The sequence below is a fragment of the Crocodylus siamensis genome, chromosome 6, assembly GCF_052110815.1.
Source record: "Crocodylus siamensis isolate JL-2025a chromosome 6, ASM5211081v1, whole genome shotgun sequence".
NCBI lineage: Eukaryota > Metazoa > Chordata > Crocodylia > Crocodylidae > Crocodylus > Crocodylus siamensis.
Genome location: NC_143400.1, coordinates 71,759,535 through 71,831,623, shown reverse-complemented (window position 1 = coordinate 71,831,623; position 72,089 = coordinate 71,759,535). Strand labels below are relative to the sequence as shown.

At 45.2% G+C, this 72,089-nt stretch overlaps 1 pseudogene; it reads left to right on the top strand.

The window, feature by feature from the left end:
- Positions 1-38,961: 38,961 nt before the first annotated feature.
- On the top strand, positions 38,962-65,157 carry LOC149862993 (uncharacterized; annotated as a pseudogene).
- The last annotated feature ends 6,932 nt before the right edge of the window (positions 65,158-72,089 follow it).

Here is a 72,089-nt window from a genome sequence, read left to right as displayed (position 1 = left end):
AAATTTCTGTCCTAGCAAACAGTTCTGGGCAGGCAAATTAGAACTGCTTTGAGGTCAGTATATATGGAGTATTTTTCTTTTTGGATAGGTAATCTGTAGGGCACCTGGCTGAGGAATGAACATTTTTCATACCTAGATTTCTTCTCTCATAGAACAGTTGGCGGAACCCTGCCAAAACTGTCATTTATAAACAAGGAAGGAAGTTTTACAGATACTTTTCTGGGCCATAGCAGAGGAATGTTTTTATAAACAAAACTAATACAGGCAGTACTTTCTCTTCTCCATATTCCCCGCTTGTAGGCACCTGAAAGATGAATTATAAATCAATTAGAATTGGGTGGGGGAAGGAAAGGAGTGAAAAAGACAACAAAAATCCTGGGTTAGTTACTGCTGCAATTACAGCCAGTGGGCATGTCTAAATGTGCCTCTTTTAAAGGCACATTTTAGGCTTAGCCTAAAATCACCATTTTTAAGGCACATTAAGGGTATGTGTCTAAATGTGCATGCACTTAATGTGCCTTAAAAATGGCAATTTAAGGCCATGTGGCTACATCCAGAGAAGCTAGCCTGTGCCTGTCTTGAAGCTATTGGAGACACTGTAGACAGCACACTAGGAATGAAAATATGTTCCTTGCACTGAATATGTGCAGCGCAGACTTTAAGTTTGCTACTCAGAAATCCCAGCATTAAAAAAAAAAAAAAGGTTGGAAAAATGCAGAGCAGGGTGTAGTCCTGAAGCATGCCCTGAAGCAACTGGGGGCTGGGTCCTCCAAAAAGACACTCTAGCACCCAGATAAAGTGTCTCTATGCCTGCTACATGCTGCTCCAACAGGCTGCCTCAGTGTGCTGGAGGAAGTATAAGTGGGGCAAGGCTGGCAGCAGTGGCGCAGACACAGGCTCAGGGCACAGTAATCAGAGACATGGGAGGTGGGGACTGTGGGTAGATGGGGGGACTGTGTAGAAGGGGTGGGTCCCCTACCTGTCCCCACGGCACACAGCTTCCACTGCCTGCAGTGGCAGTATCCAGCAGCACAACCTTGAGGTGCTTGTGGCCTACTGCTGGCACAGCCCTGCAGTGGCACACCACACCACACCACCTGAGACCCAGGGGCTACACATGGTGCATGGAGCTGGCCCAGTCTGCTAGCATGCACCTTCAGCCACAACTGGGCTGGCTCCTGCTGCCACCCAGGGCTCCCAGCACTGCCCACAGGAGCCATGCACCATCAGACTGGACCAGTTCCTGCCTCCATGGAGCTGGCCTGGTCCAATGGCAGGTGGGGCACAGGGAGGCAGGAGCCGGCTCTGCCCAATGGCATGCAGCTCTTGCATGCAGTGTCAGAAGCCCTGGGTTGCAGCAAGAGCTGGCCTGGTCCTGCTTGAAGGCATGCACTAATGGGCTGGGCCAGCACCATGTGTAGTCCCCGGATGTCAGGCAGCATGGTGCACTGCCACAGGGCTCTGCCTACAACAGGCCATGAGAGCTCCAAGAGCCCTACTGTTGGCTGCTTCTGCACATCATGGAGGAGCAGACACATGGCCAGCACCCCCACAAACTGTCCTACACCCACCTTCAAAAACCCCCACACCTCCCACATACCTGCTTATAAGCTCCACACCCATGAACACCCCCACAATCCACCCACAAGCCCCACACCCTCACAAACTCCACCCCATGAACCCCGCCATCCCATCCACATACCCATACACAAACTCCACACCCATGAACTCCCCCGCAATCTACTCACAAACACCACCCACCCCCACAAGCCCTACCTCCACACCTCCCACAAACCCTATGTCAACAAACCCCACTCCCACTCCTACACCTATCCACAAACCCCCTCAAACCACCCCACACCACCACAAATCCAACACCCACTCCCACACTGCTCCCCACCCCCCAAACACCACATCCTCCCCATAAATCTCACACCCTGCATGCCCAGCCACCAGATGGGACAAGACCTCATGATGGGAGCCACAGCTGCAGGTGCAACTGCTGCACTGTAGCCCTGTCCCATGCCTACACAGGTGCTAGGACATGCAGCCCTGGCTTGGAGAGTGCTCCTGGTCTCAGGAACCACTTGGAGGGTGTCATGGTCTGTGGGGAGGGGTTGAGGTAGCAGCAGGGGAGAGAGACAGAGATAGAGATTGGTCAGGGATGGGGGAGCACTTCAAGTAGGAGAGGCTGCCACAGCTGGGCTTTGAGCCCCTCTGTTCCCCTACAGCAGCCTGTGCAGAAGGAAGCTGACCTGCAAGGGAAAGGGCTTGCTCAGCCCAGTCCCTAAGCCCCAGTTGAGGACTTCCTGGGAATGACATTGAGAATCCCTGGGGCTTAGGCACAGGTACAGGGAGTAGAATAGTAAGGGCTGGCACTATGCAGAGTCACAGCCACAGAGAAGCAGGTGTAAAAGCTACAGCTAGACTCATGTTCTGGTGCTGGAATGGAGCTGCTGCCAGAAGGGAGCTAGTGGGGAGAAGCAGGGGCATTGGCAAGGCACTGGCATATCAGTGCTAGTCAGTGTCACAAAACAGCTGATCCCCCACATCCTGATTTTTCTATGATAAAAAGACAAAAGCAAATGCCAAAGTGTATAGATATTTGGAATTCATTTTATTACGATGATAGAGGCACTGGTAGGCTTCTATATTGCTTTAAAATTGTAAATATATCAGTAAAACATTGCCCAATTGATCTCTTTATATATAGTAGGGTTTCATTTTAATCAAAGAAGAACTTGGGGTTGAGGTATTTTAATGAGAGAGTTTGCTTTTCTATTTTAAAAAATGCAAATTTTTAAACAGGAAACACCAGGATCCCTACTGGTGAGGCAAGGGACGGGACCTCATTTATAAACAAGGAAGGAAGTTTTACAGATACTTTTCTGGGCCATAGCAGAGGAATGTTTTTATAAACAAAACTAATACAGGCAGTACTTTCTCTTCTCCACGGGACCTGGAAAGTGACAGGACCCAGGGCCAACACCAGGGATCCAGCTGGAGGGCAGACAAGGTGCCTGACATGGTCATTTGAGACTAGGAGGACATGTTTCAACAGTTCAAAGTGGGCCATTGAAATAAGCACATCTTCCAGACAATATCTGCCCAGATGGCAGAGCAGGGGCACCAGAAGACATGACAGCAGTGCTGTGCAAATGTCAGCGATGCAGCCATGGCTCCCTGGCAGCTGGCTCAGAGAAGCAGGCAGAGGTGCAGGAGGCTCTGGTGCAGTGCTCATACCACAGCCCAGGGAGCCTTGTGGTTCCCATCTGAGCCTGTCAGGCATGCAGCCATGAGGTTGCAGGTCCAACAGGGCAGATGCTGTCACAGGTGGCAGCAGGTTACACCCAGGCAGAAGCCCTCACTGCCAGACAGCTACAGTAGGTGGAGGGTGCAGGGGCCACTGTAGTTCAGGGCTGCTACAGGGCTGCTACAATGTCTCAGATACCTACTACCTCAGAAGCTCCTGTCTATTGTAACACTCATACTGGAGGAGACCTGCCCTAAGGCCCACCTGGCTAACCCATAATCCTGTGTGGGGATAATAAGTAAGTGGTACAACTAAATTTTTGGGACAACTAATGAGAAAAAAACAGGATAGGAGTGTTATGTTGGTCAAAGGGTCAAAAAGTGAAAATAAGTTAGCCTGAGGGGGACACTGAGCAGAACCCCCTGGGCCACACCCACCAGTCCTCAAAGGCATTCAAGGAGCTGGTGCACACTGCCCACTGGTGCTCTGCCCGGAAACGTGCATGGACAAGGGAGAAGAAAGTGGCCCCACAGTCTCCGGGCACCTTCCTGGACAGAGCCTCCTTCCTGGTCAGGTACAGGGCCTACTTGGCCGGGGCCAGGAGGAGGTTGACCAGAAAGTCCTGGAACTTGGTAGGGCTGTGGATGGGGTGACCAAAAACAAAAAGATGTGGGGTGAAATTCAACTATAACTTCAAGAGGAGGTTCTGGAGGTGGAGGTGGAGGGGCTGCAGCCTGGTGCACTCAAGGGTCATGTGTGCCAGGGTCTCCCTCTGCCAGCAGAAGGGGGAGGAGACCAGGGTGTCTATGAAGCTTGCCACATACACGCAAGCTTCATGGCAATGGCTCCATGGAGGAGATGCCAGCTGAGGTCCCCAGTGGCTTGTGGGATGAGGGTGGAGTACAGACTCAACCACTAGGGTGCCCCAGCCCTGCCCTTACTGAGCAGGTCCTGACACCTGGTGTCTGGATGGCAGCATGATGGACAGTGCAGTGCATGAGTGTTTAGACATGGTGATGATGGACAGAGGAAAAGTGAACCAGTCTGGTGTTCTCCAGCAGGCTCAGGTGGTGGAGCATGGAGCACTGTGAAGCTGGGTAAGGTGCCAGCCGCATGACAAACTCCAGAAGGCTGGAGGATGTGCGGGTAGGGGGGACTGCCACTGCACGAGACCTGGTTAACAAAGGCACGGGCATTGGGAGGTAGGGCAGATTTTACCTCCTGGACCAGACGGCAGGTTGCATGCATCATGGGTAGACCCATGTGCTGGGCCAGTGCAACAGGGCCCACCCACTCCCACCCATCATATTCCAGGAGGTCTCCAATACGGATGACACCAGCCAGGATCAACCTGTGTCACAACTGGGGTGCCTCTACCATCAGCACCTCCAGCTGGGGGTTCCAGAGGAGGGGCTCGATGAGCAGGTCTGCATTGGGCAACTGTTGCAGGGGATCTGGAGGCAGAGACCAGCCTGGAGAAGCTCCTGGTAGAAATCTGGCAGCCCTTGCAGGTCCTGCAGGGGAAAGCCCCACAGGCTGAGGAGCTGCCTGTCATATCTGGAAGTCCCCTGGAAGTGGCAGAGGAAAGCATGCCCCAGGTGGCCACATGCTGCATGGCTATCAGCACCATATAGCAGTCTCTATAGGGCCTGAAGGTGGAATGCCAGGATCTGGCTCTGCAGGCAAACCAGGCCCTGGCCACCCTCCCACAAGGGGAGGCTCAGGATCTCTGCAGGGACCCACTGTCGTCCCAGCTAAAAAAACTCCAGTGCCTATCTCTGGAGTTCTGCTAGGACCTCAGGGGGCACAGGCAGGGTGTGTAAGCAATGCCAGAGCACAGACAGGACCAGCTGGTTTAGCACCGGCACTCTCCCATGTAGGGAGAGACATCTCACGAGCCCTGCCCATGCCCAGAGCTGCTCCAACACCATTGTTTCCAGCTGGTGCCAGTTCTCCGGTGGGAAGGGGTCTATAGGGGACAGGTAGACCCCCCAAGTAGAGCAGCGAGCCTGCGCTCCAGCAGATCCCACACAGCGCTGGTGGAAGTGAGCCCACCTGCCACCTGTCACCCACACCAGGCCAAAGCTCTTGACTCAGCTGACCTGGGCAGAGAAGGCCGCCGAGTACAATGCCTGGCAGGCCTCCAGCTGTGCCAGGTGACCTGAGTCCTAGATCACAAGGAGTACACCATCAGCATATGCTGAAAGGACCAGCTGCACCGCTGGCTCCCGAAGCATCAACCCTGCCACCCACTTCCACAGCAGAATGAAGAAGGGCTCCAGGGCCAAGGCATACAGCTGGCCTGACAGTGGGAAGCCTTGACACACCCCTCTCCTGAATGGGATGGACTCTGTCAGGTTCCAGTTGAGCTTGACCAAACACTCTGCAGAGGCATACAGCACCTGGAGAGCGCACATGAAGCGGGGCCCAAAGTGAAAGGCCCACAGCGTACCTGTGAGGTACTCACGATCCACTGTGTGAAACACCTTCTCTAGGTCCAGGGATAGGAGGGGGAAAGACAGGCCCTCCCAGTGTGCTAGCTCCAGGAGATCCCATACCAGATAGAGGTTGTCGAAGATGGAACGTCCGGGTACCATGTATGTCTGGTCAGGATGGATCGCGTCCATCAGCACAGACTGCAGTGCAGTCAAATGGTCTTCACTGCCACCTTGTAGTCTGTGCAGAGGAGGGACACAGCACACCAGTTCCTCAGGTCATGGGGATCCCCCTTCTTCTGTAGAAGGGGAAGCATGGCCCTCTGGCATGACAGGGGGAGTTCCCCACTTCCTTTGGATTCAGCTCAGACCGTGGCAAGGTCTGGACCGAGGTTGTCCCAGAAGGCCCGGTAGAACTCTGCAGTCAGCCCATCAATGCCTGGTGCCTTGTTTCCAGGCACCAGGTACAGGGCAGCCAAAAACTCAGCCAGAGTGAGAAGAGCTTCCAGCTGGTCCCAGTCACCCACACTGACCTGTAGGAGCCCCTCCTGCAGAGTCTAACAGGCTTTGGCATTGGTCAAATCCAGGGAGAAGAGCTCTTCATAGAAGACCGGCACGAGCTGGCACATCTCATGTGGACCTGTGAGGGGGGTGACATCACCTGCCAGAGGGCAGGTGATCGACTTCTTCTCTCCCCACCTCCTCTCCAGGGCAAAGAAGAAGCAGGACCCAGGGTCCATCTCCTGAAAGATCTGGACGTGCGAGTGGACAAATGCACCATGGGCCCAGTAGCTGTCCAGAGCACAAAGCTCTTCCCATCTCTCCTAATACTCTCCACAGAGAGATGAGTTGGTTGGGTTGGTGGCCAGGCATCTCTCCAGCTCTAGCACTTCCTGCTTAAGCTGCTCCTGGACTGCCTCCCTCTGCTGGGTGTGCCCCTGAGCGTAGCTGTGGCAAAAAAGCTGGTTCTGCTCCCTGTCTGACCAATCTTGCATGTCTAAGGTGATGCTGAAGTACACATTCAGAAGGTTCAGGACAAGCCCCTGCACCTAGACCTGGAGGTGCAGCAGGTGCTCCAGCACCACCTCAAAGTCCTGGAGGTCTGGGGAGAACAAGGTGGCCACCCCAGAAGAGGTGGCCAAGAGGTGACTAAAAAAGACCTTGCCTCCCCACTCCACCTACCAATTAGGCTCATCGGCTGGAGTTGTCAGGGTCTCCTGCAAGAATACCAAGGGGAACCTCCCCTCCTGAAGGAAGGAGAGTACCTAGAACCTCCGGAGATCCTTCCTGCAGCTGTTTGACATTGAGGGTCGTGATCTTAAATGACTTCATGGCTGGGGGGGTGGAGTATATGGTTCAACAGGGGCCTTGTGCATCTCAATGCCCAGTGTGGGACCCACCAGTTTGCGCAGCACCCTCCCATTTGTATAGAGGGCATCTATGAAACTTCAGGCCCACCTATAGATCTGGGCATTGCAGCTTTTTGGCCCCTTGCCCTTCCCACACCAGTGCCCTTGCAGTGGTGAGCACACTGTCAAAATCTCCCCAGCAGTCCAAGGCAAGCTATATAGCTTGCTGGTGGACAGGCAGGTATAGTCATGGTCAAGAAATGCAAATAGGTCACCCCTGTGGACCACTGGAATCGAGAGGTCTGCAGGCTGCATGGAGCCTGCTGGTTCTTGGGCATTCTCCTTCTGGTCCTGGGGTTCAGTGGTTTCCTTAGGCACCATCTGAACCCTCAGGTCTGCTAAGACCCCAGGTTCTGGTTGGGATTGGGAGAGCTCTGCAGCCCCTTGGGACAGGGGGGTTAAGGGTGGGGGTGGAGCTCCTTGACAGGATGTTGGGGTAAAGCTAGAGCCACAGGGGTTGTTCCTGACAAGATTGGCTTGTTGATAAGGGGACCCAACCCTGACCCCCTCTGGTGAGAGACCATGGGGCAGGCTGGAGGTAAGGTTTTTCTGGGAGGGTGTCTGCCTCAGCATCCTGGGAAAGGGGTCCTCCCACCTCAGGGCTTACTGGGGGGAGCCCCAGGGCCCCCATCTCCCCCAGATCAGAGGAGGAGGGCTGCTGGACCTTCTTCTGGGTCAGCCTCAGCACCCATGGTCCCAGCGGATAGGTCCTGGCCAGTGGAGAGAGAGGCTTCCTGCATGGGCTTCTGTTCAGGAGTGTCCAGCAGCTCCAAAGCCTCCTCTATTGGGATAACCCATTTAATCTTCCTTGGAGGTGGGTCTTCGAGCACAGCTGGGGAGGCCCCCAGAAGGTGAACCGCTCCTTCTCCCCACGTGGTGGTCTTGGGTGGGCGGGAGGTCCTATACATCAGAGGGCTCCAGCTGCACCCAGGCCTTTCTCTTGGCTTTGTGCCTGGAGGAGACCTGCACCCACTCAGCCATGGGGCAGTCCTCAGGTAGACAGACTCCAGTAGAAGGTGAGGGTTGGGGCGGTGGGGCAGTTATGGTGGGCAGGATGGCAGGGGAGCCCTCTGCCTCTCCTCCCCCAGCTGCTGCCCCCCTTCCCTGGGACTCTGCCATACTTGGTTGGTGAGCAGGGTCCCCCAAGCTCATGGGGGGACTGGTGGTTGTAGCTGGGGTGCCGGGGGGCCTCACTGGAGAGGGGTGCTGGTGGTAGGGGCACCCCTTTTTCCAGTGGAGCCTGCAGATGCCCTCCCCACCTGACCCATGGGCACTCATGATGTAAGTGCCTCAGGGCATGGCACTGGAAGCACTGTAGGTCCCCCAGCATATAGAAAATCCTCACTAAGGCCCCCTAAAAAGTAATTATGAGGCTGCCCTCAGCCTCCAGCTGCACTCCCACCACCAGCTGGATCATAACCTGATGACAGAATGAGCGCACATGGCGGAGGCCGGGGTCTTGGCACACCAGCGAGGGGGCCACCACTGGGGGGATAACTCTCCCCAGGTTTTGGAGATGGGGAGCAGGGACCAGTTGGGGATATAAGGTGAAAAAGAGCTGAGGACCACTCTAGTCCTCAGCTCTTCTAGGGGCTGGAGGTGAACATACTCACCCTCCACCACGAACCCCCTCTCCACCACCTTTTGTGTGGCGGTCTCTGAGGCAAGGAAGAAGAGCCTCTTGCCATGAAAGCAGGAGGCTGCCACAATTTTGGGGCCTGCACCCAGGTCTCAAAATGCAGGGTCTCCCACCTGGGCAGTTGGCACTTCACCCCATGCCTACGGATGAGTGCTGGAAAGGGGGACGTGCTGCCTGAGCTGGAAGGGCCAGCAGTGGAGGGTCCAGGCCCCACAGCTGTGGGTTGTTCCACAGCTGCCTGTGCAGAGCTGTGGTTCCCCCACTGGGGACTGCATTTGTGGGGTTGGGACTAAGGTCAGGTACAGGCTGAGTGGGTGTGCCAGCTGGTGTGACACACCTGATCTCTTCAGGTGCTGGTGGTCTAGGTTTGGGGGTGGTGCTCTTGACCTTCCCACTCCCAGCTGTGGGGCCTTTCCCACTGACCTTGCCCCAGGCCCCTGATGATGGGGAAGGGGGCTTGCGAACTCCTCTGGGAGAGGCCTGGCCAGGGAAGACACCCTGGCCCTGCTGACTCCCTGATGGAGTCTCACCTGCCCCCACAGCACAGGTCTGAGGCTTCTTTACCATTGGAGGAGGTTGTTTGGACTCTGCCTCCAGGGTGGGGGCTGCAGGAAGTTCTGTGGAGGAATCTTGCCCCCCGAAGTTTTCTGCCTTGCCATTGTTTCACATCAGGGAAGGGAAACCAAAAAAGAAACCCAAAGAAGTGCAGTGGGGCTGGTGAATCTAGTAGGGGCAGGCTGGGGTTGTGGGGAAAATATGGGGGAAGGGGGATGAAGCTCACTGAGTTACATCCCCGCAGGAAAAAAGCTAGGAGGGCTATGCTTGGGGAATGCGGGGGAGGGGGCACACACACACACACACACACACACACACACACACACACTGGGGAGACTCGAGCTGGCTTACTCAGCCATACAACAAACACCAGCGCAGGGAGAGTGGACCACAGGACTTACCACACAAGGGCAAAACACACAGGGAAGGCAGCTGAGGCAGATGTAAAAGATGTCTGGTGTGGTGGACGTGCTTTGTTTGTTGGAGAACAGTTCAGGAGTCCCTCAGGCCTCCAGCTAGTCACTCAGCAGCAAGGCAGCAGGCAGGGAAACAAATCAGGATCAGATGCAGTGAGGCAGCTGTAAGGGAGGGCAGGAGCCATCAGTCAATTAGGGAGTAGTTCAGTGCAGGTGTGGTGTTAAGTGGTGCAACAGGGAAATCTCCTCTCCTGAGAGGGGGCAACAGTGGAACAGATAGCAGCAACAGCAGCAGTGACGGTAGGAGCCATCTAGTTCAGCCACTCAGGGTGTGCTTCTTTTGAGAGTAGAGGTGAAAGTGGGGGGTTGGCTTATCAAGGCAGCTGGGGCAGGCAAGGCACCTTTAGGCTCTGGCAGTGATGGTGGGGGAGAAGCCCACAGGCAGCGCAAACTCCCTCCCCAGGCTTTCTCCTGACTGCAGCTTGGCAGCATGCTGGGCAGTAGGCCAGAACAGGGGTGCAGAAGCTGGGGTGCAGTGCTGGGGTGAGGTGCAGTGGGCCCCTGCATGGGGAGGGCAGCAGCATGCAGCAGAAGACCCCCTCAGGGGGGGTGAGCAGCAACACCAGCAGCAGCTGAAGGCAGGAAGGGGTGTGGCCAACTTACTCCCAAAAGCTCTGAGACCAAGCTAGCAGTAGCCAGGGGCATGAAAGGGCCTGGCCATCCTCTCCCCAGCAGCAGCAGCAACAGCCTGTGACAGGAAGGGGTGGGGCCAACTCCCTCCCAGATGCTCCTCCCCCAGAAGTTCCTGAGGACAAGTAGCCCTGAGCTGCTCACAAAGGCAGCTTTTCATATTGCTGGGGCTAGGACTGGTGCTGGCCCCAGCCTCTAGCTCACCCTGGCTGAAGTTTCAGGAGGAGCCAGGCAGGGTCAGTTTGCCCCAAGTGGAACAATTTGTCCCACACCAAAGTATATGTTCAGGCACATGTGCTGAGACACAAATCTTTGGAACAAATTTGTGCCACTGCTATTTCAGCTGCTGCAAGTGCTTATGCCTGCATGTATGAAAACACATTGTGGCCACGTCCACATGTGCATGGACACTTGGTTCCCTGGGGACAACTAGCACCAGTGCACCTTGTGTCACTGCTAATTGTTGCCAAGGAATGCATGTGCCATGCATGCTTTGGCATGTGGCAAGTTCTAAGTTACCCCAGATGGGGTAGGGGAAGCTTAGGATAGCACTGGGTTTGCCCCAGCAGCTTTACCTGGAGCCTTGGGGGCCTCCTGGGCCTACAGCCATGGTGATTCTGTTGCATGGAGCCTGTTGGCATCCACAGTGCAACTCTGGTTGCACAGCTCCACTTTTGAGAGGCACACGCTGCCCTTGCATGTGCCACTCCATTTTTTTTCCATGTTTTTTCCCCCTGAGATAGCCAGGGGTCAAAAAAATTCTCAATGCTTCTCCCTTGCAGTATGAGCCTAAATCTGATATCTGCATAAAGCAGGTATCACATTTAAATACGAAAAGCTAAGTCACATAATGCATGTGAAGATGTGCTTATGTGCAGGAAACACACCACACTAATGTGCATTACAGCATTTGCATGTGTGCTAAGGTGACTTACGTATTTGCACCTAAATTTAATGTACCTTAATGCACATTAGCATGTCCAATTGTAGGTGCATGCCTAAATCACCTGAATGAGCCTTCTTAAGCAAAGGTGCATTATGTTTAGGTGCATGTACATACATGTGTGGACATGCCCAGTGTAACAAAAAGGTTACCATATGATATATATTGGAAGGGTTAAATTTGGGTGTGCTATTAGCCTCGATTAAGGCAACTCATGCCAAAGTCCATAAATGTTAAAGATGAACAAATACTTGTGCAATGATATACCTCTCGGCATTTTGTATACATGTTTGCACTGTAGTACTGGGTGTTTTTAGAAGTGCCTAGTTCTGCGGTGGATTCATTTGAATAAATGGCAAAATGTGCATCAGCACTGAGAAAATAGCAGCAGTGTGCTTTTGAACTAAATCACATTGAAGGTCTTTTGGTTCAGAAGTGCACTACTGCCATTTTCTGTGTGGTGACACCATTTTGCCTTTTATACAGATTCATGCAATGCAGTGCCAGGCACATCAGCTCATGTGCAGAGCAGACTCAATTAATCAAGTCTGCTCTGACACACTGGATCTCTGATGCGCTGACGCAGACAAATACATGTGTATAAATGCTGTCTATGTCTAAGAGCAGATATTTTCATTTACTGAAGAATGAGGTGTCTATGCACTTATTTGTTGCAATACAGCTATTAGTCACTTGATTTATCTAGCAGTGTCTGTTGGGAAGCCAGTCAGCACCTCCAATGGACAGCATCATTTTAAAAAGGCACTCAGTGGATAGTTATATGGCTCCTATGTGGGTGATCAGATGGTGAAAAAACTGAAAAGCAGCTCCCCTCATATAGTGCACCTACATAAGATAGATAAATCTGTAGTCCTCTCTCTCTCTCTGCTTACAGTTTACATTTTACAGAAGAAATCAAGTAAAATATTACAAATATGTTAATGTGAGACTGATTACTAAAACTGTATATTAAGCATAAAAATAACATAATGCATCAGACTAGAAAAAGAAAGTGCAATTGGATCTGATGTGTCACTCCAACAATCACATCTCTTGCCATGCCACATGTGCATCAGATCCCATCACATTTTATTTTTGGTACCGGGGGAGCTGGGATCATGGTGACTTTATCTGGATGGTGGTAAATTTTCTGCATGACCTAACTCTAGGAGGGTGATACTGAGATTCTGAGATCGATCCTGTGTGCTCTAGAGCAGCATTTTTTCAACCCATGGATCATGACCCAAAAGTGGGTTGCAAGAATATGTGACAGGGTTTTAAACAAACTTTAAAAATGGATTCTCCTTTAAAGGAGAAACGTGGGAAAACACTGCTTTTCCATTGCAGGCTGGCAAAGCTGCAGCCTGTGAAGGGCTGCTTGGGGCCCCCATGCCCCACACACAGTCCTCTGCCCCACACATTGTGGGCTGGGGGGGGAATGGGTTGGGAGTGTGGAGCACTGGGTTGGGACTGTCCGTCAATGTTTACAAATGGGTCCTTGTACAAAAAATGTTGAGAACCAGTGCTCTAGAAGCTGGGAGCATTGGTCAACTGATTGGAGGTCTCAGCTGGGGAGGAATGTGAGCTGTCCCAGCTGGAAGCACCAGTTAGCTGATGGAGCTGCGGGAGTATAGGGTGCCTTCTTCTCCCACCCCCATCAGGGCTGGGACCCCCAGTCACTGCCAGGGTTCCCATCCATTGGAGCCCATGGTATGCCCCTGAGGCTGGAAGCTCTAAATACTGCCACTGGATCCCAGCACAAGGGCGTTGCTCCAGAGTATGGGAGCACTGGTTACACATTCAACTGAAGTTGTGATAGGAACCAGTGACAAAGTTATTACTTATATTTGGTATAATAACTCTGTTATTTATTCCTGGTTTTATAATTGAATCAACATGTGGCCAGGTAACTGCATAAGACACAAATAATAAGTTATTCACGTCTTAAGTGTAATGTGTCAAGGGCCTGAGAGAGATAGTACTATCAGAATCTCAGTATTACCCTTCTAGTGTTTTGCCATGCAGAGAATTCACCATCATTGAAATATAGCCCCTCATGGATCAATTTCAGTATTTGTAAGTGAAATAATTTTTATTTAATTATATAATGCAACATTTCATAATTAAGTCAAAGTTTCAGCCATTACAGCTATAGTTAAACTGAAACACACACCACTCAAAGCAGATACTAGAGAACTATCCAAGTCACCTCAGTAGGGCAACAGGAAAGAGTTCAAATCTTATGCCTTTGCTAGCTCCGTTTTAATCCTAACTGTAGCTGGCAGAGTTTAAAGCTGTACATGGTAGTACTACTAAATGATTATTTTAGTGCAGGAGGAATCAGATACAGTATATTATAGTTTACAGTTCTCATCTGAAAATAGGATATTGTGGCTTAAACCAAATATTTAGACATTACTTAAGCTTACTATTATGGTTCTGAAGTAGAGTCAGAGTCATGTAATGTTATGACTGGAACTACACTCATAGTTCTAGAGTTTTTTTGTTGCAGTCATGCCTTATAGCTCACTGACGGATGGTCTAACCTCTTGAACATATACTTGTGCCTTAACTAAGCAGAAACATTAATTCTTTAAATGACACCATTAATCTGCTTGGGCCCAGTTTCTGATATGCTTTGCAATTGATACTATCAGCTAGGAATGCACTCCAAACATGTGGAGTGCATATCATTTTATGTATTAATTTTGCTGTTTCCAAGAATTCAGACAGCCAACATAGATCAAATCCTATATTTTTTCAAAAGTTAAATGGCAGTTTTGCAGGCACAAGAGACCAGCATGACACCCTATTTTGCTTTAACATAATATGTAAGATGATCCTATTGTCCTAACTGTGACTGTTTCTACTGAAGAGGAAGAAGTAAAAGAAAAAGAATAAGTTTGCCTCTTTCTGAACCAAAATAGTAAAATTAAATCCATGTAGAGTTGAGGAGACAGTTCATTGGGGAAAAAATATTCTATTTTCTACCTCTCAGAAAGACATTACAGATAATAGAGATAATTAATCTAGTTACTGAAATTTCATCTTAAAATTCCTGTCAGGAATAGAGGAACAAAAAACTTTGATTTAATCTATTTCAAAACATGTTTCCCATTTGTGTGAGGCATATTCAGATGACATTAATCTATTTAAAATTACTCCATATCTAATGAGGTAGATAGGGAAGAAGGGAGGAGGTGTAGCTGTCTATGTAAAGGAGTGGTATGCCTCCTCGGAAACCCAAATTGGTTTGAGAGAAGGGCATCTTGAGGCCCTGTGGGTCAATACAGGGGGGGATAAGAAGAAGGGGACCTAATGGTAGACATCTACTATAGACCACCACACCAGGAGCAGTAGCTGGATCTGGAATTTTCCAGAGAACTGATGGAGGCTGCATGTTCAAGGGGCATAGTTGTCATGGGTAACCTCAATTACCCTGACATCTTCTAGGAGGAGCTCAGCCAGATCTGACCAGTCATGAAAGTTTTGACCTATGTGGAAGAACTTTATTTAGTACAGGAGGTGAACAGGCTGACAGGGGGAAGGCTTTGCTGGATTTGGTTCTAGCCAAAGGGGATGACCAGGTGGGAGATCTGAGGATTGAAGGCAATCTGGGAGAAAGTAATCATGAGATGATAGAATTCACTATCTGTGACAAGGCAGAGAAGTCAGCCAGTAGGGCAGAGGTGCTTGACTTCAGGAAGGCTGACTTCAATGAGCTTAGGAAAATAGTGGGAGAGATCCAATGGCAAGAGGGACTGGAGAGGAAGGGATTTCAGGAAAGGTTGTTGCTCCTTAAAGGAGTGATACTCAGAGTGGTAAAGGGGCTGGGAAGCCCAGAGGAGTGAGGGAGAGCTTAAAAAAGAAAAAGGAGGCTTCTGGACAGTGGAAACAAGGGGTAGTCACCAAGGAGGAATACACAAGTAAAGCACATATTTGTAGAGAGAGGACAAGGAAGGCAATGGCAGTAACCAAGATCAGGTTGGTAACCAAAATCAAGGACAATAAGAAGTCCTTCTTTAGGTATATAGGGAGTAGGAGGAAGACCAAGGGAAATGTGGGGCCTTTGCAGAATGAGATGGGACAGCTGATAACAGCCAGTCAGGAGAAATCTGAACTCTTTAATGAATACTTTGAATTCCTGTTCCGGTATATAAGTGGTGGTCACCCACCTAGTCAAATACTGGACAGATGTGGGGGGAGTGCCAACCAATTGTCAAAATGGTGAGAGAGCACATGGAGCAGCTGAATGTCTTCAAGTTGGCAGGACCAGATGGACTACACCTGAGAGTGCTGAGGGAATTGGCTGGAGTCATTGCAGGACCATTGATGAAGGCATTTGAAGACTTATGGTGCTTGAGAGAGGTCCCAGAAGACTGGAAAAGGGCCAGTGTGGTGCCAATCTTTAAGAAGGGGAGGAGGGAGGATCCAGGAAACTATAGGCCTGTCAGTTTGACCTTGATACTGGGTAAAATTTTGGAAAAAATTATCAAGAAGTCCATTTGTGAGAGACTGGCAGAAGGCATGATTCTGAAGGAAAGCCCTTTCAGAGGGGTAATAACTTACACAGCTTGTTGTGGGAAAGTTGTATCTGGCCAACCTTGTCTCCTATGATCAAATAACGAACCACTTAGATGTGGGAAACATGGTTGATGTCATATACTTGGGTTTTAAAAAGGCCTTTGATATGGTCTCCCATGATGCTCCTATAAAAAACTGGGGGATTGTGGGATGGCAGAGTCTGTGGTCAGGTGGGTTGGGAACTGGATAAGAGGTTGAACCCAGAGAATGTCAGTGGACAGGCCTGTATCATCTTGGTGAGAGATGCCCAGTGGTGTCCCACAGGGTTTGGTTCTTGGTGCTGTGCTGTTCAACATCTTTATCAATGATTTAGATGAGGATGTGGAAAGCATGCTGGCCAAGTCTGTGGCTGATAATAAGTTATGGGGAAAAGCAATCATGCTAGGGAATAGGATGCAGATCCAAGAGAACCTGGCATGGGTGACCAGTGCTGCCTTAGTCAGGGGGAGCACATGCCCCCCCCTGTGACCAGTCTCACTGCCTGAGGGCAGGGTCCCCAGCTGATTTTGATGCCCATGGGGGGAGATCCCTCTGTGGCAGATCTCACCTGGACAGAGTTCCCCCATGGCCAATTGCTGCAGTCACATCCAGGAGTGGCTGTGGCTGCTTCTGGGAGTGGCTGTAGCTAGTGGCTGGCGGTTGCAGGGGGGGCACCGGTGCTCCTGCCTGCCCCCCTTACCTATCACCTAAACAGTGAGTGCAGCCAATCGGGGGGTGCACCAGCACCCTCATGGGGTACACGTGCACCCCCATACACCCCCTACGCATCGCCACTGGGAACTGGAAGAGCTGGAAAGGTGGGCAGAATGGAACTGGATGCAATTCAATAAGGATAAATACAATCCCTTATCTAGCGAGATGTAACCAGTGATATGAATACAGGTTAGGAGGAATTGTCCTGACCAGCATGATGGCTGAAAGGGACCTTGGGGTTATGGTTGATCGCAGAATGAACATGAGCTGCCAGTGCGATGCTGTAGTCAACAGAGCTAATAGCATACTGGGATGCATTAACCTATGCATCATGAGCAGGGCTAAGGAAATGATACTTCCTCTCTATTTGGTGCTAGTAAGACCCCAGCTGGAGTACTGTGTCCAGCGCTTGGTACCGCACTTCAAAAAAGATGTGGAGAATCTTGAATGGGTCCAGAGAAGAGCCACAAGACCGATTAAGGGCCTGGAGGACAAATCTCATGAGGAAAGACTAAGGGATCTGGGACTGTTCAGCCTGGGGAAGAGAAGACTGAGTGGGGACTTGGTGACTATAAGTATGTAAGGGGTGAATATTGGGAGCTAGATGAAAAACTTTCTCTAGGGAGCTGCAGGGGAGGACAAGGAGTAATGGCTATAAACTGTTAGAAGATGGTTTTAGGTTGGATGTAAGGAAGAACTTCTTTATGATACAGGTGACCAGAATCTGAAACAGACTTTCCAAGGAGGTGGTGCAGTCCCCAGCCTTGGAAGAGAAGAGTGGACAAACACCTTCCTGGGATCATTTGATCTCAACAGTATTCCTGCCCATAAACTATAACTCAATGATCTTTTGAGCTCCCTTCCAGCCCTTAATTTTTATGATTCTAATAACTTACATTAAAACTGGGTGGATATACTGTATCAGAATTGATCATAACTATAATTTCCAATATGGTACTTTTTAGTCATCCTGAACTTTAAAGTGTCTCAGTAAGTTCTTTAAAAAATATGAAACTTTATTACTATTTTCTACCACGCAAGTTTGGCACGGCTGTATTTCTTGGCTTCTTTATCCACTTATTTTATTTGATGACAAATCTGAGATTATTTATTTGAGCAAAGAGAGTGGGGTTTTTTTTAAAGGAGAGAAAGAAAGAACATTTTTTGCAAATTTGACGTTACCAACTAACATTAACTACATTCAAGTCTTGGCACCAACCTAATGACCATGTACTTGTATGACAGACGTTTTTTTCTGTACGTATTTTAAGATCCTTTTTGATGCCTATTATATAAGTATATGTCAAGTTATATAATTTCAGTAATTATAGAACTCATTAAAGACAAAAGGTACTTCAGTTACATTTCTGTACCTTGATATATGATTTGTATTCTTACATTAGTAGAATTAATTTTTCTGCTTATATTTCTAGCATATAATTTAAACAGAATTGTGCATGTCTCTCTACTCAAGGAATAACAAATGAGAGGGATTTCAACAATCACATTACCCTACCTGTAATGGTGTAGCAGCAGAACATTTATGGTGTTTCACTATGGATCCAGAGGCATGAATCTGAGTCTTGCTTCAAACTCAGGCAGTGGACCATGTCCAGTCAATCCAGTGAGTTATATAATTTCCTGGTGTTTCACTAACTACAGATGAGTATATCTTAAATATGTTAGGCCAGTAAGCCCCCTGCACTTGGGACAGACCTTAGACTTGGTCTGCTAATCAATTCTAAAAAAATCTCTTCAAATATTACTAAAGATTGATTCTCCAATCCACAGAATTGATAATTAACAGAAATATCATTTTCAGACATGTTAAACATGCACAATTCCTGCTTATGTCAACAGAAACAGTTTTAGCATTTGTGTGGGTGCTCAAACTCATATTATATTCAAGTACAAGACAAGGTTTTTACCTCTGTCAACAGGGTGGGGAAACAGACCTTTTCTTGGATTTAAGTATTAGTACTCCAGCTTTGCCCCAGTCTGATCTCAGCCCAGAGCCAGAGCCAGAGCTGCTGCTGCGACCCCTGCTGCTTGCAGCCAACAGCAATTTTGTAAGTGTGGGGCAGGGGCCACAGCCAGGCTGCTGATTGGGCAACAGCATGTGTGGGTTGAACAGTAGCTCCTGCTGCCTCCCTATTGCCTGATCCATACTGCTGCTGCATCCCTTGATCCTTGCTCCTCCCTTCAGCAGCAGCAAGAGAGGGGGCAACAATGCATCAGGGGAGGCATTAGCAGCATGCACTGCTGCCCTATCTCTTGCACTCACATTGATGCCACTTCCCTTGACCCATGCTAACAGATCCCCTGACCTGCACTGCTGCTGACCAGAAGCACAGCTTAGGGGAAGTGACAGCAGTGCACTGGGGGATGGGGCAGCAGTGTGCACTCCTGATCAGGCAGCAGTTGCCCATGGAGGATCAGACAGAGGATGGGGCAGCAGCATAAATGTGGGGATCAGGCAGCAGACAGGGTTGGGGGGAACAGGTGGTAAGGATGGAGGAATGGTGGGGGCAAGTGGCAGGGGAGCAAGGAAAAGGGTCAAGCTGCCTGCCTCAACCTCTTTCCCCCCATTCCTCCCCCACCACACACACACCACACTAGTCACTAGTGCTGGCCACGGGTGACGATCTGGTGAGGGGGCTGCGAGTGCTCGACCACCTGGGCGACAGCAATCATCGCCTGCTGGAATTCACCATCCAGCGCAAGGTGGCAAAGGCGCACACACACACACACACACACACACACACACAGACACACACACACACACACTTTCCTCTGGGGATTGGGGACACATTTAAAATGATGATCCAATAATTAGATTCTATACATGGAAAACTATAACAAATTTATAATTTTACATTTACAGAATCTAAATATTGGGGAGCTGTCTTAAGTTCAAGGCCATCTTGGATTTGGGTAAATACACTATGTCCCATTTAAAAAGCACCCCATAGGAATAAGAAACATTTACACTGGGCCTTCCCACTAGCAAGCAGTGATGTGGGAAGGGCAAGATATTTCTTGGCAAATACAGCCCCACAGAAGAACATGTAAACACAACGGATTTAACTTAGTTAAAGCACTCTTATTTAACAACAGTGAAGAGTCTCTATTCAACCTTCATTCATACTTTTGCACACTCACATAGATACAAACATATGCAACATGATAATGAAAGTGCATCAAAGCAAAGGAAAACTGGACAAAATAACATTCATGTTCATTCGTCAAGCATACTTGTTCAAATAATAATGATAACAACAAAAACTAGAACAATAATAACAACAAACTCAACCACCCACACCAAATGACATACCGCAAGTATTGCTCTGTAATCAGGAATTCCACATGACTTGCAAATTGGCTCTTATACCCATCAGTTAATCAAAGTGTAATGACACGAACACAAAACAAAACTGCCAGATAATCCATCATTCACTGGGACACAGACTATATAAGAACTTATAGACATGCCATGCTTAACTGGCATAGACTAAGGGCCTTATTTTGAAAACACTTTCTCATAAGCACAGGTTTTCTACAGTCAGTTCATTAATATAAAGAAATCAAAAGGGAGTAGTACTCATTGTATTGCAATTCAGCCAAAACAGTCATGACAAAGACCGAAGTTAACAAAGCATATGAGATACTAAAGCCCCTGGAGGCAGTAGATATTTTATTTGTTAAACACAGAGGCCAGCATTTCTAAATTTGGGTGCTTAAAGCTGCGAACATACTTTTTTATTTAGGTATAACAGTAGCCAGGTTTACAGCAGATTATCCACCCACAGCTCCCCTTGTGGTCAATGGGAGTTCAGAGTGCTCCACTCTAGGAGTAGGTTTTTGATTACCCCAACATTAGCTGGAACCATGGGTGACTGGTAGGGGAGGCATGGGGGCGAGGGGGAACATGTGCCCCACCTGAGACTAGCCCCTGACTAAGCACCACTCAGGAAAGGTGGCAGCGGCGTGTTGGGGTGGGGTGGGGCACTAAGCCACAGCACAGAAGTATAGGAGTGGATATGGGGCTTTTGGCCCACCCCTGGGCCCGCCCACAAACTGTCCCCATACTCAGGAGACACCAGTCACCCCTGGCTGGAACTGCATACATTCAAAACTAAGAATATGAGAATGGATTTCAGCTAATGAGAATATTAGTTTAATGAAACAGTATCCAACAGATAAAGCAAATGAGACAGGAAATCAATAGCAACATAAAGAAAAGTTATAATTGTAGGACAGCAACATTCTTTTTACTACTGCAAAATAAAGGCATCCTCATTTCACTGAAAGCAAAAATGTCTGGCACTTAATTATTTAAGCTTCATCTGGGCAACAGAAATGGAAAGGCTTGGAGCTCCTAACACCACCTGGTCAACTTGGTGGCAGCAGGACTGCAGTAATCCCCTTGTAGTTACTATGCAGTTGGGAACCCACTCATACAGCTCAAGAGGAAGTATGAAGTTTGTGAGGTTTACAATCATAAATGGGTAGCCTTAAGAAATTTCAGAACTGAAACTCGACTGATACTGTTTAAATCATGATGCTCTATGTATTATTCTCTGCTTCCTAGAAATTGAAAATAGGCAAAATAGATGTCCAAATGAATAAAATAACAATAAGTCTATGACAAAAAAAATGACTTGTCGTAACTGTAAAAAAATAGCTTAATTCATGATATGTGGGGGTGGGGTGGATTTCCTTTGGCAGCTCTAAATTATTTCTATCCAATGCCTATGGACAAATTCCCATTAAAGATTTGGATTAGAATGTATTCAGTTTTAGGTACACACAGAGAGCTGTTAGAGTTGTTGTACTGTTTTCTCTAGCTGAATTACAACAGAAAGAGGCCTTCACAAATCAATGCTTGTGAAGATTCTGTGTTTTGTTGAGTAGCGCTTTATTCCCCCTTAATTAACATGAACCTCAGAAATCAACAGATTTTCCTAAATAAGAAGGTTTAATTAGTTAGCACACATAATCTGTAAGTCACAAATAACACCTAGAATGAATACTAGAGTACCTATACAAACCCTACCACATCCAACACCTAACCTTAGTGTGGAGAAGCTTGAAAATCCCAAGCACTAATTCTAGAGTGAGAAGCCCTACCAGCCAAAACTATGAACACAACCCTAAACCTAGCACAAATCCAAAGTCTAACTCTGGGTTCTAAAGCATCGATAAACTTAACTTCAGTCCAGATATCCTTAACAGCCCATTACAAAACCTTGCCTTGAGAGACATCAAATCTCATCCTAAAAGTTAGCTCCAAGATTGCTAGATGATACAACCCTCACTAGAGCAAGAGAGACTATCTCATCCCCAAAACTCAACCTAGTGCGGGGAGTCATAACATCCCCAATTCTTCTGAAGCCCCAGAATCTACATTGTCTACCACTAACTAATAGAGCCCCACAAACCTGTGCCCTACTCCTAACTGAGGGGAGCTCTTCTAGTCCAAACTATAAATCCCTAATGCTAGCAAAATCTCTAATCCTAACCCTGACTCTAGTTTGGGAAACTCAAGGAGACCTAAACCTAGCTTGGAGAGCAATTAAGTCCTACCCCTACTCTAAGACCCTGGCTGCCACACTCCTCACCCAGCAATGGGAACACTGCCAGCCTCCAGGTTAACTCTACCAATAGGAGCCATAAAACTCCCAACCCTAACATTAGCTTGGGAAGCCTCAGATAAAAACCCACATTATAACAGTGAGTCGGCAGTGCTACACTCACTAGCACCACAACTGAAAGGGGCTTAGGGGTCATGATTGACCACAAGATGAACATGAGCCACCAATGTGATGCTGCAGCCAGCAAAGCAAATAAAACTCTGGCTTACATCTACTGATGTAAGACCCAAGAAATCATCCTCCTGCTTTACTTGCCCTTGCTGAGGCTGCAGCTGGAGTACTGCATCCAATTCTGGGCTCCATACTTTAGAAAGGATGTGGAGAAGCTTGAGAGAGTCCAGAGGAGAGCCACACACATGATTAGAGGTCAAAAGAAAAGGCCATATGAGGAGAGGCTGAGAGGCATGGGACTCTTCAGCCTGGAGAAGTGAAAGCTTGGGTGACTTGGTGGCAGCCTATTAGTATATAAAGATGTGCAGCATCAGGAACTGGGAGAACATCTGTTCACCAGCTTACCCCAAGGGAAGACGAGGTCTAATGATCACAAACTGCTGGAAGACCATTTTAGACTCGACATACAGAAAAACTTCTTTACTGTCCAGGTCTGCAGAGTCTGGAATAGACTCCCCCCGGAAATGGTGCAAGCATTTCTGGATACCTTTAAGAAATGCTTGGGTGCTTATCTTGCTGGGTGAACTGACCCCAGCTGACTTCCTGCCCCTTGGGTAAGGGGCTGGAGCTGTTGATCTCACAAAGTCCCTCCCAGCCCTAATGTCTATGAAATCTATTAACTCTATGGATTGTCTACCAGCAGACACTTGTAGAGGCCTCCAAATGTGCACTAATCTGAACTGGGAGGTCCCTATCAGCCTAAACTAGAAGCATACTCCTAAACCTAGCCCAATTTTCAATTCCAGCCCTTTACAAAACTTAGCTTAAATGCCCCATTTGTAAAACTCTGTCCCTAAAACCACCAACCCTTGCAAAGGGAACCCTGCCAGATCCAGGCATTGATCAAACTGCGGGTTAATACTATCTTGATTACCTGAAGCTCAGAAACACTTTAAAATAATCTGCTCCATTTCCCTTTTAAGAGTTAGATTGGTTCAGCAGGAAAAGAAGACATTTAGAGGAATCTTTTTTTTTTTCAGGTTGTGTATTATTTTTGCCAGTTGTGGTCATTTTACCAAATAATGAAAAATTGCCTTGTAAATAACAAAGTCCTAGCAATCAGGTATCAAATACAGAATGATCTTAGTGAGCAGAAGAGATGCAGAAACTTACCACTTTAAAAAGAAAAAATATTCCCATGTATTAAGAAGCCAGCAATATTGTTTTAGGTTTGATTTTTGTGTTCCAATGTGCATTAAAAGTCAATATTTTTCCAGCAACTACTAAGGAAAGGAAATTAAATTTGCAGTTGTTCAGGTGCATGGATTTGTGTCTGAAATTTTCATAGGACAAACAAAAGAAAAGGAACAGGAGGATTAAAATTGACCATATGTTCTGTAGTGCACTTACATGAACCAGATTTACTTAGTGAAGTATTTCTTCTGGACATGAACCCATGAATCCTGGAACAGGATGCTGATGTAGTAGCCGGCTGTAGCACTAGAACTTCAGATTGTCAAAGGCCATTGGAAGCTTATAATTACTGCACTAGTTAACTAGACTGGTCTTGCAAATTCAGTCGTCAGGGCTGCTGTCTTGGAGGACTGTAATGCTGTGAGCAAAGTGCTGCCATTAAAGGCTGCTTTTAAATCCCCTCTCAGCCTTTTCTTCTGTAGACTGAATAAGCCCAGTTACCTCAGCCTCTGCTCATAAGTCATGTCTCCCAGCCCCCGAACTATTTTTGTTACCTTCTGCTGGACGCTCTCCAACTTGTCCACATCCTTTCAGTAGCAGGGAGCCCAAAACTGAACACAGTACTCCAGATGGCTTCACCAGTGTTGAAGAGAGGGGAATAATCACTTCCTTTGACCAGCTGGCAACACACCTTCCAATTTTGCCCAATATGCCATTACCCTTTTGTGCAACAAAGACACACTGCATCTAATAGATATCACACTATTTATTTCAGAGAACGAAGAGTTGAGACCAAAAGAACCCTTTTCTTCTGGTTGTTCAGAGATCTGTGGTGAGTAAACACACTGCAGTTTGAAGGTTTATTTTTCCTTACTGAAGAAGCATGTAATTTAATCGTAACTCAGTTGACAAATTGATGTATAATACCATGTTTTTAAAACACTGGGGAAATGGAAATGTGAGTTTAGTCCTGTTGCCCCTTGGAAAGATTTAAGAAATAATTCTATACTGTTCTACAGCATTAATCATTTCAATATATAGACTCACGGGGGTGGGAAGTGTGGATATTAACATATTTCATATAAAACCTGTCTCATTCGTTCCAGTGTATCACCATTTGGGATCACCATAACACTTTCCACGAATCAATCCTTTTTGAAAAATATGTTATGTTCTAAAAAATTGAGAAACCCTTTAAATGTCTCCATTAGAAGTTGGGCAGACAAGGTGCTGTGGCTATAACCTATACCCCTGTTACATTAGAACTTGGCATGAATTTTCAAAGTCAAAATGAAACTGAAAATCTATATAGATAAATGCAGGCTGGAGGTCTCTGCAAACATACATGAGAATGTTTTGGTAAAGAAACAAGACTAGCTATTGGAAAAGTCCTCTCCTGAGGTCCCAATTACAAGTCACACTGACAGCGTGATTAACCAGTTAATCATGCCTCAGAGTGGTCACCCAGCTGCAGGTTCAATCATTTAATGATGTGATAAAGAAGTGGGTTAAGTTACAAACTTATTCCACAAAATACCTGGAATTGCTTCCTAAAATGCCATTAACTGAATGTGTGGCCAGGGGCCCCTGTGGCTCGGATCCCCATCACTTGATTGCTACTCCCATCTTGGGAAGGAAGGAGGGGAGTGGGGCATGTGAATCCCTGAGCCTGGGAGATCCAAGCTGACAGGGTTGCCAGCCACAGGGACCCTATACACCTCCACAGCTGAGAAGCCACAGCTGCTGTGATCCCCCAGGTGCAGGGGTACACCATACATCTCAGCCACAGGGGTGTACCATTCATCCCTGCAGCTGGGAGGCCACAGCTGGGGCACCCCCACAGCTGGGAGATTGCAGCAGGTATGGTCTCCAAGGTGCATGGGTGTGTGGGTCACCCCCACAACTGGGAGCCCCATTAGTTTAGGGGGTCCCCAGCCATGGGAGCTTGCTTCTTGTTGGTGCACGGGGAGCCCACTATTGTGCTTCTCTTGCACTGGCAACAGGGCATGATAGAATCTGATTTATGATCCCACAATCGCATCTTCTGCCATGTATGTCATTGTATGGATTGCTCATTAGATCTCATCACACCTTTACCTGCACCAGTAGAGGGGCCCTTAGGCACTTAAGACTAAAATAGCATCCTGCACTTAACAAGATAACTTCTTATTGTTAACCACTGCTAGCACTTTGATATAATTTTGAGGCTAAGACAAGAGCCATTTTTGTCAGTTTTGAGAAGCACTGCTTAGTAAACATGTAAAGTGTAATCTGTGCCATCTTGCAAGGTTAAGACTATTCTTTTCCTCTGATAGCTTCATTTTAAGAACCTCTTTAATTAATATTGGATTGTAGATTTTGATGATTTTATATGCCCATTTAAGCCCTCAGTTTGGTTACCGAATTTTTGTACCTCTGACCTTTTTTCATTAAGATGAGGGTAATGATGAAAAACTATCTGGCAGTCCCAAAGCTAGCTTTAAGGCTAAGGTTTCAGCAACCATGTTAAAAATAAAGACCACCTCAAAGAAAGTGTCTCTTGAAGAAAAGCTGATTCTCCAGTGGTACTGAAGTGCACAGATAGTATATTATTATTAGACTTTGGTCCAGAAAACAGAGAAAGCTTCCATGAATATTGATCCCAGATGTGGATATTTGGAAAATTCTCCATGCTGGAGGTTGATAGCTGATATCTGATACACATATTCATCTCAGATGTTTGCAACACAACCTACCAGCTGTCATACTGAGTACATACAGAAGACACAATAATGATGGCTCCCTTCGTAGACTCTCTCCAATAACAATTGGGTTGGTATTACCACCTAAGATGGTTTTTTGTCCCCAGAAGAAACCCTCTATAGCCAGTTAGCCTCACTCACTTTTTCCCCAGATGTGAAGAGAGATCAGATGTAGTTTTCTTTACTGTTTTAAATATACCATCAATGAGTTGTTCTGAAACTTAGCCCACATTTTTCACAGCATCGCAGTAGTAGCTTATTATCACAGTACAAGAATGCAGAGGCATAAAAGTGGCTTCCAGATTATAAATGCTGGCTAATTCTACCTCAGACAGCTATTGCAAGCAAAAAGAGTTATTTCCTCCAGAGCCTGGAAAAAAATGTCTTTCCCACAACCAACAACTCCTATGCACTACTGCTTTTTTCAGTAGTGTTTCAGAGGGCTTTTCAGGATAGGCTTTCTTCTAAAGTTTCAATTACTGTCTTATGTTGGTGAACATAAACAGGACAAGACAGCGCATTATTCTGATCTGGTATGTTATTTATTGCATTCTTAAATCTCTTTTATTTATTAAAGTAGAAAATATACATTCCCAATACATCGATCTCTGCTCTTCCACTGGACACTTTATATGTAATTATTCTGCTGGTTAATGCCAATATGGGGCATACTGGTAAATCTAATTATTCTCTATGAATGATGATTATTGTCCAAAAACTGGTCTCAGTATCTTTATTTGTTAGTCGTGACTATCAGCTAGAAGTATAAATAAACAGTTTGTAAACAATTCATCTCACTTAGATATTGCTCTTATTCATGATTTATTATTGGCCATACAAATCACAGGGTTTCTACTCCCTCATAAGATTTCATAGACATTAGGGCTGGAAGGGACCTCGGAAGATCATCGAGTCCAGCCCGCCACCCAAAAGGCAGGAAGTCAACTGGGGTCATAGGATCCCAGCAAGATAAGCATCCAATTTGCTCTTGAAGGTGTTCAATGTAGGTGCTTGAACCACCTCTGATGGCAGGCTATTCTAGACCTTGGGGGCTTGGACAGTAAAGAAATTCTTCCTTATTGTCACAGGGTCACGCAGGTGCCCTGTTCCTATGAAGGAATAAGGGCTGCTGAAGCTCCCTGAGACAGCACAGGTGGTGGCTGCCAGAGCAACCAGGCTGGTCACATGACCAGAAGGGGGCAGGGCCGGGCCTTTATAAACAGCCCAGGCCAGAGCCTTAGTGGGCAGTTCATTTCTGGCAGCCTGAGGGGCAGGAGCTGGGCAGAGCCGAGCCGATTGTTGCAGCCTGACCACCCAAGCGGCTACAGCATGGTAAGGGTGGAGAGAACCCTGGCTGGGAGGCCATTGCTAGAGGACCAAGCAAGCTTAGATCTTATGTTATAGCCAGGAGGCTTATTGTTGTGTTTCAGCCGTTTGGCTTATGGTTCTGTTTTGTTACTGTTACACCGGAGGACTGGGAGAGGCTGTAGGGGATGGAGGAGGTCTCATTTAGGACCAGTAGAGTGGGGGTGCTCCCAGCGCCGGAGTGTGGTGCTGCATTGCGGGGTGTACTACCCCAGCCCTGGGGAGGGGCACAGTGCCAGTGAGGGCACCATAGTTGGGGTATAAGACCCCAGCCCTGAGAAGGGCAAATAGGATTTTGGGGGCCAGGCATGGCTAAGGCCACCTGAGCCCCACTGCAAGGGGCACCAGTGAGAAGCCCGAGGGGCTCGTGTTAGGCTCCAAGGGGAGAGCCACACGAGGAGAAGCCTAGGGTGGGTGCTACTAGAGAGACGAGCCTGGAGAGGTCAAGTCCATGATTATAGAGAGCCAGGAGCGGGCGCGTACTTGAGGGAAGCCCCAGGAGTGGGCGCATACTTGAGGGAAGCCCCAGGAGTGGGCGCGTACTTGAGGGAAGCCCCGGTGGGGGCAGGTTTTAAGCAAGCCCCAATGGGGGCAGGTTTTAACTAAGCCCCGATGGGGGCAGGTTTTAAGCAAAGCCTCAGGAGTGGGCATATACTATTGATAGAAACCCCAGTAGGGGTGTGGACCAAAAAGGATCCCAGAGGGGCTCCCAGTGTTGGGGACCCCGAAGGGCCAAAGGGGCCAGGTAAGGCTCCGGCCACCTGAGCCTAATTGGATACAGATTGTTAACCAGAGCTCAACGGGGCCAGGTAAGGCTCCAGCTGCCTGAGCCTGGATTGGATACAGATTGTTAACAAGAGCTAAGAAGGGCCAGGTAGGGCTTAGGCTGCCCTGAGCCTAATTGACACAGATTGGGGGTACAAACCCAGAGGGGCTAGGTAAGGCTTAGGCCACTGGCCCAGTGGGGAAGAATACCGTTAGTAAGCCCAGTAGGGCTAATCAGTTGTAAGGGGAGCCAGTTGCGTGACAAGCCCAAGGGGCGCCAGGGAAGGGGTGTTGGTTGTGTGCCAGGTCCAAGGGTGCTGGGCAAGGCGCAGGTAGCGATTGGACCTGATAACGTCTGGAAAAGCTGCGAGGCTTGGGGTGTGCTAAAGGGGAGGTAGGAGGCACGCATTGCCTATAAGGCTGGGGGTGCACTGAGTCACCTCATACGGAACGGGGGATAATTCAGCATAACACCGCTTATTAGGGGATCAAAGGTAGCCTCCCATATAGAACCAGATATCATCAAAGACGTGGCAGGCGAGATAAGAGGGTGCTGGATCGCCTAATTGACACGGTAGGGGGCGCTGGTGGGATCACGGCCGCTCCTAGGCCCCACTCTGTGACACTTATGTCCAGCCTGAAATGGTCTTGTAGCAGTTTATGACCGTTCAACCTCATCATCCCCTGGGGTGCTCTGGTGAACAAACGTTCCCCCAGATGCTGCTGGTCACCCCTGATAAACTTATAGGTGGCCATCAGATCACCCCTGAGCCTGCGCTTTTCCAGGCTAAAGAGCCCCATGGCTCTCAGCCTGTCCTCATAAGGTCTGCTTTCCTGACCTCTGATCATGCATGTGGCTCTTCTCTGGACTCTCTCAAGCTTCTCCACATCCTTTTTGAATTGTGGAGCCCAAAACTGGATGCAATACTCCAGCTGCAGCCTCACCAAGGCCGAGTACAGGGGAAGAAGGACATCCTGGGATTTGCTTGAGAAGCATCTATGCATGCAAGCCAACATTTTGGTTGCTTTACTAGCCGCAGCATCACAATGCAGGCTCATGTTCATCTTGTGGTCAATGATGACCCCCAAGTCTCTTTCTTCCATAGTGCTAGCCAGCGTAGCACTGCCGAGCCTATAAGGGTGCTGCAGGTTTTTCCTCCCAAGGTGGAGAACCTTGCATTTTTCGGTGTTAAAGACCATCAGGTTCTCGTCCGCCCATTTGCTGAGCCTGTCCAGGTCAGCCTGGATCATCCGCCTGTCTTCTGGTGTGGATGCTTTGCCCCAAAGTTTGGTGTCATCAGCTGTTGTCATGGAAGCCAAAGCCTTCCTGATGACACCAGCGCCACAGTCTTCGGTTGACTATGTGGATCCTCCTCAGCCCATAGCCCTAGACTGGGAGGATTGACGAGAACACCACCTGTGCCCCCAGACCCTTTAGCCCCACTCCCAAATCCCTGTAGTACCTCAGATAAACTTAAAAAGAAAGAATAATGAACAATAAATAAGACACTACATATATTGAGTATTTTTGTTCACATAGGAACACCTTTGCTAGTAAGCAAATAGCAAAACTCTCATTGCCTCCAGTGGGGCCAAGATTTCTCCACAAAGAACAATCATTCTACAAACATCTAACCAATAAAATTTGTTCACATGGTGGTCTCTTGGAAGTAGTGATAAGAAGGCATGAATCAAGCAGCTGTTCAGGATTCAAATCAATGGTTGCAAACAGCATTTTCTATTATTAAAAGGGCTGCTCTGGTAATGAGTGCAGTTGCACACCATGTAACACTCACAACCCAGATTATTTAATATGAAAGGGGAAAAAATCATTTCCTGATGCATTTTGGAGATGAGAGAGGGGAGGAAATATGAACATTACTGCTCTGGTCTATGGAATTGAGAATACATTCATATTTCAGTCCTATGTTTTTCAGCTGTCATATTAAACCTGGCCTAAAACACTCACTGCAAGCACATCCATTCTCTAGATGCTGCACATGTTTCAGATTAGCTGTATACCCATGTTTTGAAAGCTTACTTCCACGGAACAGCTCCTAGTAGCAAAATACAACTCTTATGCAGTCAGATGTGTGATTGTCACACAGAAATTTACCTAGGACAACAAAGCTGATACTTGAACTACTTTCTGTAATTGACTTTGGTCATAATAGAAGGCATTCCACTATACAGTTTTCCACATGAAAGACTGAAGTGGTGGAGTCTCTACCTCCCAAATACTAGGACATTCCTAGAGGATGGCTCTTAGCCCAGGACAGTGCTTGAGCTGTCTCTAAATAAGCCATTACACTTTAAAATTTCTCAAAAGCAGTGACTGTACTTATTGTACTGGGAGCCACCTCAGTAGACAATACTGAACACAGACCCAAATGGTCATCTATGAAATCACTACTGGGAATTAGTAACACTTCTCTAGAATGACCAAAAGTACAACTTATCTGTCATGCTAATTGTTCTGCCCTGGAAAAGGATACCTGGAAACATGGAAAATAATATGAGAGATATAATGACCAGCTAAATTGGGTTCTTGCTAATAATGGGATATTCTCTTCCAAATTCATAACAAATCCTAATCTAGATATGATTATGGTGGTTTCTGCTCTGGTCTAGATTTCAATAACGCCATTATCAAAATGCTGAATCTCATTGATCTTTTTACTGCCTGCTACCATTATTTGCACAGAATGGCACTCCTCAACATGAGAAAAGATAACAGAAGTGGGCTCCAAGCTTTTTCCAGATTGTGGCACTTCAGAAAAACCCAGTTTCATAGATCCTGTCCAGTAATACCTATCAAGCTTCTAATTATTCAGTAAAAGACGTATTTTCATAGTTTCATAGTTTCTAGGGTCAGAAGGGACCTGAACAGATCATCTAGTCTGACCCCCTGCCATGGCAGGAAAGAGTACTGGGGTCAAATGACCACAGCAAGGTGTTCATCCAGCCTCCTCTTAAACACCCCCAGGGTAGGAGCCTGCACCACATCCCTTGGAATGGGTTCCAGGCCCTAGCCGCCCTGACTGTGAAGTAGCGCCTCCTGATGTCTAACCTAAACCTACCCTCTGCCAGCTTGTGACTGTTATTCCTGGTCACTCCTGGCAGTGCTCGGGGGAACAGGGACTCCCCCAATGCCTGCTGATCCCCCCTGACTAGTTTATAACAGGCCACTAGATCCCTCCTCAGCCTTCTCTTGTGGAGGCTGAACAGGTTCAGGTCCTGTAGCCTCTCCTCACAGGGCCTGCCCTGCTGTCCCCTGATCATGCGAGTGGCCCTCCTCTGGACCCTCTTGATGCTGTCCACATCCCTCCTTGAAGTGCAGCGCCCAGAACTGGACGCAGTACTCCAACTGTGGCCTGACCAGTGCCACATAGAGGGGGAGGATCACCTCTTTTGACCTTCTTGAAATGCATCTGTGGATGCATGACAAGGTACAGTTGGCCTTCCTAGCTGCCTCCCCACACTGCCGGCCCATGTTCATCTTGGAGTCAATGATGACTCCAAGATCCTTTTCCACCTCTGTGTTGACAAGAGGGGAGTTCCCTAACTTGTAGGTATGGTGCCGGTTGTTCCTCCCCAGGTGCATCCACTTGCACTTGTCTGTGTTGAAACCCATCCTATTCTCATCTGCCCACCCTTGTAACCTGTCTAGGTCTGATTGTATCCTGTTGCTTCCTTCTAGTGTGCCCACATCCCCCCATATCTTAGTGTCATCAGCAAATTTGAACAGGGTGCTTTTTACCCCCTCGTCCAAATCGCTGATGAAGGTGTTGAACAGTGCGGGCCCGAGGACCGAGCCCTGCGGAACCCCATTGCCCATGGCCTTCCAAGTTGAGAAGGACCCATCCACTACCACCCTCTGGGTGCAGCCCTCCAGCCAGTTGGCGACCCATTTGACTGTGTGGGTGTTTACGCCACAGCCCTCCAGTTTCTTAATGAGAACGGGGTGAGAGACAGTGTCAAAAGCCATCCAGAAGCCCAGGAAGACTATGTCCACTGCTACCCCTGCATCTAATGATCTGGTGATCTGATCATAAAAGGCCACCAGGTTGGTCTGACAGGACCTGCCACTGATGAACCCATGCTGGTTGCCCCTAAGCATGCAGTCCCCTGCTGGCCCCTCCTGCATGTGTGCTAGAATAATTTTCTCGAACAGCTTGCCTAGGATCGAGGTAAGACTAACTGGCCTATAGTTTCCCGGGTCATCCCTCCTCCCGTTTTTGAAGATAGGAACCATGTTGGCCCTCTTCCAGTCCTCTGGTACCTCTCCAGAGCACCACGAGTGCTCATAAAGCCGTCCCAGGGGACTTGCAATGACCTGGGCCACTCCAACTTATCCACTCCTTATTTTAAGGTCTGATAGTACATTGCTTATATATGCATATATTATATTTTATAAGGCCACTCCTTATTTTAAGGTCTGATAGTACATTGCTTTTACATGAACTTCACAATCAGCTCCTGTTAGCAACTGAGCACAGTGACTCAGGTCCTTATGACTAACTAAAAGAAACTAAAGGGAAATCTCTGTTAGTTGTAGTAATTAACAGATTATATTCCTTATGGACCAGCCAGGTGGGTACAGACAATCTATTCAGTAAAGCACAATGCCACAAATAGAGAATATGCCACTAAAAACAACATTCAGAAAAAATTCCAGTGAGATTACTCACAAGGTAAAGGTATTATTCAGTCACAAGGCTTTATTCAATTTGAGCAAGAGAAGCAAATCTGACTCTTCCTGCTAATAGAAAATACGATAAAGTATTTCCTCTTTCTCCAAGAATTTAAGTTAAAGTTATATAAAACACAGTCAAAATATTGGACATTTAAAACAGAAAATATTTTTTTCTTTGAAAAAAATGCAATCTGTGGCTTATCTGTGCTATATTGGTAAAAGGCAAAGTGGAGATAAACCACATGAAGCAGTTAATATTTTCAAGATCTATCTTGAGACTGAACACAAGAAATGGCTATGCCAATGTGAAAATCTGGGGGGATATCAGTCATCCAAATGTGGCTGAAACAACAACTGTAATACAGCAAAAAGTTTGTTTCTTTGCAGGCAAGATATTTATTTGAACTAAATGTCAGAGAAAATGCTTAAGAAAGCTCTTCTTAAAATACTTTTTTCAGGAAAGAGGTCATGCCCCACTGAACTTGAGGAAACCCGTAAAGTCTGAGGGAATACAAAGGAAATGTAATAGGGTCATCAAGTACAAGTCATATTCAGAAAGTACAAAAAAAATGACATTTACTATTCATTATTTGAGATCTAGACTCATAAAGCAATGAAAAGTATCTCACCAAACAGAACTGAATATTGATTGAAGGAAAGGGACAACTTGACCCTTATGTGAAACTTATTAAACTGAGACTATGTTAATGGTAAAACCCTGAGTGATTAGTGCTGGATCCCCAGCTTTTTCATCACTAATACAATGGGTGATTAATTGCGATAAATTTTGTAGTTTACAAGTGTTCTTAATTATCATAGAACTATAGAGAAGTAGGGCTGGAAGAGAGCTCCAGAGGTCATCTAGTCCAATTTCCTGCTGGAGGTAGGATCATCTTCATCCAAACCATCCTATACAAAACCATAATCTAACCTCTTAGAAAAATAACCATCAACTCTGATGCAACACAAGACATAACATGCTAACCTGCCATAGAAAACTAAAACCAATATTTTGCTGCTATAAAAGATTGTTAATATACAAGGGGGTGAGGAGTGGAAGGGCGGAGAGTATTAAGACCTCCTAGGGAGAGAGCCACACCCTCCACTACAGAGGAAGGCAAAACCTCCATAGTCCATACTGATCTGACCATTTGGTAAAAATCCTTCCTGACCACAAATATTGCGATTGGTCTAACTCGGAGTGGAGGAACAAGACCCTCTAGCCAGGAAAATACAGGTTTCAGTCCCACTGGCACACCCCAGTCTAAATCCTCAACCTTGGCTAAGGAAGGCTTAAGAACACCCTCAGCTGTAGCAAAAACTGGTAGTGGTGGTGTCAACCAGTAAAGTGCAGAAGCATGGGAAACATTGCTAACAGAATACAGGCATAGGTACACCAATATTATTCCTGACCAGTGGCTCTCCAACCTCTTTTTGAACACCTCCAGTTTTGGAGATTCCACTGCCTCACGATCATAATAGTGAAGAAGTTTTTCCTGATATCCAACCTAAACCTGCTTTGCTGCAACTTCAAGCCATTGGTCCATGTCCTATTCTTTGCAGTAACTGGAAGAAAGTAATATAATGAAGAATTATGGTGTCAAAAACAAGCACTTAAAATGCCTGTATAAATTGGTGCATATCAATGAAGATTAATGCAAACTAAAAGTCTTACAGCAAAGACTAAGACAGGTATGAAAAATATCTGAAGTCAAATCAATTGAATTGTACAATATACAGTTTCCCAGTGCTTCTACATATAGGAGTTCCTGGGAGCTCCCAGGAATGGAATAGTAGTGAACAAATTAAAAATATAAACTGCAGGAATCTTAGTTAAGGTGACTTCTACATGGAAGTGCTAATGAAAGGTGTATGACAAAGTAGAAGTATATTTCATATTTAAAAATATTTCTCCATATTTGTTTTCTATTCTTTTATACTTCTAAGTATAAAAAAGTAAAAATTTCAAAAGTAATTATCCCACAGTAACCTGCTACAATACCAAAAGAAACCCTCTGTGACTGCACACCTCTGGTAGTCACCTCACCTAATACCCTATACAGGAACCAAGAAGAATGGCCAAACAACAACACCCTATACTCAACAAAGATCAGACCTCGAAAGAAATATTCCCAGTTCCTCTGCTCCTATATTTCAAACAGCTCTAGAAGCTTGCCCAGCTCATCTTCAGAAGCAAACTCTCAATTGCCCAACAGCCAAAAAGAACACAGCCTTGCCTTGGCAATGCTTAACCTGTCAGCCCACCTCCACTATCAGTGAGCCCCATAATAAAGTCATGAGAACCCATAGTTCTTATGCATGCCTTTCCCAAAATGTAATACATCAGATCCAATGCACCACATGACCTCATGGCAGCCACATGGGTGAAACTAAACAACAAATATTTTTTTGCAACTATATATATGTATATATAGACACACACACATATATACACATAAATATATAACTGTACCTCTAACAACATGTCTTGTGACTGCTGTGGTTCACTTCACAGTCCAAAACACACTTTTATAGTTACACAATTCTTAGTCCCATTACAAAGACAGCACCATGCACCCACATTCCAGTCTGCCTACGCAACCATCACCGTCACCTTTAAACCATCACAAATATACAAAGGACTACCTTAGCCCCCTCTCCCCTCCCAACTTCCTTCCCATCTCCCCGACCTGTTTGTCCAATGTTATGGCACATTAGATTTTACCTAACTCTTGAATTCTTTCCGCACAGGTAATGTGAGAATGATGCTCCTCCCTTTTGATAGGCCTTGATCTCCCAGTAATCAGCTTCTTTTCTTCTGCGAATTGAGTGTCTGCCATCTCTGGGAATCTTACTTACCCCCTCAGCACTGCTGGTTTTCACTAAGCTGTGCCTAGCTCCTTGTGACCAGACCTGAGGAAGAATGTCTTGGATTCAAAATCTTGTCCAGCTATGCAATCAGTCCAATAAAAAGATATCAACCTAAGAAATCCTTTCCTCTTCCAAAAGCAATTCCATCATATGGGAGCCAAAGTCATTTTCAAAAACATAGTTTAGGTACTTTAGGTACTATTTTTACACAAGACTTCATTTAAAGTTCAATGGTGGCAGAAAGTTGTAATCTTTTGAAGATACTATATTCACCCATATATACCCAAAAGTGCATCCTCAATTTCATGCATGTTGGACATTGCACACATGCTAAATAAGGTACATATCAGTTTGCCTGTATTTTGAAAATATGGTTTAATGTTCAAATTTGACCCACCTGTTATAATCCAAATGACTGACAAGTTAAAAAAGTGCTTGTGCAGTATCATACTCATGGGATCTAAAACAGAGAGAAAGAAAAGTCACAAGCAACTAATCAACACTTGTCAAAAGGTGTAAATCATCTATTACACTTTCATGCTCTACTGTTTAATAACTGTTGGCAAGTAAAGGCCAACTGTTAGTCTTTTAAAAAAAAGAAAACCAAAAACAACCCCCCGCACCTAAGGAATGAAAATGATGTGTTAAAGCCTAGATAGTATCCATATAAAACATTAGAAGAAACACACAGATGTTTCTGGAATGCAACTTCTGTATGTTTCTTGAAGGTTGACATATGATAAATTTTCAAATGATAACAACAATATGCAGGTCTCATCAGAGATTAAATTGTTGGAATTTGAATTCTTTATAAAGTCAACTGGTATTTATTAATTCACATTTTCTAGATTGTAGTTTCATTGATGTTCTGCATTAATTTACACAACCTCATTCCTAAAATAATGTGCCTCAATATTTATTACTTCAAAATGTAAGATGCTTTTTGGAAACTTTTTTGAGGGGGAAAAAAAATGTTCTCTCCCCCCACATTCTCCCTTCCCACACACACAATTCCTGTGGACCCCTCAGACTGATATGACCATTTTCTATTCATTCTGTGGTTTCCAGTTTTGAGATTAAAACTTTGATAACTAGCATACATATTTGAACCTTTCAAAATGGACTTTTATATAAATGACTGCCGCAAGTTGCATATCAGTACTATGCAGCTCCTGCAATAGACTAGACTATAAGTCTACCATATTGTTCAAAAGATACTACTTATCTACATTCTTGCGTTGTTTGTTATTTGCATCTCTTACTACTTTGCACTCATCTCTGGCCCTTTCTTGTGCAGTCCAGATAATCCAGAGTGGTTTTGTTATTAAGTTTTTTATAACTTGGTTCTTATTCACATGGTGATGAAACTTTGCCAAAGAACTCAGGTCTCAGATTCCTTGCTTAACTAAGTTGTATCTCCTTAGCCCAAAGACCTTTCCTGAACTACGCATTTCACGTGACTGTTTTTATGAATTGTGCGTATTGATAGTTAATGCTTGACAAAAAATACCCCAACTATTAAATGCAGACGTAAAAGTTCACAAGTCCTTGGGGTTTCAGCAGCCAAGGCTATAGTTTTTGCTACAGACATGGCAACATCAGACAGATGGTTGCAGCAATCATGGGATTTGATTTATTACATAGATAAAAATCTTTAAAGGGACTTAACTTTGTTTTAGTGTAGCTGATAATAAATTCCACCCTCATTATTAGTCATTTGGTATTGAATGCTCTCATACTGTGACTGTACTTTGCTGCCTTTGAGCTATATAACTGCCACCTCTTCTCTTTAAGATTATTATTACTGTTCTAATAACTATTTTAGAAGTCAGTATGCCTTTTTTTGTATGATAGCAGCATAATATTAATTGAGTAGACTATACTTTTGACACCCTAAAATGGTGCATATAAGAAGCTATAAGCCAAACAAATAAATTTTGTCTTTCAATGGTTCAAACTTTTCAACAGCCTAGCAGTTGATTGGCACAGTAATGAATGCACCGTCTTCTAAATAAAATGTAAGAGACATTGTGAAATGGCATGTTTAAATATAATCATTCCCATATACATAGCAAATATTAGCTATAGTGAGTAAGGTGAATATTAGCAATGTAAGAAATGTTTCTCTTAACAGCATTTATTGCTGCTGCAAGAAAACATACCAGTCTGTCGTCTCGTAAACATGATTAATACTTATACTTTGACCTGTAACTGTGTTAAGTCAACAAGGAAACACCCAGATGTCAAGGTGTTTTTAAAGATATAATGTCCAGAAAGTTTCAGTTTGAATAAATACCAGTGGTTAAAACTAGCACTATGGAAGCCTACATGCTACATACAAGATCTATGATCTATTGAAGTATTTTGCAAAATATGTTTTCCCCACTTTTGTTCTTTTCCTGTATAAAGAAAATTATTCCTGCAGTTCAGTTAATAGTCTTGCAGTTAGCCATTATATTGATCTCACTTTATGTACTTATCTTTTTGTGTTTCAGACAGAAACTGCAGACATGCGATTTTAAGTCCCAAAGCCAAACTTCCCACTATAGGAGAAAAGGGAAGCTGGCTTAAGTGGACACATTTCAAACCTTGACTGATATATTGACTACTTTAGGAAAAGAATGAACAATGAAATAAACAACAAGACACGCCACCATAACAACCTCTCCCTCGGAGAGAAGGGCCAACAGAATCTCTACAATCCAACCACCGAATAGGAATAAAACCAGAAGATAAAGGAAGAGCTATAATTATCTTTAACTGTGAAGACTACATGAAAGAAGCCAACAGACAACTCTCTGACACCAACTACTATGGAAAACTAGAGGAAGAGGCAAATCCCTTTTTCACCTTAAAACTCAAAACCACAATCAAATCATTTCCATCTGAACTACAAGAAAAACTACAGAACATGATCCTCCCAGTACCCAACCCAGGAACTTTTTATATGCTCCCTAAAATCCACAAACAAGGGAACCCAGGCAGATCTATCATATCCAACAAAGTTACCCCAATTGAAGAAATATCAGGTTTCACTGAATCAATTCTTAAACTGATTGTCACCCAAAGAGCGAGTTTTGTCCAACAGTCTGGAACAGACTTTCTATGAAAACTTAAAATCATAGACCACATTCCTAGCAATACCCTCCTAGCCACCATGGATATTACTAGGTCATATACCAACATCCAACACCATAATGGCATTCAAGCCTACCTTACATATCTACAAGAACAAGATTACATCTCTGAGTACAGGCCTAAAGATATTACTGTATTTATACACTTCATCCTCACACACAACTTTATTTTCAGTAACCAACAGTTCCTCTGGACCCTGGGTACAGCTATGGGCACCAAAATGGCCCCACAATATGCCAAGCTTTTTATAGGCCACCTGGAAGAAGAATTCCTCAAGAACTGCACCATCAAACTTATGCTATACTTAAGACATATAGATAACATCATCATCATTTGGATCAAAACCCTGCATTTTCTGATTAATTTCCATCACAAATTCAATAATCATCACCCTTCCATCAGACTATTTCTTGAACACTCCAGCACCAGCATTTCCTTTTTAGACACTATGATCAACATCCAGAATGGTAAACTACAAACCATCAGATACAAGAAACCCATGGACCAACATACATATTTGCACAAAACCAGCAATCACCCTAAAGACACCAAGAAAACTATAATATACAGCCAAGCCCTCCAAAACCACTGAATCTGCACTGAGGAGAACACCTGTGATCATCATCTCGCAAATCTCAAAAGGGCTTTCACTCAACAAGGACACTCCTCCAGAGACATAGATCATACTTTTGAAAGAGCCACATGAAGAATTGCTGCAGTACAAAAAAAAAAAAATCACCACAAATCACTCACCATTAGTTATGACATACCATTCTTCCATAGGAAGTGGAAGGCTGAGGCTAAAGTGCCTTCCCTCCCCACCCCCCAAATGCAGGGCAGTGGTAGTAGTGCAGAGGGCCACAGGGCAGCCCAGGCTCAGACTCTGGACAACTGCAGCAGCAGGGAGGGGCGTGCACAGATTCAGGCATGCAGTCACAGCCTGCACACAACCCAGCAGTGTGTGGAGCACTGCCTAGCGTTACCATACATCTGAGTTTTCCAGACATGTCCTCTTTTTGAGCCCTCTGATCTCTGTCCAGATGGATTTTTTTAAATTTGACCAGATGCCTGGGATTTTTCTTTGCTCTGCTGGCGGGAGCAGGGTGGGGATGATTGGAGGCAGCAGGGAGCACAGATATACCTGCCTGCTACTGCAGAGGCATGTGCAGATCCATGTGGTGTTCCTTGCTGCCTTTGATCACCGTCCCCCTGCTCCCACCCCTGAAGCAAGGCAAAATACTGGACATTAAGTCAGGGTGGGGGTTTGGGGGCTGTGACAGGGGAGGAGGGGTAGTGGGGATTTTTTACCCCTCCAGCAGAAGAAAGGGGTGGGGGAGGCCCTCTGAGGGCAGTGGGGAACTTTGGCCTGGATGGTAGCACAACACCCAGTGCCTGTGCTCACAGGGGCTGAGCATCCAGGAGCTTCCCAGAGGAGGAAGAGATGGGGAAAGGGGAAGGGGGCCCACCACGGGACAGGGCGGTCCGGGTGAGGGAGATCCCCTGCCCTCCATTAATGCTTACCTTGTGAAGGAACACCTTGAGAAGCTGGATACCTTCAAGTCAGCCGGCCCTGACAATCTCAATCTTTCTTTTTAGCCTCAGGAGGTCTGCTAAGTCCCTGGAGAACCAGGGGGGCTGCTGTGCCCTCTTGCTGCCTTTCCTCTGAGATGGAATAGACTTAGCTTGTGCATTGAGGATCACTCCCTTGAGGAGCAACCACTCTTCCTGAATTCCTCTCTCCCTGGGGTCATGGTCCCTGAGGGCCTCACTGACAAGCCTCCTGAGCTTGTCAAAGTCGGCTTTCCTGAAGTCAAGGACTTCCGTGTTGCTGACTGACTTGCCAGCTTTCTGGCGGATGGTGAAGGTGATCAGCTTGTGGTCGCTGTCACCCAGCTTCCCGTCGATCAGTAGGTCACTGATTAGGTCATCCCCAGTAGCCAGTACCAGGTCGAGCAGCACTTTACCTCTCGTTGGCCCATAGACTTCTTGAGTCAGGTAGAGGTCATCCACGCGTGATAGGAAGCTTTGCGACTGCTCAGATTTTGCTGAGTGATCCACAAGATGTCTGGGTAGTTGAAGCCACCCATGACAACCATTGTCCTGGAGCATGCAGCCTCAGCCAGTTCCCAGGCAAACTCTTGACTTTGGGTGGGAGGTCTGTAGTAGACTCCTACTGTTGTGTCTCCTGTGACGTGTTCCCCATTCCCATTTTATGTACCTAACTGGGTACATAAAGGGTCTCCACTCATCCACCCTGGTTGCCAACATCAGCTTGCAGGGATACATAGCTTTCCTTAACATAGAAAGCTACACCCCTGCCCCTTTTATCTACTCGATCTTCTTGTACAAGGTATAGCTGTCTATACCCAGCTGCTGAGCCAACGGCTGTGGGGTGTAGATCCCTAGCCTGCAGCAGTAGCCCACCTCCCCCCATGCACAAATCTGGGAGGCACATTCCCCCTGTGCCTCCTCTCAGGTTTATGCTGTGGTGGGAGCCCCCCCCCACCCCTGGGCAAGCCACCCAGGGTCTGACCATCCTACTACCTGCCCCAGGTCCCCAGCCCCTGCCCCAACCTTCCCTCCTTCTCCTTTCACACCTACCTGTTTCCCATGGCCTCTGATCCTCTCTGACACACATTTGCACTTTTACGGACCTGCATTTTGCATATTGGCTTCTAGTCCAGGAGAACATAAACCCCGCCCCCAGTAAACTGTCCCTATGCCTGAAGAAGGGTGTTTGTGACTGAAAGCTTCCAAAGAACAAGTTTTCTAACTATTTAGTTGGTCTAATAAAAGATATCACAATAACCCAAAGAACCTTTGTCTGCCTGTGGTATGTAAGATTTTTAGGTGTGAGCCTGAGCCAGTTACTTTCTTTAAACAGAAACCTTATCATCAATCCTAGGGCTACTGCCCATACCTTCCTGCTCTGTGCATGCCTAAAACCACCAATTAGGTACATAAAATGGGAACTGGAGCACAGAACATCTGCTTTGAATATCCACAGAGCAATGAAAAGTTAGGGTTGGCAATGAAGACAGAAAAGAAACTGATGATGGTAAAGAGAGATCAGAAAGGAAGGGAACCATACCTGGCATTTATGGGCCACCACCCTTCCTAGCCCAGCACAGGGACTGAGGAGTTACAGAATTAAAATTGCTTTCCATGAAACAGTTCACTTTACTTAAGTGCAGAAATGACAGACAGGATATAGAAACAGTTAAGAGAATGCCGATCTTGGCAGGCAACCTGTTAGACCACAGGAGCTAAGGATCTAAAGACCATTGTGCAAGTCTGGGATCCAACCTTCCAATAGACACACATAGACAAAGCAATAGCAGAAGGCTACAGTCCAAGGCATGGTGGGTCACAGGTCATATGAGGGGACTACTAACTCAGAATAGGAGTGGAAATGCAAGCCAAAACAATGGCACCTACAGAGTTGCAGCAGACTGAAGATATGTACAAACAGACAAGAGCAGTGGGACATAGAAAAGGCCTGCTATAGAAGGCAAAGAAGTAAAAAGCAACATGAAGAATCAACAGGACCCTCCAGGAGAACAAAGGCGACCACAGGATGGAGGAAAAAATTCCCTATATGCCTCATCAACAATGATAACATTACAAAGAGCCAGGTAACCTGCCAGCCAACCTGGAAGACGACTATGAGACCTAAGGGACTGGCAGTAAAGGCCATACCTCTATGGTAGGCTATGCAGTGATACCCTCTAGTCCCAACTAGTCAAACACTTTCACACTAAGACACATCAACAATAACTGTTAAAAAGAAAGATGTAGCAACATGAATGCAACTTGGGGAATAAGCACTAGTGGCAGGAGAGAAAAATGTGGACAAGGCACCAGAAATGGCTGTCAGCACAGGGCTTGGATGAGAGCTGCTGTCTCAGTAAATAGCTCTTAATAAATAGCCAATTCAGTCCGAGAAACATGAAATCACCTCACGGCATTATCCAGGACTGCATATGAAACAGAAAACCTCCTCTTCATATGCATAAAACCCCTAAGTAAACAGCAACTCAAGTGACAGGAAGAATTTAACCAGCTTCCTAATGGTTAAGATTTGGTAAAGTCTTGTGAGGAACAGGAAGGGCCACTGGAACATTTCAACCTTCCTTTTCTTAAAACATCTATTTGATCTCTGTATCTTTTAGTGCCAGTGAAGCTTCCTGATATTTTAATTGTTTACATTTTCACTTTACTGAGTCTAGCTAGTCACGCATTACACTGAGGCCGACTAGTATGTAAGCTAGGTACCTCCCATGATTTTGCAATTTAGTACTAGCATGAAATACTGACATCATTTATGGGAATGCAGCTCCACATTACAAATGCAAGAGGATATTTAATAAACAGAATGAGTGAAGATTTTCTATTGTTATATTATGGGTGTAGAGGTTTAAATCTGATTGACTGATCTCATGCAGTTCCTTCCACCCCTAAGTTTCTGTGACCCTGTGACTGATTTCCTTATTTATTCCTATCAGACATCAAAGAAAAATCCTGTCTTGATAGTCATGATACCTTTAAACAAGCTATTTTTGGTACTGTTAAGTTTTTCAGTCACTCTTTGGTAACTTCATTGGTACTGACTTGAAAGAATTTTTGTCTTGCCTATTACATATATGCAGACATTTTTGCACATGTAAATCAATTTACTTGGCACCCAACTGCTGAATTTGCAGATTTATTGGCAAATGCCAAACTGGTCACTGTACATTTGGTTGCAAACCATATTCAGATGTACATGAATATATTTTCCTTTGCAGAACTGTATGTTTTCTGTTTCATTGAGACAGAGCTGTATTTAAGGTAAAAGAATTTTAATCCAGCTTTCATGGTTACCATGAATAGGCAAGAATGCTTTATAAGATACAATTTTAAAAAGCATTTTGTCAGACTTCTATTGCACTGAGCATCTTTTTTATGTGTTATTCTGCAGTCAACATAATGTTAATGGAAACTTGCCTTGTGTGCCTAAACTTTTAAAAATTAATTAATTGCTTTTCTATTATATTCTAACAGATGTGTACCTTTTTCCCATGTGGCAATCTAAGTAACTAAAGTTAGTGTTTTCTGTTGAATGTCACAGAGCTGTCATGGTTTACACATATTTAAGAGCAAAAAAAAATGAGTATTCACAGACCACAGTTTTGAACTTAGTCCTTGTTGCCAGAGTAAACTTTCAACTTCTTCCATTGTAAAATAAGTTTGCTACTGACAAATTAACTCAAAAAACCCAACCACTTGTATTATTATACATCACCATTCCTTTTATTTTACAAGGAAAATAAAAACTCCTTGGAGTAGAGAGTATACCTGCCAATTAAAATTTTGCTAAGGTGCCAGAAAAATATTAATTTTAATTATGAAAATATGTAGTAAAAAGTCCACATTTATTACATAAGAAGGAAAAGTGGTTTGACTCTGTCGACTGAAATGGCAGAATGATGAAATCCATATGAAATGTGCTCTGGTTTAAAGCCAGCGGGAGAATTTTACTGGTTTGTTTCTGGTTATATTCCTGAACTGCCAGTGTAGCCAGATACTCTGATGTTGCTGAAATCTTTGAGCGACTGATGAGCAGAAAGCAAGATATTATACAACTGCCTAGAGTCTAGAGGTATCCAACCTTTTTTGAATGTGGGGCTGGATCATGAACTTTTTATCACCCAGTGGGCTGGTGAGCCATATTCAAAGACCTCACAGGAAGCGGTATCACATCACCCCCCACAAACAAAAGTACAATGTTTACTTTTGTTTCTCATTGCAGCACCTTGGGCCTCAGAAAACAGCTTGGAGGGCCACATGGCGACCCGCGGGCCATATGTTGGACAAGCCTGGCCTAGACCATATTATGTCACTTATATTTAACAGGAAATCAATGAGGAACTCAAGGGAGAGTTCTGGTTTTAAAATGATGGTATAAAATGTGCACCCCTGATCAGAGGTATCAAAAATTTAAAAAGAAATCTCAGCCAATCCATTCCTTCCTTGTCACCAGTTATTCTTCCTAAAACTTTTTGATGAATATCAGTGCTGAAATCTGTAACAACCTCTGCACTTCTGAGTTTAAATAAACACATTCAGAAAAAATTTCCAATAATTTCTACCCTATTGCATTTTTAGCAAATCAGGAATGTTGAACTGATGCTCTCATGACAATTGAAATGATAAACAAAACTCTGTGTATACTTTAAGTTAATTTGTGTCATATGTATGGCCCTATGATCTGAACCTTTATCAATTAATATTGACATCAGTGGGATCAGGATTTCACTTGTGGCCCCTATCTAGGTTCAATCCTGGAAGGTTGGTGGTTTGCTAGGAGATCTGATATTCCACTACATTCTTTTGTAGCTTATCCCTTGAGAAATAATGTTTGTAGTTTGTCAAGAAGGTCTTAATATCTCAAAAGAATGCAATTCACAGCATTGGCAATAGATTACAATTTGCATTCTTTAACATTTAATTACTTGGAAAAGCAATAAAAACATTAAAAGCTGAAGCTGTTCAGAATTTTTGGTGTCTTTAGCAATAGTGAATTCACCTGTTTTCTCTTTTGTTCTTTATGCACCACTTCATAAACATTTATTCACCTATTCAGAATGATAATAGGTACTATTCTCTGAGGAGATATGAATTTTTATCTTTAAAGCCATACAGGGGTAAAAATGTGTCCTTAAAATTCTAATTCCTTATTCTGAGCAAAGTCATTTCATTATGAAAGTGACTTTCATATCTTCCTTGCAAGAGTCACAGGAGGGATTTCAATTTCAACATGATATCTTGTTCCTCTCTAATTTCCCCACCTTGTGTGAGATGTCTAAAGCATCTCACTTGCAACTTTCACAAGGAAGATATCATAACTATACTGCCAGAGCTAAGACTCTTAATTTGCAATTGTCAACGTTTTTACAGCAGCAAGCCACAGCATCAAAGGATGATAATTAAGTCATTTTCATTTTTGCAATTAGAATATAATTTCTAATAGAAACAGAATTTAAGTTCCCATTAGCTAAAGTTAGTCATCTGTGGCTTTATACTCATTTGTCATTTTACAATGTGAGGCAGTTCATTAAAATATCCAGGATTTGATATGAACACTATAAAAACTTTCAGCTAAAAATGACATTTTAAAAAAGGAAGAAAGCACTGCAAAAGGAAATGGCACTTTGTGCACAGTTCTCATGAAATGTAGTGGCGTGTCATGTTAATTCAAAAAACAAAATGAAAAAACCTATAGCTCCTTGATAGTTGCTTTGACTCTGTTGTTCTCTGTGCAACATGTGTCCGATAGATCATGTTTTATAAAATGAACAGTGTGTTTAGTTATGCAGTCTGCTTGGTCCCATTTTCAGTGACTGGTGAATACAAGCTACACAGACCAAGCAAAATAACTATCCTGCAGAAAAGGTATCCCATAGAACTAAAAAAATGACAAAAAAGAAGTTGTTGTTATTCAGTGGAATTCACCAGAGATAACTAGTAACATTTTGTTGCCACAAAATTGAGGGGTTATCTACAGAGGAGTTGACCACTGGCCCCCGCTCAGTAGCTCTACTATGAAATAAATATCATTTTATTTTGGAATAATTAGTCTCAGAGAGACTGTGGGGCACAGTTCACAATGCAGATGTATCTAAGGATACATAAAGTTTTATCCAAATCACTTCAACAAAACCTGTGCAACACTTCGAAAAAAAACATTCACTTTTCTACTGGTAATTGATAGCTCAGTTTGGCAAAAGAATAGATAATCCTTTAAATATCATTGAATAAAACTTTTTTAGGCGATCTACCAGTAATTATATGGAACAGAAATTTCAGAGCTTTCTGTGGTGTCTGCTCATCCCCTCCAGCACTGCGGCTCTCACCTGGAAGTTTTGCTGAAGCCATGGAAAAAAAAATCACAATGCTGCTGGGGCTCCAGTGCCACAGTTCTTGCCCACTTGGCTACCAAGCACTGAAGTGACGGCAGCACCACAGGAAGAAGCCTGGCACCACGGATGTTTTCCTGGACTTTTTCTGACCAGGTCTCTGACTGGCCAGAGTCCACATGTTGCACCCATCCCAGACAGCACATTATGACCTAGTGGATCTACTGGAGTGGGCAGAGCATGTGCTGGATCCAGCACTCAGGGGAAGGGAAGGAGGTTTGTGGGCCCAATTTAGCTTGTGGGGCCAGCTCCATACCATTCATCCATCCATCCCGTAGACTAGTCCCACACAACTCATCCAGCTCAGGGAACCAGATGAGTTGGATGCCCTTGTTGTATTTAATTAATGTATGATTAATATAGATTTAGGTGACAATTTTCAAAATGTGTCTAGCTGGACAAGATTCACCTCAATTACAAATAGCGGCATAGTGAACCTTTGCAGGAACACATCTAATGATCTGCTTAAAAAGTTGGCTTTTGGTAGCTTGATGGAGATGAGCAAGAAATGAGCTGGGGGAACAAACTCTGTATTTAAATTAGAAGGCAACAAACTGATTAGCAGCAGAGTTGCAAAGAAAATGGGTATTATTCCATGGAGGAAACTGTCAAATTTTATTGAAAAATCAAAAATAATTTTCTTTCAGAAAACACCATTCTTAATTTTGCTTTTAGTTAAAGAAAAAAGTTTTTCCACTAAATGTTCAAATTCTGAAGAAAGCAAACACTTTTCAGAAAAAAAAGTTCATATACTTAAAATATATATATATATTTTAATAAAAGCTTTGGTGAAAATATTTTAGCCAACTTTCATGAACCATCCACCCCTGCTTTGTACTTAGGGAATATGCTGATAAATATATATCATCATCATCAGCTAAACACTGGTGTGATTGACAAGTGTACAGTTAGTTTGGGCATTAGGAACAGTACAACTGCAGTGTCACCGAGTATATATGCAGGGTCCCCGACAGTTTTATGAACCCTATTCTAAAGCCAAACCTGCTGTGGCTATACTACTGTCAGTACAGCTAGATTAGAGAGAGTTCGGGCATGTCAATGTGCTACAATTGCATCTCTTGACTGCAGTGCAAGATCACTCTCTTCCCACCATTCAATATACAGATAAAGAAAAAAGATTTCACAGACTGACAGATCAGACAAGAAAGACAGTGACACAATGGGAAATACTGATGAGATATAACTTAAAATAGCATGTTTTTATTCTGAGGGGATTCTCTTGAAAGGGAGCATTAAGGCACAAATTCTGCAAGGATAGTGGCATGTGCTAAAACATATTCTTGGATGTCTTGAAGGATGAATTTTTAAATTGATGAAGTGTTATTTTGCTCTCTCTTTGTACCCTTTTTACCATTTATCAAAATTGTGAGATTACAATATAACAAGTACTAGGAGATTCCTCCCTCTGCTTAGCTATCATAAATTGGACGTAAAATACCATTTTTCTCCCTGAAATGATATTTAAGTGAGTTTGTTATTGTTTCCTACTAAAATAAATAGGAAAAGAAAAAGAAAATTATTTCTTAAATGATTATTATTTTGTTCTCACCATATGGATCAATACAAGGACTTAATTTAAACTAAATCATTATATCAGGGCTAGGAGTAAGTTCATATCAGAGCGTTTAGGAGTAGGTTCCTATTATGTCTCAGTGCAATACTGTCATGGTTTTCTGAAAGCACAAAACAACATGGGTTTGGTTTATTAATTCAGTGTCTTATTTAACAGACGCATTAGAACATGTAGGGAGATACAAACTTAAAAATAAATGCAACTCATTAAACACGAGTACAAGTTTTATAAATATAAATCACAGAAATTAGCCCAATATCACAATCCTAAGATTATACAGACAGGGAAGAAAAATGTGTTTTTCATGATAACGTTATCTACATGCACTTCTTAAGGGCCCAATACACCACAGATTTCTAGGACTGGGATGAAAATGATTGGGCAAAAATTCTCTGAGCCCAAGAACAAGGTAGAAAACACATTTGAAAGAGTGCCACCTCGACAGACAATAGTAACTTCTTTCTGCTTTTAGTACTTGTCCACATACACACCCCACTGCAGATGGAGAAAAGCAAAATGAAAGTGAGATAGATACATCCTGAAAGATAGATACAACTGCACCCCTAAATGTGTGTGCTTAGCTCCTGCGACCTTCAGTCCTTGGAAAGGCCTTGAGCAGTAAGGCCAGAGGCCAGGCTGTTGGAATTCACTTGAATAACAGGATACAGTCCAAGAAAATTTACTTGAATGACCTTTTCATTTGAGCTGTAAAAAAAATAGAGGAGTTTTCCAATTTCACATTCATAACCTGTTTCCTTTTGACCTTTACTATCTCTCTAGCTAAGGAAACTTTAAATAATTTAGGATTTTCTTAATTATCCACCAATCTTTGAACTTCACCTCAACACTCTTTTGTAATCCTATATTAGGAAACATTTTTATATTTAGAATTACTTTTTGGGTAGGAAATAAAATTCACACTGCTCTTCTATTAATACATAAAAATATGCTGCAAATGGGATAGAAACAAACTGTTTCCACGACACATTTTTAAAGCCAAAGAGAAACCCACAGTGTGTAGAATCCTTATGTTAAATCAGGGTACTAAAGGCTTTGTTACACATTAATTTTAGGTGGTTCCTGATGCTCTTAACCTCTAGATCAGGGGCAGGCAATTATTTTGGGCAGAGGGCCGCTTACTGAGTTTTGGCAAGCCATAGAGGGCCGCATGATAGGCAGCCCAGGGCAGATAAATATTAATTTTCTAAATTTTTAGGGGCCTCGCAAGCCGGATAGTATGGTCTTACAGGCTGCATCCAACATAATTTATTAAAACATGAGCCCTACTTTACTTCCTCTTTCTTTTTAAATTCCTTTTTTTTCTTTTTCTTTACTGCTTTTTATTTTATCCTTCAGTGGCTGACTTCCTTTATTTCACCACCCTTTCTCCACCCCCATTTCCTTTCCATTTCCCATTTCATCACCCACCCCCATCTCATTAACTGTCTGTCTCCCAGCTTGCTGCCCTCCACCCCACCCCAGCTCCAGGCCCTTTCTCACAAACCCCCATTAACAGTAAAGATAGAAGCCTGTCCTGGATCACTGGGCCTCTGGTAGTAACTCACAGCTGTAGCTCTTAGTTAGGCACCTGTTTGCTAGCCCTCTAGTGGCAAGTCACAGCTGTGTAGGTAGAAGACAGAGAAGGTTTTTACCCTTAAGGTATGACTGATACAAATTCAAGCTAGCACCAACGCCAATCAACATTTAAGCAGCTCAAAGTGCAACATGTAACAAGTCTCACAGACTGTGGCAAGACTCAAAGGCTGAAGACTCACTGATCTGCTTACTTTCTTCAGAAGTCCAAAAGGGAATAGCTTGAATGATCTGAGAACTGATGTGCATCAGTCTCCTGACTGATGAACACAGAACGAACACTAGAGTCACCAGGCTGTTCTGTGGCAGAAGACAACCTGCTAGAGTCAGTAGATACTAACAGCAGTAGTATTATTTCTTTTAATGTTTTTAGATTCTTACCAAAGCCTCCCATAAATGCCCCAGCATAACCTGAAAAATTAAAAAAGAGATTCTTTGAGGTCAGAAATATCTTGACATCATGCTTGTTAACTTCCTTATAGACAGAGGCTTTATTAACAGTCCTGGGAAAGAAGTGTGTATCTCTTTCTACGCAGAATTAGGGAGTGCAAGCATTTAAGCATAGCTATAAAAGGAGGTCAGGGTACCCATTACACATTATTTCAAGAGAATAGTTGAAATTTTTCTCAGAGTTAGGAACAGGATACATTCAAAGCCATTAGAGAGCTCAAGAGATGTTATAAATATCTGTTAAATATAAATATAAAATAATACATCAGAATGATTGCCCTTAGGTGTTACTTTCAAAGATGATGGAGTTGGAGCTAACAAAGATTTCAGTGAGAGGTATTTTCTGAGCTCCTGCAGGACACTCCTCACCAGGATATGAGGGCTACAAGAAGTCATAAAGTACACTAACTTGGTTTTTACCAGTAAGTGGAAACATACACATTTGCATTTGAGTTGAGAGCTGTATACACAAACATCTTGTCTCTAGGCCTTTTATATAGTCTGCTGTCACATTATAACTACCTCAGTTAAAATGGGACTTGCTTAGACCTTCCTTCTCCCTGATCTTTTGTTGGGTATACTACACAAGCACAAACAAATTACCTGCTTTTTGATACTCAACTTGCTTTAAAGAAACGCCTCATGGTGTAACACAAGCTGGTATAAATTGACATCTGCCTCCTAAAAAAGAAACAGTTCAGAGCAGGGGTGGGCAATTATTTTGGGTGGAGGGCCGCTTGCCCAGTTTTGACAAGGTGTCAAGGGCTGCATGGGTAGCCCCGCCCCTTGACAGGTGCCCTGTCCCCTGGTGACCGTATTGGGATCAATGTCCCAATGTCTTTGATCCCAAGACATTGGGACATTGGTCCCATGTCCCAGGGCCAGCACCAGTGGGGCCCAAAGCAGGGCATAGGCTAGCAGGGGTCTGTGGAGCTGGGCTGGGCTGCACCAGCAGGGAGAGGGCGGAGCTGGCCTGGCTCCATAGAGCTCCTGCCGGCCGGGACCCTGTATCCCTGCCACCCTGCTCTGGGCTCCACCAGCACTGGCCCCAGGACACCAGTGTGGGCCGCGTGCTCCTGCTGGCTGCCCACCCACTTACTCCCAGTGCCCCCCAGCCCTGCGGTACAGGCGGGGGGCAGTGCACAGCCCCAACCCCCTGCTTGCTGGCAGGGAAGAAGCTGGTGCTGAGTGCGGGGAAGAGCAGCCCCTTGCCCGCCCCATGGCTGGTGCTCCCTGCTGCAGTCACTTGCAGCCCATGCAGGGCTATCCAGAGCAAGCACAGGCAGCCCCATGTGGGCTGCAAGTGGCTACAGCGTGGGATGCCGGGCACGGGGTGAGTGAGGGGCCACTTTTCCCCATGCTCAGAACCAGCTTGTAACCCTGCCCTGCTGCCAACCTGGTCTCTGCGCTGGCTCTGGACTTGCCTGTCAGGGATGCACACGGCAGCAGCAGCTGCAGCGCCTCCGTGTGCTGTGCCATGCCGCATTGGCTGCTGCTGCCCACCCGGAGCGCACGCTGGGCAGTCCACAGGTGGCAATGGCAAAAACTGCCTGGCGCGTCAAGCAGGGGGGCCGCAGCTGCTGTCACCATGCACATCCCTGACTGGTGAGCCCAGAGCCACGCAAGGCCCAGGCTAGCAGTGGGGCTGGGTTACAAGGTGGTGCTGAGCATGGGGGAAAGGGGAAGACCAGCATCTCCTCCAAGCCATGGCCAGCACTCCCTGCTGCAACCACTTGCAACCCACAGGGCTGTCCAGAGCAGGCATAGGCAGCCCCATGCAGGCTGCAAGTGGCTGCAGCATGGGGCACCAGCCACAGGGCGGGCAAGGGGCCGCTTCCCCCCCCCCCCCTTGCTCAGCTCATCTCTGGGCCACTTTTCCCTGGGGTCTTCCCCTGGCTGGGGTCCTCCTCTCCCTTCCCCCTTACCTGAGGTTCCAGCCAGGGCAGCCACATGGCCCCAGGCCAGAAGACTCTGGTGGGGCTTCCGGCTGGGGGGGCGGGGCTGGGCAGGCCCTGCTGTTGTGGGAGCACACCGGGGCTTCCCCTTGGTCCTACTGCCCTTGGTTCCTGTCATTCTTGACAGGAAACAAGGGAAGAGAAATATTAATTTTCTAAATTTTTTAGGGGCTCACCACATGCCGAATATTGCCCACCCCTGGTCTAGAGATTACATATTCTGCCTACACTGAGATCCCCAATGCCTAAAGGATGTGAATATGTAAAAATCACCACTAAAAACTTCCCCAAAGAGTATGAATGGTAAATGTTAATAACAGTTAGTTATTATCGTTAGGCTAATATTTAGCTGGAATGACCACCCCTAGTACTCACAAAGGAATCATCCACTATGGCATGTCCTGGCAACTATCCGTTATCCACAATGAACAAGTACCTTTGTCTTTTTTTTTTTTCTTGTTGTAGGAGTGCCAGGCAGTGCGGTCACCTTTTCAGTATTAACCTGTGGGACAAGGTGGCCCAGCAATAAAATGTCAACTGTGCTGCAGTGTAATATAATGCCTTGTAACTGAACACTTTTTATGATGACCACAAAATAACTCCATCAAAACTACAACTGGCAATCCTAGGTTGAGAGAGAAGAGTTCTATCTGGGATCTGGGTGACATGACCTGCATGATCAGAGTGGCAAGAGCCCCCATGGGTAGTGCATAGTATTATAGCTATAGCTGTTGATTAATTTATGATTATGGAAACCATAAACACCACTAGCTGTTTCTCCTTAAATAGTCCTTGAACTGTAATAAACTTATGGCATCTTACACTGTAGTCTATCAACATATAATATATCTATATAATGCTTTAAAGTATTTAAATTATGGAATTCTACATCTAAGTAAATAACTTAGTCAAAGTTCTAAGGATATTCATAGTTATAGTGAATTGCTTTAGCATATTAGCTTTGATTACTAAGTTTAAAAACATGCATCTGTAAAGTCTATATATCTTTGAGAAAAGATAATAGCAAGCACTTATTAAATTTCAGTTCCAGGTAACTAAAGCAGAGACAAGGATTTTTTGGGGGTGATAACTTTTATTGGACTAACTGCAGAGTTGGGAGAGAGTTAGACAAGACTTTGAAAGCAAGAGATTCTTTTTCAAGTCTAAGGAGAAAAGCCAGCAAATTAAAAACATTTGGAAGAGGAAGGAAGAGAAATTCCATGGGGTTGCAGAAAAAAACTATTAGCAGAAGAAAAAAAACCTGCTTACTGGGAGATCAAGGCCTATCAAAAAGGGGAAGGATCATTACCACCTTTCCTGTGTGAGAAAAAATCAGGAATCGGGTAGGTTATAATGTACCATAAGGTTAATATCAGCGTTTGAGTTCTCCGTTTCTAGTTTCCAGCCAGCTTATAAATTTGTGTACCCAAATTTACCATTTAAATGTCTAAGGTAGATTTCCCTCAAGCATGAGAATATTGAGTCAGAGAGAAAGCTGTTGTTTTGTAAGAAATATGCTCCTAATGGTGTATGTTTATCTCTGTCCTTTAGGCAGACAAAGTTCTTCCAGTAAATCTGATATCTTTTATTATACAAACTAAAATATTTGGAAAAATTCTTCTTTGCAAGCTTTTGGGTACAAACACCCTTCTTCAGGCTGAGGAAGTCTGCAGTTGTTCTGTGCTCTTCTTGGATGGGATAGAACAGAATAGAAGCCCATGGCCAGTAGCAAGAATGCCAGTCAGTGCAAATGCAAATTGAGGCAGTCAATGGGTGAGAAATGGGGGGGGGGAGGGGGTTGGGGTGGTGGATATATTACATTTCTAGAGGTGCAGGTGTAAGATCCAGGAATGGTGATGGTTCTCTTGTGAGATGTAGTTATTGAAGGGGTGATGGAGATAGATATGTTGGCAGATTTTACATTTCTTGTCCTGGCATGGTCTGGGTCCATTTGGTGTGTTTTGGGCCATAGGAAGTTTGCATCTGGTGATGAGGCTGGTGAGGTTCAGTGCTTGTTTAAAGGCTAGGATGGGTGGTTCTGGAAAGATCTCTTTAAGAACTGGGTCTTCTTTTAGTATGAGTTAAAATTGTTGGAGGATTTTCCCTATAGGTTCCAGGGAAGGATAGTATGTCATAACTAGTGGTGTGTGATTCACGGGGATCTGCTTTCTGTATTGCAGCAATTCTTCACGTGGAACCTGGGTGGCTCTTTCATATGTGTGATCTATCTCTTTGGAGGAGTGTGCTTGTTGAGTGAAAGCCCTTTTGAAATGTTGGAGGTGAAGTTCGTGGGTGTTCTCTTCGGTGCAAATTCAGTAGTCTTGGAGAGCTTGGCTGTATAGTACAGCTTTCTTGGTGTGTTTAGGGTGATTGCTGGTTATGTGCAGATATGTATGTTGGTCTGTGGGTTTCTTGTATATGGTGGTTTGTATTTTACTGTTTTGGATAGCGATCATCACAGATCTTGGTTTTTCCTCATATTTGAAAACGTAACCCAAATTCACATTTTATCTTTGATTAAAATGAAACATATAAACATATATAAATCGTGTTTCATTTTAACCATGAATAAATGCTGTTTTTGGGTTACTTTTTTAAATCCAAAAATTGGACTTTTTTTTTTTAAATCAGAAAACCAGGATCCTTGGTGATCATAGTGTCTAAAAAGCGAATGTTGGTGCTGGAGTATTCAAGAGACAGTCTGATGGAGGGGTAACGATTATTGAATTTCTGATGGAAATCAATCAGAGACTGCAGGTTTTCAGTCCAAATGATGAAGATGTCAGTGATATATCTTAAGTATCTCAAGGGTTTGATTTCATAGATTTCAATGAAGAGACCTCGAAAGATCATCAAGTCCAGCCCCCTACCCCAGGGGCAGGAAGTCAGCTGGGGTCATAGGATTCCAGCAAGAAAAACATCCAGGCTTCTCTTAAAGTAGGCTTGTACCACCTCTGGTGGCAGGCCATTCCAGATCTTGGGGGCTCAGACAGTAAAGAAGTTTTTCCTTATGTCCAGCCTGAAACGGTCTTGCAGGAGTTTATGATCGTTTGACCTCGTCATCTCTTGGGGCACTCTGGTGAACTCTGGGGTTCCCCCAGGTCCTGGTGGTCACCCCTTATAAACTTATAGGTGGCCGTCAGGTCGCCCCTGAGCCTGTGCTTTTCCAGGCTGAAGAGTCCCATGGCTCTCAGCCTCTCAACATAAGGTCTGTTTTCCTGACCTCTGATTGTGCTCATGGCTCTCCTCTGCACTCTCTCAAGCTTCTCCACATCCTTTTTGAATTGTGGGGCCCAAAACTGGATGCAGTACTCCAGCTGTGGCCTCACCAAGGCCGAGTACAATGGGAGAATGATGTCCTGGGATTTTCTTGAAAAGTATCTATGGACACAAGCCAGCGTTTTGCTCGCTTTACTGGCTGCAGCATCACATTGCAGGCTCATGTTCATCTTGTGGTCAATCCTGACCCCAAGGTCCCTCTCCTCTGTAGTGCTAGTCAGCAAAGCACTGCTGAGCCTGTAGACATGCTGCAGGTTTTTCTTCCCAAGGTGGAGAACCTTGCATTTTTTGATGTTAAACACCATCAGGTTCTTGTCCGCCCATTTGCTGAGCCTGTCAAGGTCAGCCATTACCCCTCTGTCTTCAGGTGTAGATGCTTTACCCCGAACTTTGGTATCATTGGCGACTTGGCCAGTCCACTTCTGACTCCAATGTCCACATCATTAATGAAGAGGTTGAACAAAATTTGAATTGTGGAGCCCAAAACTGGATGCAGTACTCCAGCTGTGGCCTCACCAAGGCCAAGTACAGAGCCTTGAGGGACCTCACTGGTCACAGAGCACCATGATGATTGACTTCTGTCAACCACCACCCTCTGGGTCTGACCATGGTACCATTTCCCCAGCCAGTGGATCCTGATGGATCTGAGGCCACGGCTGGTGAGTTTTGCCAAAAGGTGATCATGGGATACAAGATCGAAGGCTTTTTTAAAGTTGGGATCAACATCAATCTCTTCCCCCTTGTCCAGGTGACAGGTCACCTGGTTGTAAAAGGAAATGAGATTGGTCAAGCACGACCTACCTGCAAGAAACCCATGCTGGCTATCCCTCCAGGTGTTGCCATTGGCCAGGCCATTAAGAATGGCCTCCTTGATGATTTTTTCTAAGACCTTCTCCAGGATAGAGGTTAAGCTGATGGGTCTGTAGTTTGCTGGATCCACTTTCCTCCCTTTCTTGAAGATAGGCACCACATTGGCTTTCTTCCAATCATTGGGCACTTCGCCAGAGTGCCAGGAGCTCTTGAAGATCCATGTCAAGAGATGGACACCTTCAAGTCAGCCGGCCCTGCCAATTTACATCCCAGAGGCAATGTTCCAACACAGAGTTTTACCATCTCCTGTCACAGGGCCCAACAGCACAATACCATAAAGAACTCCCGATCAACAGGTAGATCCTGGAGCCTCTTTGGGTCAATCCTGGGCTGGGAGGACAGCTGGGTGCATGAGCATACACACACTCACTGCTCCCAGCCCCAGCAGGTCAATCTGTGGGGGAAGGAAGGAGTAGGGGTGAGATTGAAATCTCTACGGTGAGCAACAGACCATGCAGCCCAGCCAGGAGCAGGGGAAAATAAGTGGGGCCTGAGCCCAACTGGGTGGTAAAAGGATTGGAGTCTGGGGAACTCCTTTAGGGGTGCCAGGGGTGGCTCCCTCCCCATCTATATGGAGGCAGAGGTGGCAGAGGTGGCTGCTGCTGTGCCTTGAGTCCCACAGCAGCTGGCCACATGAAGGAGTGGCTCAGCTCATCAGCAGGGACACAGGGGGGGCAGACCCATCCCAGCTGGGACTAGGAAGGTCTGGTCATCAAAGGGCACACAGGAGGGAGCTCCTGCCACTGGGAGGTCCAGAATTCCATTCCCCTCCCCCACCTGTGCTCTGCAAGAAGTGGGCAGCCCACAGCAGCAGCTGCCTCGTCCCAGGCACAGGTGGGGGGGCATGGGCCCCTGGGGCCATTGCTGGTCTGCATCCAGTGGTGAGAGCCCCCCCACATGCTCCTGGATGACCAGATCTTCTGAGACCCATCTGGGCCAGGGCCCGATACCACTTCTGTGACACTGCTGCATTGAGCCATGCCCACTCAGCAGTCAGATGAACGTGGTATCAGATGCCAGTTCAGCCAGGTCTGGGACTCTCCATGGTCCAAGTGTGGAAGGGTGGGGGGGCTCTGCACACCTGTGCCCCCCCCCACCTATGCTTGGAATGTGGTGGCTGCTGCTGTGGGCTGCCTGCTGCACCCAGAGCACAGATGGGGGAGGGGAATGGACCTGTCAGATTAGGGCCAGCAGCAGGAGCCCCCACAATGTGCCCCTAGACCGTGGAGTGTCCCAGAGCCATCCAGGCCATGACCCAACACCACATTTGTCTGGCTGCCAGGTGGGTGTAGCTCAGCATAACCACAGCACAGAAATGGGATTTGGCTCTGGCCTCGGTCGGTATGGGAAGATCTGGTCATGCAGGGGCATGTGGGAGCAGCCCAACAGAGGCCTCAGGGGCCTGTGCCCTCCCACCTGTGCTCCAGGTGCAGCGGGTGGAGCACATCAGCAGCAGCCTTCTCCCAGAGTATAGGTGGGTGGGGCACAGGTTCCCAAGGCCTCTGGAGCACAGGTAGGGGAGGCATGGGTCCCCAAGGCCTCCGCTGGGCTGTGCCCAGTGGTGTCAGCCACACCCTCCATGTGCCCCTGGACCATGGAGAGTCCCACACCCAGCCAGATCATGTTTGTCTGGCCGCCGGACAAGAGTAGCTCAGAAGTAGGATCAGGCCCTGGCCTGGCCCAGACCGGCTGGGTCTGAGACACTCTGTGGTCCAGGGGATCGGGGGACAGAGGCAAGAGGGTGGGTTAGGTGGGAGGGGGTTTTCTTTACTACTAAAAAGTGATCTTCACCAGAAAAAGAGTGGAGACCACTGCTGTATACCAACATCCTCCATAACAACAGACTGCAAGCCAAAAAGAACACTATCCCTTATGAGAAAACTGCTTCTGTTTCCATTAGTTTCCTACTTTGTCCACACACAGTAACATATTTATAATATGGATATATAGAAAGGAAATTCCAGAAAAATGTCATTAAGACTTTTAGCAACTTTTACCCTTCTATCAAATTAAGTCTGGAATACTCCACAGTAGATTCATTTGCCAGACACTACAGTAAGAGTTCGCAAGGAACACTTTACCACCACATTGTAATGGAAAAACCAACCAACTGCCATAGCTACCTCATGCCACCAACTTTCACCCTCAGCACACTATGAGATCCATCATTTACAGTGAAGCTATATACCACAACCATATCTGCTCTGATCTCACCATCTGGGATGAACACTTTAAGGAACCGGATCAGGGATTCCTCCAATTCCAATATAATCCTGAAACTGTTACAATTGAAATCCACAAACCCAGATTCAGACCTCGCTCCAACCTGCTACAATACCAACCCCAGGACAAGGACAACAGATTCCCTCTAGTTGTCACCTACTGGCCTGGCCTGAACACCTAAAACACGTACATTTGGAACACAAATTAATGACATCATTAAAGATGTCCAGTGACCTCTGGGATAAGGATGGCTGTCTCAAGGTGGTCAGGGGGGACAAACCTCGCTTAGCTTACAGACCTCAATTTCAAATGGCATCTCTCAAGCAACAGACTACATTCTCATTGAGACACCAGGCCTTGCAATGGACCCAAATGCCTGTTGTGCCGCCACATCAGTACAGACTACTACATCACTGGATTGAATGACAAAGAGTACAACATCCAAGGTTCATTCACCTGTAGCTCCATCAATGTCATATACACTATCACCTGCTTACAATGCCCATTTTCTCTCTTGATCAGATAGACATGGCAGTCTTTTAAAGAATGAATGAACGCTGATCTGACCCCAGCTGCAGAAAAACACAAAAACCTATGTCAGAACATTTCAACCTCCCTGAACATTACACTGCTGACCTCAGCATTGCTGTTCTCAGGCAGAGAAATTAAAAAAAAACAAAACAGTTTGAATAGGAAATTGTGGAACAATAAATCATCCACAAACTGGACTGTGTTAAGTATGGTTTAAATAGGAACTCTTACCGTATTACCTGGACCAGCTTTTGTGACCCCTTTGTTCCTATGAGTCCTTTGCTTCTATGTCTCTCACAGCACTTACCCTCCCACTCTTCCCTGTCCCCTGCTTTCCTACCCACTGTATTCAAATCACTCACTTCACTTTATACTCTGCTTTATGCTGTCCTTTCACAGCATCTGATGAAGTGAACTTGGGTTCACAAAAGCTTGTGCTATATATATTATTTAGTTAGTCTATACAGGTGCCTAGCTACCCTGCCTTGAGTTAATCTTCTGGCCACTCATACCTTCTCAGTAGTCTGTGATAGTTCCTCCAGGCTAACAGTACATAGTAACATTTCTTTGAGCATAAGAAAGCAACTTGGGGAGTTTTTTTCAGGCAAATTAAAGTGGGGAGGCAAAGAGATTTCAAAGGAGAGATAAAAAGCAATGGAGATCAAAGAGACACTTGAAAATAAAAGCAAGATGCAGAAGAGAAAAGGCGACAGGGCAGAGAAGGAAATCTGTTTTAGCACACTAGAAAGTAGTTTATGGATAAAAAGGAGGAAGTGGACACCTGAAGGAGGAAGATAGACTGGAGCCCCAAATTTCAGGAATAGGAGATAGAAGGAAGAGGGATGAAAGATTGCAGAGGGGCTTATGACAGAGAGGAAGCCAGGTAACTGAATATAGAGCAAAGGAGGATAGGATATTAAAGATGATCAAGTGCTTGGGGAAATGAATCTTTACCTGTTTAATTTTTTCATTATACTCATAACTTGTAGAACTGGGACTGAGATATGAAAGGCCAACCAATTTATGGGCCAACAAAATATTTCATGTAGTGTTTTGTCCAATTTTGTTTAAAACTTTCCAAGAGTGGGACATTCTCTGCTTCCCTGGGAGAACCTCAACAATACAGTATTCAAGTCTCACTGTCTGGACGTTGCAGCAGCCATCTTTTTTTTTTGCTCCCTCTGAATAAAGTAACTGAATGAATTTCAGATATTATATTAGATTAATTTTCTTCATCTACTTTTCAGGAGAAGAGAAGGAAAACACAAGGATAATCAGAAAGACAGCAACAAGAATCCTAAAAGGTTTGGAAAGCACGACTTATTAAGCAAGGTTGAAGAAACCAGATTTGTTTTCTCAAGAAAGAGAGAAGGTTGAGGTAGGCCAAGGTAACACTTTTCTATAAATACTGAACATTTTTTCCAGAAGCCCAGTTATGTAAAACCTGCCCGCAACTCAAGACATCAAGAAAACACAGCTACAAAAACAATTAAAAAAACCTAATGATTTTATTGAAAATTAACAAAAAGGTGAAGTGAAAAGTATGTTGTTTAAAATGCTCCAGAAAGTTTGATGGAATGATCTAAAATGTTTTGTAACACGTAACTTAAGCTGAAAACAAGCTCTGGAAGGCAAGCAGAACACTGATGATTAATGCCCGGAGCACCTCATCTCATACAGAACAGAAAGCAGTCTTAGCCAAACTTACTGACGTTGATGCAGGAAGATGCAAATTACACATCCTGCATAACACATTTCTCCAAATGCCCAGGGAGGACTCTTTATGAGAGAACAAAGGCAGCATTCTTGCCACCGTCATTTTTTAGGATTTTCTACTAGAAAGACTTTTTAAGGCTATAGTCAGGTTTCCATTGAAATCTTTGAACAGGGATGTACCGCATTAGTGAACTCACTGATGGACTTTGTCTGGTCTCAAACCTCCTTCTAACCAATAGTGATTGCTTTGGGTTTTGTTACCTCCATCAGGCACTGTGACCCCCTTTTGGCATACACATCCTTTTCTTGCCATAACCTACTGCCTGGATCTATGCCTTGATCTCATCCATGCCAAGTAGCATGGATGAGATGAGGCTCCCTACCTTTGTCCCTACAATTCTCCTATGCAATACAGGACCAGATGGTATGCTTAATCTGCTTCTGTATCCTGCAAAGAGATGATCAACATATATATTTTTTATACAGCACATGTTTAATTCATCAGAAGAGGAACTGCTATATAACCTAATGTACTGTGTCTGAAATATTACTATGCATAGTACTTTTAGACAACATTAAATGTGGCCATCAAGCCAACTTTTTCTATAAAGATTATTTAATATGAAATATATAAAAAGAAGGGATTTACTGAACAAAAGATTTAGATCTGCCTAATTCCCTTTTTTGGTTGCACTTTGACACCTCAAGCTTGTAATCCAAACTGCAAAAACAGAAAAAGCATTGGCAAGGTAATACAGGCTTCGTTGCATTTTGTTGTCTGTTCAACTCAGTTTTGCCCTGCTGACATAGACACCTGCTGTTTCAAATGCTGAGGCTCTTCGAAACAGAGGATGTCAGTTGTGAAGGAGGATTTTTTTAATGTAGGAAGATTTTCACTGGGGAACAGTTCCGGACCACAGTCTTCAGTTTCACCCCGAAAGTGGAACTAAACCGTTTACATACGGAACATCTCTTGCCTCAGCATGCATCTGTTCTCTAAGTATTTGTTGCATGAGAGTAGTATTCCATTTTAAAGGTCACAAATTAAACATTAAATATAACACGGCCCTCTCTGAGAGAGTGTGTAATCTATATATAGAGAACATAACTGATATTTATTAATCTAAAACAAAGCTGGTAAATACTCCCCACTCACTTCATTTCAGAAGTAACATTTCAGTTTCAGAATTCAGTTACCACCTATGGCTCCTCTAAAGGTATAAAAGACATTTCACTGCCAGAATGAATACACCACTACCTCGTCTTCAGTCATTCACTCTGCAGCTGGTAAAACATTTCCAGAGACAGAGAACATGAATCACATCACATTCCTGGCATTACTTTGGAAACAAAATTAAACACGTATGAATAGGGTGACTTTTAAACTTAGTGAGAACACTAACACTATCCTAGTGAGAAAGCTGCCTTAATTTCCTAAATGTGCCTGAATGCATCAGTTGCAAAGAGAGAGAGAAAAAGAGAGAGAAAGATTTTGCTTTTTCTTTTCTTTGCCAATGATATTTGAACAGATCCTGATTCCTTACACCGTATTCTTCAAGTTATCCATGGATAGTTTATACAAACAAATCAAATAGCCTTCATCCTGTAAGCAATCTTCTCATTTCAACCTGCATCAGGTATTGATCATCTACATCATATGACATTTTTTTCTTTTCCCTGAGAAGATAAGTAAAAAGTTTTAATGGAACCTCCCACCCCCCAAAATTATGACTCTCAGATAAATGATATCGCTCATGCACAAAAACTAATTTGCCAAGGGTATTTGCATAAAAACAGCTATTCCCAAAAAGTGCCTTTAGCTGTGTATAGATGAAACGAGAGGCATGTGTGTATGGCATTTTAATGTGGACTAAATGCTTTTGCACTGCTTTAATAGTTTCAGTGTTTGCATATGTCAGCAGCATACTGCACAGTAATTCCTGCCGCTGTAGGAAATTCGGTGGCATAATGTGCCTTAAATAACTTGGGGGGCTACTCCTACAGCTGTGAAGTGAAGCACTGGGCTCTGTGCAGCTCCACAGCTCTGCAGGAAGCCCTGCAGGCAGCCTGGCAACAGTCCAGGAAAGCAGGCTTTGCCCAATAAAAGCAGCGAGCCTGATCTTTTTTTTTCACCCCCTGGAGCCTGCCTGCCTAAGCCGTGCGGGGGCCTGGTGCTTCCCTCCATGGCTGCAGTGTGCCTTGAGATTGCCCAAGCTGGGCAGGTAAGTCAGCAGGGCACAAGACATGGGGGTTTACTAAGCCCTAAATTAAAGTGGTGTTTTTTAAAACCCACCACTTCAATTTAGGGCCCCTGTTTTATCTACACACGCTCTTTGACTACAGTTCATTTGCCAGGGTGTTTTTGGCTAGGGTGAAACATAATGAGCAATTGTGAAAGCCATACTGGTAGCATTTTACCCCCCTTCCTCCTCCCCGGCCTTCCTTTTTTGGAGCAAGCTACCTTTTCCACCAAACATGGAGTGGTAAACAGCTTTAGGGGGTGGTCAGGGAATATGTCAGGGGAACTGTACACAATATTAAATCATAGGACATTGCTGCACATCTAAGTCACATAGTTTTGAATATCTCAAAATTGACAGAGAAAAGACAGCTTTCAGGCAGCCCCACAAAGTTACAGATACATGCCACAGTTAAGAGTTATATAACTAGCACTCACTCATTGCTGGAAACAATCATAACTAAAACAGAAGAAAAAGGCAAGGATAAATCATTCATATAATTCTCCAGACCAGTAGAATTGGAATAAAAACAAACCAGTTGTTTACCATACATCTGATAGCATCATAACAAAATTATACAATATGGTAGGCAATGCTCTGTGGTTGAAAGGAACTACAATTTTACTATTTATTTAAATAATGAGTATATATGATATTACAAGTCCAGTCTTGAATAACCTTAATTGCAGTAAAATGTAAAACATTCCACTTTTTCCATTCCCCAAAATACCACAAATTAGAATGCATTGATGCACGAGAGCGCCCCAAGGGATGACGAGGTTGAATGGTTATAAACTCCTGAAAGACCATTTCAGGTTGGACATAAGGAAGAATTTCTTTACTGTCTGAGCCCCCAAGGTCTGGAATGGCCTGCCATCAGAGGTGGTTCAAGCACCTACTTTGAATGCTTTCAAGAGGAATTTGGATGCTTATCTTGCTGGGATCCTATGACCCCAGCTGACTTCCTGCCCTTGGGGCAGGGGGCTGGACTCGATGATCTTCCGAGGTCCCTCCCAGCCCTAATGTCTATGAAATCTATGATGTATGCATCAGGCTCTACGACAGATTGAGCTCCCATGAGGACTTCCTTCAGACAGCAAAGGCTACTCATCCAGACAGCTGCCACAGAACAGATATAGTCTGTGGCACAGAACACTCTTGCTGCACGCCAGCTCCCCAAATGTCCCAATGATCAGATTTCACAGGGTATTATCATATTTCAGTAATGAAGTGTGCTAGTTACAGGGAAACAAAATAAGGGGGGGGGAGGGAAAGGAACTGCCTTTCCTTTCTATGTTATTCCCCTGAAATCTCCAAGCTCATGAAGTTTATTTCATTTTCTTGAAGTGGCGGTCTTAATTATGTTGCAATTTTTAGAAATAAATCCTTTCTATTCCTGTAGAGGAATTTCTTTCTGTCTTCACAGCAGCTATTTACTGCAGGAGTCAAAGACCTATACGTGAAGCGAAGAAAGTGCCAGCATTTGTTCATTTCCCAATTTTAGTTAAGCCAGCAGTCAACGGGAAAAGTACTATGGGTAGTCAGTCTCTAGAGGATGGTAGTTCAGATGACAAGTCTGAGTCTGACACAGCCTAAATTATTTGCTTAAAAAAAAAAAAAAGAATTTGGTAAGTAACTGCTGCATATTTAAGCACTCTATAAATAGACAAGGGAAAAAATCTTGTGAGCCAGTCTGAGGCAAGAACAAATCTAACATTATCCCCTCAGGATCCTGAGTAAAGTTCTGTTCAACACAGGCCACACCTAGGAGCAATTATTCATTTTGTAACCATCTTTTGGTCTGTTATGTGTTCTAGCTACAACACATGAAGTGCAAGATTTATTGTGCAATTCTACACAAATAACTTGTCCAAACTTCCATGTTTGACTTTACTAGAAAGAAAATACCGATGGAATCACTACCTAACATTCAAAAATCTGATTTTCAGAGATACCAAGTACATGCAGCCCCCACAGACTTGGACTGATGTTTTGACAGTTAGCACTTCTGAAGTCAGGCAGTCAAACCGTCAGTTCCCATGACTGAATGTGACAGAAGTCCCGAGGATAAAGAATCAGGTACCAGAAATAAGGAAGGGTTAGAGAAAGTCAACCTAGACAACTGCTTTTATCTCATGTTCTCACAGTGTCTTATAACTCTTCATGAGATGATTGTCCACTACACAATCTCAGTTCAAATACAAACACTTAGTTTAAACCCAATACAATATAATAATCCTTCTTCTTCTAATTTTTAACTGAACAGTCACCAGATTCTAGCTCTTGAAGTCTGCTGCCCTCATGTATTCTACACATATACCTCAGCAGTGCTATAAACTCTGGGACAACTTTTGGCTATTCAGAAAAATACACTGGGCACGTCTACATGAGATGCCTAAATGCACAGTAGACTAGTCTACTGTGCAGTAAGTGCATGCCTCTACACATATGCACACTTACTGCTCAGTAAAAACCCTTAATCACACAAAAATTTGCTATCTGCAAATGCAAGTAGCAAATTTATGTGGGCTTAGTTAGTGTGTAGTAATGAACACATATACACAACCCAGGAGCAAGTTTGCTTCTTGGTCTGCCCTACCACTAGAGGAGCTGGCCTCAGGCTAGCCCCAGGGCTCCAGGCTGGGAGCTTCTCCTGCCCTAGGGCTGGGTTGCCTCTATGGCAGCCCTTGCCTCAGGGTTTAAGAGCCTGCAGGCACTTTGAGCCCTGAGGCACACCACCAGGGAGTCTGAGGGCATTCCAGGCTCTGTTCCTCTCCTGGGCAGGATGTAGCCTAGCTGTGCCAGCCTTCCTGAACCCCATGTGTTGCCTCTACCCTGGGCACGTTGCTCCTGGGCAGGGAAGTGGCTGGCCAGAGAACAGCAAGCAGGGCTGGCTTTTGAAAAGGGCTGGCAGCTGCAGCCGGAGCCTGGAGCTCCCTCTGGTGGTGGAAATTGCTCACTGCAGGGCTGCAGGAAGTTTGGTCCTAAGAGCAGCAAATCTACTCTTTAGTTCCTGCATGTGTAGATGCCTTCCTAGGAGTGCTTAATATACAGAAGTTTACACCCAAGTAAACTGAGCCCAGATCAAATGCATGTGTAGATGTATCCACTGGCCTAGGAGGAGCAGTATAAAATGAGGAAGAAGGAAAAAATATCTACTATTCACATTAGGGTTTCAGAGAAGTATAGAAGCTTGTCAAAAAGGATGATAGATATGATTCTGCTCCAGAGAATTCCTGGGGCTCTGATAAATTATCATTATTGCTGAGACTGGTATATACAACTATACTTGGTATTACAAACTGATACAGAGCCATGTAAAAAAATGTCATTTGCAGGGTACACCTGAACAAGTTTTATTTGCCTTACAAAACTGCAGCCACACGCTACAGATTTGAGAGGGGTATGCACCTGTTTACATAGATACAGACAGAGCACTCTCAACACCAGGCAAGAAACAGATTTTATATCTCATTATTGATCCAGTCTTTTTTGGCTATTTACCAGAGTGGCAGCCATTTAGGCCCTGCGTGATACTTCTGCTGAATACACACAATTATTTAATTGTTTGGTGGATACAGTAGGAAATTCAGACTCTGTGCATGAATATCTTTTTTTGCTCATCCTTCTGGGCAACATTAATAAGTATTTCCCTTCTTTCACATCTTTTTATATGATAGAATTCCTACTCCAAACCTGGAAGTAGATTAAAGTAGCTTCTTTTTAATACAACATATATGTCTCTCTTTGAAAGCTTCAGTTTTCCCTGTGGTCTCTAGAGGGATCTAAGAAAAATAGCATCACATAAGATGTCCAGTTCTACTGAGAAATCAATGGCAGTTTAGGTTGAGTCAGGACTACAGGATAGGACTTCACTGCTTTTTGACAGTCACTTCAGAAATTGTGAAGTAGTTTGTCATCTAATGCTGAATTCTCTCTACATAATGCAGTATCGAGATACTGCTGATATTCCCCATCAGCTAAGTTATAGAACCTGATGAGACATAAACAATATCTGAAAACAAGCAGTCATAGTTCAAATATGTTGGGAACAGCAAAGAAACAGGACCTCAGAGCATAGTTTACTAATATTTTGTTAAAGGAACTATCTTCAGTCTTTCCACACATCTCTCTTTTCTATTGATGGAAGATATTAGTATTTTCCAAGACAACTCCTGATAGAAGTGCTTTTTTCCCTTCAAAAAACTATGCTGAAAATAAAATTCCTTCAAAGGAAGCTTTTAGCTTTCAACTTACTAGTATTGTACTCAAAGATTGACAGAAGTACTGTTGTGGTAATCTGTTAAAGACCTACTCAGTGATGAAAGTCTATGTATGCTAACTTTCACATACATACACTCAAATGAAAAGTTTTTAAAAAATCCAAGGATCTGAGTTCATAAAATTCAAGATTAATTTTATGATTTCTTTTAGAACATGTAAAACATTTCTTGCTTTTCCATGCTCAAATATTTTTAAAGGTGAATTATTTTTTATACATTTTATGCTTGCACTTAGGGAATCGTGAAAAAATTAATATGAGTTAAGTTTCCTTGTGAAAATTTCCCTGAACGTCTCATGAAATAACATCCTTAGTACTGTGTGTCAAAGCAAACAAAGCTTTTAAACAAACTAAAGCAGGGGCAAGCAAAATATGGCCTGTGAGCCACATCCAGCCCACCAGGGGCTTTCATCCAGCCATGGTGCCCACCAACAAATTCTACCCCGCCCAGCCCTTCTGCCCGTGAAGTTGGGAGTGAGGCATCTACACCTGACCCCAACATATCCTATTATGCCTTGCTCCCACCCTCATGGTGGAAGGGCCTGGCCCTAGCACCGGGCAGGGCTGCTGCTGCAGGCCCTCCTGGCATCCCACTCCCTCTGGGCAGCAGGTAGGGAAGCAGGAGGGTAGGGGTGGGACTGCAGCTGGGTGGGAGCATGGAGCATGGGGCTGAGTTTGGTGGGAGTGTGGTGCCTGCACCCAGGGAAGCAATGGTGGGGCGGTATGGGGACCCCTCCCACACTCCCCCCATGGCCACTGCCCCTGCTGCCTGCCAGGGCTCAGGGGGCAGCAGCAGCATTGGGGGCGGGGTGGTGCTCATGCTTGGTGCTGGTGCTCAGCTTCAGTCAGTGCTGTACATCATGGCAAGGAGCACAGCTGCCTCTGGGCCATCTGTATCACTGGCACTCGCTACACTCATGCAGCAAAGGAGAGAAGTGCCAGGCACAGGAGGGAAGCCCCAGGCACTGGAGCTGGCTGGGGCAGGGAAGGCAGGTGGCTCCAGTACCTGGGGTTTCCCTCCCATACCGTGTGAGTGTGGGGAGCGCTGGCAATACAGTCGGCCCAGTGGGGGTTGTACTCCTTGCTGTGATGCACAACACTGGTCAGAGCCAGATACCAGCACCCCAAGCACACCCACCTGCTGCTGTGCCATGGGGGGGAGAGTGGGGGGTGGTCCCTATACCCCTCCTCCCCTCCCTCACACCCCACAAAGTTAGTTCCAAGTCAGTCCACACTCACAGTGTTACTGCACAGAAATTAATTGGGCGTAAATTTGATACCTGCATGATGCACACCCACTGTGCTGCAAATTCACCGTGCAGTGGTTTTTTTGACACTGGGAGATCCAAGTGCCTGGATGACCAGTGCTGCTGCCCTGGGAGGCCCCCAGGACTCCAGGCAAGCCTGCAGCCTCTGCTATTCCATCTGGGACAATCTGCCCTGCACCAACCCCACATGCAGGGTGTTACACAGCAGCAAAATGCAGTGGCACAAACTTGTGCCTCTGATATTTTTGCCATGGCAACTGCACACCCCTGCATGTGCGGATGTGCCCAGAATATCTATCTGACAAAGGTATTGGGATAGAAACTTTCATTTTTTAAAGAAAACTGACAGAAATTCTGATTCTGTTCCAAAGGACTGGAGAGAAAACCCTGTAAATTATGATCTCTACCTAGAATGTAGCCCTTACGCCTTACAATCTAGCTACTGTTGTAAGTGTAGTGAAGACAAACAGTTTACCAGCACATTTTCATTTGTTAATGTTCACACTGAAGTTTCCCATACTGGGTACCTGTATCAAAAATAATCTTTTTGGGAAGTTTCACTGAGTAAGCAAAAGTTTAAACCACTTCTGAGATGAGGCTAGGGAAATATAGATATCAGCAAATGTATTGAATAATTCTTACAGCTGTTTCAGGGCAAATGGATGGCAAGTGCTGATTCAGGGACCAGGGCATAAGCAGAGAGTAAGTATACCTGGGGGGGGGGTTGGAGATGGTGAGAAGCACCTCTACCTTAGAGTGACATCACACAATTCCCTGACTTTGAGACTGGCCATTGCTTACACTATCCTACATATCAAACTAGAATTACCATAGCAAGTCTGACAAATCACCTGCAAGTCTGTTTTCAATGGGAGCAATAACAATGGTAATAAGTAAGCCTGTGCGAAGCAGCTAGTATTCGCTTTGGATTCAGATTTGTCTGATTCAGGGGACAGTGATTCAATTCAGTAAACACTGTCCCAAATCAGCCAGGCTCATCCCCTGCCCACTCTCCCAGCCCAGCAATGGCTGCCCCATCCACCCCAGCTCCAAGAAAACCCTTCAGACTCACCAGTTCCTGCCAGCAGGGGGTGATTCCTGCTGCCCCCTACTGCCCCACGCTGTGTGTGGGCTCTGCATGAGTCCCCCCACCCCTTCCTGCTCTCCCAGTCCTCCCCATGGCAGCCCTGCCCACCCCAGCTCCAGCCCTTTAAGAAATGCCCCCCCAGACTCACCATTCTTGCCAGTGGGGGGAGATCCCCACTGTCCTGCACCATGTGGGGGGGTCTGCATGAGCCCCCCAAATCCCTGAGGCTGCTGCAGGAGTGGTGAATCCCAGGGTTTGTCTCAGGTTTTTTTTTCTTAAAGGGCCAGAGCTGGGCCAGGCTGGGCAGCCATGGGGGGGGCTGGGGCAGAGATGGGGGGGTTGAGAGGTCATGGAAGAGCTCCCCATGCAGCGTGGGGCAGTGGGGGGCATTGGGAATTGCCCTTGCACCCAGCAGCACCTGTTGAATCACGGCTTTTTTTTAAAGTGGGAGCTGGAGCAGGCGGGACAGCCATGGGGGGGCTGGGGGAGCAGGCAGGAGTTGTGGGGGCCTGGGGGAGCTGGCAGGAGATGGGGGTTGGCAGGGGTTCCCTCATGGTCCCATCCGCCCTCCTGCCCTCCCCTACCCCACCCCTACTTACCACCTCCTAGTCCAGGTGCAGCCACCGGGGACTGTCCATATCGATTTGAAGCTCTCCGATTCTCTCCAAAGAGTCAAAAAGATTTGAAATAATTAATTTAATTGGTCCCCTGATTCAATTCAGATTCAGAGATTCGGCCACCGAATAGGGCCAAATCTTCTCTGAATCGAATCAACACCCAAAGCTTTGCACAGCTCTAGTAATCAGTGACCTTAAAATATAATTTATTTAGAACCACAAATACTTCAAAAAACAAAATATCCTAAGAAAATTAAAATCCAGAATTTATACATACCTAGTTTTTCTCAATGGCTTGCTATTACCTGGATATAGAATCTTCTTTAGACTCCTGATCTGTCGCTCTGTTGGCATGTCTACATGTTTATTAATACTCAGTGGTTACTGTTCATTTAAATTTAATACTTGTATAATCAATACTAAATAAATGCCCTGGAGGGGGGCTGCAAGGTGGGGAGCCCAAGCTGCAGTGGGCAGCCCATGCCTGCCTCCCCCCTGCACAGAGATCTGGAGGGCATAGGTCCTGCCTGCCCACCTGGAAGTGCACACAGCGGTGGGGAGCTGGCTCCACCCGCTGCCTGACCCTGCAGCAGGCAGGCAGCAGGGCTGGGGCGGAGCCAGGCTCTGCACTCCAGTGCAGCCACCTCCTTCTGTGGATGGGAGCTGGGGCTCAGGCACTGCTGTGGGAGGCAGGAGGCTGTGGACCTGGGTTCTCGGCCCAGTAGCCCAGGCAGCTGAGGGCCCCCTTGGGAAGGGCTGGAGAGGTGGGGGGTGAGGGGCACCAGCAGGGTTGGGGGGGCTACAGTGGGGGAATGAGGGGCACAAGATGGGCTAGGGGGTTGTGGCTTGGGAGTTAGAGGCCTGGACCTGTGTTCTGTGAGCTAAGGGGGCAGGGGGAGCTCTGATTTTCCCTGATAAAAAACCCAAAACGTACAGGTATTTAAAATGTATTTTATTGTAGTGATTGAGGCACTGGTAGGCTTCCAAATTGTTTTCCAATGCATATATAATCAAGGAAACATTGTTTTCAGGTGATACATATATATATGGTGGCCTTGCAGTTTAATCACTGATTCAGGGTGTTTAATCAGATATGATCCTGGCTTCTAATACTGTGCAGTAGCATATTAGCACTGTCCATGCTGTGACATGCTACTGCACGGTGTTATTAGGCTACTGTGCCATTAGCATGTCATGCAGATGCGCCCTGTATCAGCATGCATTCCTCAATAGCATCTGACAAGGACCTCCTTTTCCTAAAAAGGTTATTTAAC